The sequence below is a fragment of the Camelus bactrianus genome, chromosome 12, assembly GCF_048773025.1.
Source record: "Camelus bactrianus isolate YW-2024 breed Bactrian camel chromosome 12, ASM4877302v1, whole genome shotgun sequence".
NCBI lineage: Eukaryota > Metazoa > Chordata > Mammalia > Artiodactyla > Camelidae > Camelus > Camelus bactrianus.
The window spans coordinates 14,553,934-14,605,404 of NC_133550.1; the positions used below are offsets into that span (position 1 = coordinate 14,553,934).

Consider the following 51,471-nt stretch of genomic DNA (forward strand, 5'->3'; position numbering starts at 1 on the left):
AAATTTACGAATAGCTATCAAGACAAGGCAGCATGTAATTAAGAGCCACTCAGGGTAGAGGTGGCACCTTAAAATCACCTGGGGAGCTCATTCAAAATGCACATTCCTGGTTCCAATGTCCCCCTCTGCCCCGAGTTTTCACTGCAGAAGATTGGAGTGGAGCCCAGAAATACGCATTTTAAACAAGCTTCTAGACGAGTCTGATGTTGGTGATGCGGGGAACCATGCTTCGAGCAAGGAGGGTACAGGATGATAGGGCAGGGGAGATAGCTCAGATTCCTGGCCGGGGTCCAGAGGAGGAGACCAACCAGACGAGGTGGCCGAGTCCTGCCAGTGTGCACAGGTGCGTGGAATGACTTCTGCCAGGCCTGCAGCTTCAGGGGGAAGGGGAGAATTAAGGGTCTGAGATGGGACCACTGGCCAGTGTAGTAACCTGCTTTTTCCTGGCCTGAGTGAAACGTCGTGGGTGGAGCCTGGGTCCAGAATGTTCCCTCAGGCAGCTGCTGTCATAGTTATGGAGTGACCAAAGGAAGGGATCAGGGTCCCTGGCCTGCCGGAGTGTTTTCTAAAGGAAAGGCTGTTTCGCTTCCCTGCGGTGGGGTTTGGAGTCTCATAGGGCTTGACTGCTTCTATTGTAAAAATAATACTTGTTCATTATCTCAAACTTGGAAAAATAGTTGAAAAATTTAAAAACTAGCCATTACAGGAAATAACTAGCATTAACATACACACACACACATATATATATAATATTTTGAATGCATTTTTCTTAATTATTTAGCTTTAGTCATTTTATTTACTTATTTATTTATTTAATGTTGAATATTTTTTTACTGAGTTATAGTCAGTTTACAATGTTGTGTCAATGTCCAGTGTGGAGCACAATTTTTCAGTTATACATGAGCATACATGTATTCATTGTTGCATTCTTTTTCACTGTGAGCTACCACAAGATCTTGTAAATATTTCCCTGTGCTATACAGTATAATCTTGTTTATCTATTCTGCATATGCCTGTCAGTATCTACAAATTTTGAACTCCCAGTCTGTCCCTTCCCATCCCCCTCCCCCTTGGCAACCACAAGTTTGTTTTCAATGTCTATGAGTCTGTTTCTGTTTTGTATTTATGTTCTTTTTCTTTTTTTTTTTAGATTCCACATATGAGCGATCTCATATGGCATTTTTCTTTCTCTTTCTGACTCACTTCACTTAGAATGACATTCTCCAGGGACATCCATGTTGCTGCAAATGGCGTTATGTTGTTTTTTATGGCTGAATAGTATTCTATTGTATAAATATACCACATCTTCTTTATTCAATCATCTGTCAATCGACATTTAGGCTGTTTCCATGTCTTGGGTATTGTAAATAGTGCTGCTATGAACATTGGGGTGCAGGTGTCATTTTGAAGTAGGGTTCCTTCTGGATATGTGCTCAGGAGTGGGATTCCTGGGTCATATGGTAAGTCTATTCCTAGTCTTTTGAGGAATCTCCATACTGTTTTCCACAGTGGCTGCACCAAACTGCATTCCCACCAGCAGTGTAGGAGGGTTCCCTTTTCTCCACAGCCTCTCCAGCATTTGTCATTTGTGGACTTTTGATAGCCATTGTGGCAGGTGTGAAGTGATACCTCATTGTAGCTTTGATTTGCATTTCTCTGATAATTAGTGATGTTGAGCATCTTTTCATGTGCCTATTGATCATTTGTATTTCTTCCTAGTCCCACTACACACCCTCTGGCCATTGACCTGATAATAATCTTCATAACAATAATGAAAACAACACAGTTACCCCTTGATTAGGTGATAATGACACCAGCTTGACTGCCAAGCAAGGCTTGAGGACCTGACATTAATTATTTTAAAAACAAAAGCTGAGCTTTCCCATAAAGAGGGAAAATAAGGGTCACTTTTGCTCACCTTCTAAAGCCAAATAGAAATAACATATCATCCCATCGGCACAGGTGACTGAGCAGGGAGAGAACACAGGGTGAGCATGTGCGTATGTGGATATGAGTGTGTTGCAGAGCAGTGATTAGGGATGAAAATCTGGTTAGCGCATAAAGTTCCCAAACAGAATGAATTTCCCATAAGTGTATTAGAAAGTATGGCAGAGATGGGGAAGATCAAGGTGGGTGATGGAAAAGTAGGCAAGTCTTTAAAAGGAAACCTAGGATACAAGATCTTCTCCATAAACAGTGGGGACCCAGGGCTCTATTCACACCCCTTCTAGCCTGGCAGTTCTCACTGGACCTTTATTTCAAACTGAACTCCACCTGGAGTGTGGTTCTAAGATGTATTTGCTTCTCTTACATTTTTATCCTCATCCCTGGAGAAGGGGAGACCCATGAACTCAGATCTCACGTTATCTCCAGGTGGACGATCCACACTGGCTTTCCCAGGGAATGAGGTGGGGCCAGGCAGGCATGCCTGCCTCCTCCGGGTCCCTGCAGATCTCCCTCTCCCCTCCCACCTTGGGTGAGCACCCAGGGTCTGTGAATCTTCCGGAGGACTGGATGCCCCAGAATGAGTCAAATGGGGCTTTAGAAAATCAAATAAAAACAAGTTTTTGATAAACCATGTTTGCAGGTTCCCGGGGTGATGACCATCAACGTGGATGACTGTGAACTGATAGTGCTAATGGAAAAGTGTGCGCCTGTCCATACTTCAGGACTAAAGTAGAAGTGGAGTTTTGCTTTTGCACTTGGCAGTGGTTGCTGCTCTTGCAGATCAACAGCGAGCTTCCTGCCTCTCCCAGCAATACAGCTGAGCCTTTGCTGAAGCTGCTGAAGCTTTTGCTCTGGTACCTCCAGGCATAGCTCTGTCTGCTCATGGTGACTCGGGGGACTGAGTGACACTGAGAAGGTGGGAAGAAGGTGTCTCAGTGTTTCCCCGCTGGGGTGCAGAGGGCTCCCCTTATGTATCTCCTGGAGTTGGCAGCTGGCTCCAAGTTCATGGGTTTGACTCCCTTGAAGCTGAAAGTGACAAGAAAATAAATCATGCTGTCTACTTTGGAACAGTACATCAAATGATCACTGCGGAGTCAGCAGGGTTTTCTAATTATTATTTACCAACTATCTGCTGACCAAGGCAATGCGAGGCATGTGTGATTATACCACCAAATCTCTCAGATAAGGTGTTTTCTGGCATCTATTGGTTATCTTTTTTCATTGAGTTTGAGATCTTCTTTGTTCTTGTTATGACAAGTGATTTCTGGTCAGAACTTGGGTCTTTGGGTCTTATTTTTGTTGCCTTCTTCTGACATTACCCTAGCAGGGGAACGGGGAATAGTGGCACCCCATTACTGCCAGGTGGAATGTGAAGCCTAGGTTCCCTACCTGGTGTCTGCCATCACTGATGGATCTGGGACTTGTTCCTGTCTGGTGGGGGTGAAAGTCCCAGCTCCCACCTTGGCCTTCCCTGACATCCCCAGTTGCCGGGGGAAAGGGGCAGTTGGGGTACCTTATAGCCTGATGGGTACAGAGTCCAGGATTCTTACTCTGCTTTAGCTGGAGAGCGACAGGGAGGGGCTGCAATGTTTTTTTGTGGTGTTTGTTTGGAGTAGAGCGGTTACTCTCTGTAAGTTTTCTGTCTTGCTAGGCTGCCCCATCCCTGGAGCTTTGGCTAGAGAGATTAGGCTTCTGTTGGCTTTAAAAAAAATCTATGCCCTCTTCTTCTAGGTTGCCACTTTCTTCTGTTCCAAGTCTGAAATACATGAAACAAATAGAAAACCCAGAGAACCCACTACCATGTCTTTCTTTGGCTCCTGAGGTCCCTAGCTGGCATACCTTCTTCTCTCGTCCTTTAAGAGTTTTCCTACATTTGTTTTATATATAATATCCAGGTTTTTAGTTGTTGTAAGTGGAAGAATGATGTTTACACCATTTCTTCTGCTAGAGCCATGTCAGAAAAAATATGTCTATTCTATTTTCTTGGATGAGAAATACTAAATATTCTTTTAAAACATGGTTTTATCCTGAGGCTGAGAGGAGTTGATTTTCTGCCTCCTTTGTGTTGACTCATTAGAGATTCCTGCCCTAGAGACCTGGGGAGAAACTAATGGCAGAACTGCCCCTCTGTGGGAACCGGGGCTGACTGAGTCATTGGGTGAAGATTAGATGAGGGTTCAGCTGGCATTGAACTTCCCCTGGTAAGGGTAGTGACAGGGTATAAGATGTAAGGGGCCCACTGTTTGAAAACCCACTAAGGGCAGTTTAAGGTAGGTGCTAAGGAGCCTGTCCTTAGGGGGAATGACTTTCGGAGGATCCTTCACCACTGATTCTGGGTGGTAGGTAACGAGGACTTGGGGAGGACAGGATTAGGGTCTTGTCCTCAGGAAACTTTCTGGCAGTTTGGGAGGGTTGGCACACACCTGGGATACAGGCAGAGACATGGAATTAGAGCAGACAATTGGTACAATCTGGGGATGCTGGCCAGAGAGGAGTGGCTGGATTGAGATGAGACAGAGAAGAGTCCCCAGGGGGCCTCTGTGGCAGGTTCCCAATGAGGGAAGGCCAGGGTGGGAAAGGGGAAGCAAGGCCCATGTGGGGTGAGAGGCTGGCTGCACTCACCCACTGCACTGCAGAGCTGGCATTCAGAGTGCAAACACTTGCTTTCAGCCCTTAGGGAGTGAGCTCAGAGCCCGTGACCACAGTTTGCAGTTTTGCTGAGACATGGGTCTGGATCACGTTCATCCTGATGCTGACATGTGGAAAGGGGCCAGTTAGGGAGCGATCCTGGCTGGGACACTCAGCATCCTCGTCACAGCACTGCCTTGCCTCGCTCACTGGGCCGTATGAAGAAATTGCAAAGGGATAAATCCTTGTGTCTAGTGAGAAAAGACTGAAAGGATTGCCAAGTACCATGCTGGTAGTGAAATTAAGACCATCTAAGAAAATGGTTCTTCTTAACTAGAAAATAGCTGTTTTGTATAAAAAAGAAGGGGAGGTTGAATTTGGCAATTGCTTGTTATAATAGCAGTAGAAACATCATAATACAGAATAAGGTCAAAATCTCTGCACAGAAATGGAAGCGAGAGATTGGTAAATTGAACATTATATGGAGGAAATTACATTCTGTGCATATGTTTGGGATTTGGGAATTGTGAAACTCTTGGTCACATACTTTGATAACATCAAGGGTCTCATAGAATTCAAATGTTTGTCCTCCTCTCTAGAATTGTGACCTAGGCTTCTGTCTTATTAATTCATGACCCCAGAGCCTATTACAGTACCTTGAACAGAGTCAGCCCTCAACACAAGTGTGTTAAATGAATGGATGGGTGAACGGACAAGTATGTGGCTGGCTGGCAGGCTGGCTGGCTGGCCGGCTGGCTGGCTGGCCGGACAATATACAAGGCCTGCAGAGCACTGAATGTGGGATCAGAAGATCAGTCAAATAGGTCCGCAAGGCTGGGGACTGCATTTTGTTGGGCGTTTGCGTCCCGTGGGATTCATATAAAGAAAGGCTCATGAAATGTTCATTGTCCTCAACTATTTGAGCCTTTGTTTTCCCATTTGTGAAAGGTGGATCCTCACATCTCCTTTCCAGGTCAAGTAGGTTAAATGAGCTTCTGTGTCTGAGGAGCTCTTTTAATGCTGGAAAGCCCTGCACCAGTGTCAGCCACCATGAAGGGTGACAATTCCAATATTTCAAGGTCAAGGGTAGGGGCAAGGGGAGGGTACAGGAACTAAGTCAGTGCGTGAAGGTGAAGGCATGCAGGGCAGCCTGGCTGGCCCAGAGGGGCAGGACACGAGCCTGGGAGGGCACAGCAGGGGCCTGCAGCCAGAGGGCTGGGCATGGATTCCTAGTGGGCTTGTGGCCCAGGGCCTTGGCCATCCATGAGAACTGTCTCCAGGAACCCTGGGAAGCCAGGTCGCGGAGTCTTTTCCTAACCACATAAAAGCAGTTCAGCCAGGGTCCCTGGAGCAGCCCATCTGATGCTTGTACAGTTGTGAGATCTCTCACAGATGATGCTGTCAATTAAAGGTCTCCCCTCTGCACCTCCGCAGTCCAGTACCCCCTGCCAAAGCCCTGGGGAGAGGCAGTTGAGGCTGTGAGAAGCCTCCCAGCCAAGATCTTTCTAGGGATAATTTGGTCAGCCTAATTACCCATGTTAATTAGATAAGACTCAAATTACAGGAGCAAGGCTTGCAAATCCCGCACTTTGGGGGATTTCAAGTTATTTACCTGATGTCTCTGATTTTGTTGGGAGAAAATGATTTCTTGCTCGCAGGCAAACTAAACCCGCAAATTAGGGCACTGTCTTCCTCCTGAGCCCTATAAAGCTCAGGTCTCCCGCCTGAGACCACAGGCTGGTGAACTGCATCTCATCTAAGGGTTAGCTGCTCTTTCCAGCTCTCTGGCCTCCCCAGCATGAGCCGCCAATTCACCTGCAAGTCGGGAGCTGCTGCCAAGGGGGGCTTCAGTGGCTGCTCAGCTGTGCTCTCAGGGGGCAGCTCGTCCTCCTATCAAGCGATGCACAAAGGGCTCAGCGGGGGCTTTGGAAGCCGGAGCCTGTACAGCCTGGGGGGCGCCTGGAGCACCTCCTTCAACATGGCCAGCGGCAGTAGACGGGCAGGGGTTTATGGTTTTAGCCGAGGCCGGGCCAGCGGCTTTGCTGGCAGCATGTTTGGCAGTGCGGCCCTGGGGCCTGTGTGCCCGACTGTGTGCCCTCCAGGGGGCATCCACCAGGTCACCGTCAATGAGAGCCTCCTGGCCCCGCTCAACGTGGAGCTGGACCCCGAGATCCAGAAAGTTCGTGCTCAGGAGCGGGAGCAGATCAAGGCACTGAACAACAAGTTCGCCTCCTTCATCGACAAGGTGGGACTTTCTGGAGAAAGCTGAGCCCTAGGATATCTACAAAGCCGTAAAGCCTGGCCACTCCTCTCACGGGAGCCAGACCAGCTCAGACTCCGGTCGAAAAACAGACTCGTAGCCCATATGATACACCCCAAACTATACAGTGAGGCAGATGGGGATGAATGGTGCCCTAGAGCAGTGGTTCTCCAAAGTGGTGCCCAAACTGGCTGCGCCAGCATCACCTGAGCACTCGTTAGAAACGCACATTCTCAGACCCCACGCCGTATCTACTGAATCACAAACTCTGGAAGTTGGGCCCGGGACCTGTGTGTTAACAAGGCCCCAGGTGAAGCTGATGCACCCTTGAGAACCACCGAGGAACAAAGGGGTAGGAGGGTTTTGGGAAGAGGAGACTTCCAGAGCTTAGAGGAGCAGGGGACACTTACCAGGGGTGACGGTGAGGTAGGGTGGTGAGGCATGAGTAGGAGTTTGCAGGATGGAGGTGGAGAAAGGCAACCTGGGGAGAGAGAGCAGTCACATGAAGAACAATAGGCCTTGTCTGGAGACTGGGGAGACCTTGGGTTTGGGTGTTGGGTGAACGGTGGCATATTGTGAAGAGCACAAGAAGAAGTTTGAACTTGACCCTGTAGGTCAGGTGGAACCATCAGGGGGTTTTTAGCAAGGGAATAGTATGATGCTTGTAGACGTAACTTGAGAAGGCTGCTTCTCCCCTTGGGGAAGTGCTCTGAGTTCACAGAGAACCGGACATAAAAGCCACACAGGAGAGCCCAAGACTCCAGATCAGCTGAGCACCTGCCTCTGGCTGGGCTGGGAGAGGCCATGACTGGGGAGATGGAGAGCAGGCAGAGCACAGGCCGGGCCACCAGGCCGGGCCACCAGGCCAGGAGTCAAGGTGCACAAGAACCAGTACGGGCCAGTTTACGTGTCTAAGGACTCACCCCACAGAGGGGGTCCAGGCTGACCATCAGCACTGGTCCAGGCAGGTGAGGACAGGTGCACAGGAAACAGATCTTGACTAGAGGGAAAGGAAGATGGTGAGGCCCCCTCCTGAGGCCACTCCCGCCCCCCAAAAGAGAACCTCGGTTGGACGAAGGGCCCGGATGGGGAGGGGTACAAGTGCCATTTTCTGAAGGATGAAGCTTATGGAGCATCAGAAAACACAGCCACTGTCCAGGAAAGGAAACCCTACGGCCTCTCACCATTAACTGTCTGTTGATTGGGGTTCCAGGTGCGGTTCCTGGAGCAGCAGAACCAGGTGCTGGAGACCAAGTGGGCGCTGCTGCAGCAGCTGGACCTGAGCAACTGCAAGAACCACCTGGAGCCCATCCTCGAGCGCTACATCGGCAACCTGCAGAAGCAGCTGGAGGCGCTGTCCGGGGACAGGGTGAGGCTGGACTCGGAGCTGAGGAGCGTGCGGGAAGTGGTGGAGGACTACAAGAAGAGGTGAGCGGGGACCCTGGGCCCAGGCTGACAGCTTCCCAGGACTGGGCTTTCCCTGTAGACACTGGGATGTCTGCCTCTGACGTCGGGGCACTGAGCTCAGGTGGGAGTGACCCGTCCTGAGCTCCTCTGCCCAGGCAAGATGAGGTCCTTCTCTTGGTGGCCAGGAGGGCTGGGCAGTGGGCAGCCAGCCTCTTGGGCAGTGGTGGGGCTGTCCTGGTGGGTGGCCGCCTCCTTGGCCCACTCCCTCCTGCTTCCCAATAGCGAGATTCCAAGGGTGAGTACCCCACAGCCTCTTGGGTCTTAAGCTCATCAGGTTGCCCCCAAGTTCCAAGGAACCAGGTAGGGCAGGGAGTTGGAATTTCTGCTGGGCTTCCTCATTTCCCTCAGGCCCTGGACATTTGGACCATGCTCTTCTGCCTGTCCCAGGGGACAGTCCATCCAGCTTCCTCGGGACTCATGCTTGGGGAGGCGGGTGGGGTTATTGGTAGCGGTGTCAGGCAGCCGGGTGACACAAGAAATGATGGCTGAGAGGGGCAGTGGCGTGTGCCTGGGATTTGGACACTGAGTGGGAGGAGGAAGAACCTATTTACTCTCTAGGCTCCAGAGGAAAGCTAGAGCCAAACCATCGGTCACTTGGTCCGGGAGGGCGTAACTTCCTACCCCACCCACAATGCTGGCCATATATTCCTAGTGAGTTGGGCAGAGCTGCAAAGATGTAGAATAATATCTGTCAAAAGGCATATAACATGGACATCTCTGTAGTCCTTTCACATGAGGACACACACACACGCACACTCTTCCCTCTGATGTTTCCTGCAGGTATGAGGAGGAAATAAACAAGCGCATGGCTGCTGAGAATGAATTTGTGGTGCTTAAGAAGGTGAGGAGAGGGTGCGTGCCCCTCGGTCCCCCAGGGAGTGGAGTGTGGGGGGCACGGGAAGACTGGGGCCTGTGCTCCCTACAGAAGGGCCTGGAGCCGAAGTTCCAGAAGAAGGTGGGGGGGGGATTTGCAGTTTGGGGACATCCTGGGACACCTTGGTGTTTATCTAGCACACATCGCTTTGTCTGTTCTGTGTTTTGTGTAAATGGGCAGAAGCGCAGATGTGGAGGTCCCTCCCCGGGCCATGCCCAGGGTGGATTGGAGAACAGGACATCTTTGAGACAGGGTGCCGGCTTCCCCCTCCAACTCAGCCTGTCTTTGGCAAACTGCCCTTGGCTCTGACTGACCAACCATGTGGGGGATAGGGCTTTTTTCTGTATCTTTGAAAATAGAGACAGTAAAACGATTCCATCCTTGGATGAGGCAGAAGGAGTTCCAGGGGCATGAGGGTCTTGCTCAAAGTCTCGCAGTGAGTCCTGGGTGGAAGTCAGGTTCCTGCCTGTTGGGTCTTGACTCCATTCCCTGGGGCAGCCAGCCACAGAGTGGAGTGCCGGGGTGCCAATTTCTTGGAAAGCCCTGTCTGGGCTTGAAGAAGGGTGATGTCAGGGGGTCTCTGGGTTCCCTTAGGACGTGGATGCAGCTTACATGAGCAAGGTGGAGCTGCAGGCCAAGGTGGACGCTCTGGACAGAGAAATCAAATTCTTTAAGTGCCTGTATGAGGGGGTAAGTGTCCCCCAACCCCACTCCCAGCTCTGCCTTGTGAAAGGACAGACATGTGAATGAGCGGTTACTTATCAGGAAATTTAAGAGTGCAGAGAATCTCCAGCATTTGGAGACTGGGAGCTCTGTAGATCAAAGCAAGAATGACATTTAACCTGATACCTCCAACTGACTTGTGCCATCAGTCACAGCCTGGCCTCCAGATGTCCCAGTCTCACATATTTCTGGAAGCCATGGGGCCCTAAGGGGCTCCCACTGATCTTCAGCCAAGCACATTCTCATTTCTTCCTATCTTCCCTCTGCTGCCTGGGTTACTTCCTCAGGTCTTAAGTATGCATCCCCAGGGATGGATGTGGGAAGTCCTCACACCCTTTCCACCATGTCTATGACCATTTGTCTGTTGGCCAAGCTTCTGTGAGCTCCCAGGTCCTTAGTGTCTCCTGTGTGGTGGCCCAGCTGTTTCCCCTCTGCCTTTTCCTCTCCTAACCTGTCTCAGGTGACAGACACAGGGGTTTTTTTCATCTTGGGCTTCTTCAAACCCATCCAGCAGTTTTCAGATGTGCTGTTGGAACCTCTGGACTGGTGGGCTCCATCTTTGTAAGTTTTGGGGGGTACAGCTTGCATCTGTTTGGGAGGGTCTAGAAGCACCCCTGCTGGGGCAGGTCCATCACCTTGGTACCTTCCTCTGCTCACAAAAGGCATTTCAGGCTTCCTTGTTTCCCCTGCAGGAGATCGCTCAGATCCAGTCCCACATCAGTGACACATCTGTAATCCTGTCCATGGACAACAACCGGGACCTGGACCTGGACAGCATCATCGCCGAGGTCCGTGCCCAGTACGAGGAGATTGCCCTGAAGAGCAAAGCTGAGGCTGAGGCGCTGTACCAGACCAAGGTGGGGCTGCATGCCTCCCCAGAGTCACGTGTTCTGGGGTCTCTGGTCCAATCCCATGACCCACCATGGCCCCCTTGCTCTCTGAGAGCACAGCATGGTTCCAGGCACTGGAGGAGGAGACAGCTCTGACCTTACGATCCACTGAGACCGCGCAATCATGAGAGGACACATACAGCTGAGTTTAAATGAACGTGTTGTAGCATCATGAATGCTAGCGAGACAGAGGTTAGGGAACTATTACTAGGTGGGGCAAGTCAGGAACAACGTCCTTGGAGGCAGAGAGTTTTGAATTGAGTCTGGGAAGGAGGAAAACATGGGTAGTCAGCATCTCAACCCCCTCATTAATTACAATAAATTACGGGGTCTCTTCAGTGTGATCTGAGACTGGGGAACTCCTACCTTTCCATTCAAGTCCAACTCCAAGGAGAAAGGGGGAGTTTGAGTCCCTTAGATCTTAACTCCTCTAATGGGTCGTGGGTGGGAAAATGAGTCTTTAGATAACTTGGTTTCTCAGATCAAGAAGGCGGCTTCCTAATTGTCCTTTCTGTTTATCAGGATCCTTCTCAAGGGAAATCCACACTCTTGAGACCTTATCTTGTCCCTCCCCCTGCCTCCTTGCTACCCCAGGAGCAGAAGGACTTGACCTGCAGAGGCGGGAGGGAGGGAGGGAGACTTTCAAGGCCTAGGAGACAACTCAGGCCAGGGCTTCTTGAGAAAAGTTCAAACTCAAGTCCCCAGTTTCCAAATCCCTCTACATTCCTGCTGCCAGCCAGAATCGGAGGTGGCCATGTGGCCTTACCCCTCTGGATTGTTAATGACTAATGTTTAACCCCAGGGTCCTTCTGGAAGCGTTAGGCAGGTCTGCACAGACATGACTTGGGATCAGTTGCTGCTTGAGGTTAGTCACACGTGCACTTCTCCGGTCAAGGGCAAGCGCTCACCGAGCAGAATGTCATCAGTGTCGTCCTAGCGACGGAGTTCTGAGGGCTTGTTGTTGTTGTTATTCCCCTTTTGACGGGAACGTAGATGGAGGAGCTGGGGCTCAAGGAGTCTAAGTAACCCGCCAAGGCCATTGAGCTGCTAAGTGATGGAGCTGGATCTGAATCTCCATGGCTGACTGCCAATTCCATGGCTCTGGTTAAGATGCATTTAGGATAAGGGCTTGGGGTGGGCTGGGAGCTGAATGGCAGGAGTTTGCTCTCAATTTGCCTCGGGAGGAGATGGCCTGGTATCAGAACTGGGGAGTCAGTGCCTCTGTTCTGGCCCATAAAAGATGGGGGCAGTGTGACCAGAAGCAGGAAAAGGCCGCCTATCCTGGCACAGTGTTAACTGCCCAAGATTAGCAGCAAAGATAAGACACAGGAGCACAGTGAGAAGCCCCCCTACCTTCCAGGGGACTTGGTATCTTTAAGAAGGACCCTGAATCTAGGGCCACCCTGGGGCCAGATGAGAGACAACTGATAAGGCCAAGCACCCAAAGACAGACAGGCAGTTACAGCCACCAAAGTTCTGAATGTTACGTTTTTTTCTGTTTCCCAGTTCTGGGGTAGAAGTGACGTGCTCTCTGTTGACTATTCAATGGATGACATCAAAGGCAGGACTAATCCCAAACTAGTAGATGACCCAAAATTCATGACTGTTGGTGCTGGGGTAGAGTGGAGTCTCCCCCTGCCACACACACACAGATACACACACACACACACACACACACACACACACACACACACACAATGTGTTTCCATGCTCAGCAAGACTGCCAGTAACCTAGGGCCCAGCGGAGCTATGAAGGGAGGAAGTCACAGAAAATACAGGGGGGCAGCCCATCAGCTCCCTCTTTGTTTCATGCGCGCATGCATTCATTCATTCATCAGACCTACTTTGAGTACCAGCCAGACCCTGTACTAGGTACTGGGAATTCAGAAATAAAATAAGAGGTCCCTGCTATTCAGTCATTCTGGGTTTAATGGGAAAGACACAGAAACTGCTCACAGTACAGTATCATAAGACCTATGGACCGGTATGCTGGGGGCTATGGGCACAGAAGTACACCCAACTCGGGGATCGAGGAAGGCCTTCTGGAGGAAATGAGTCTGCACTGGCCGAGTTGGAGCTGGCTAGGGCAAAAGGGAGGGTGAAGGGGAAGGGTTGTCCAGCTGGAGGGAGAGGCTCATGCAAAGACTCAGAGACTTGAGAGCACACGGGGAATTTCTGGAACCTGGGACTATTTGGCACGGGTGGAGAGCCAAGGAGGTGACAGGTAGGGGAAGTGAGAAGTAAGTCTGGAGAGGCTGGTGGATGCCAGATCTCCAAGTACGTTGTGCCAGGCTAGGAGTTTGAATTTGGCCTTGACTTTGAAGGGCTATAGGCAGAGGAGTTTCATAATTGGAGTTGTGCATTATAAAGTTGCAGCGTGGAGAGTGTGGGACTTTTCGATAGTCCTAATGGCCAAATCTAACTATCAGTGGTCAACTGTGCTTGAGGCAAGTAAATACATCCAATGAACAGATGGTTGGATGGCAGGCTGTTGAGAGGACTGGTGAAGCTGGGACCCCTGCCCACCTCTGCCACACTCCCTGGGTAAAGACAGTCTGCTGGTGAGCTCAGCTCCCTGTTTTGCTCTCTTCCTCTAGTTCCAGGAGCTGCAGCTGGCAGCTGGCCGACATGGGGATGACCTCAAATACACCACGAACGAGATCTCAGAGCTGACTCGGCTCATCCAAAGGCTGCGCTCGGAGATTGAGAGTGAGAAGAAGCAGGTGAGGGGTTCTGGGAGTTCCCGGCTCAGCCCCGAGGGAGGGGTGAACTGTCAGCACTGTCAGTCACATACATTCCCCCAGGCCCTTTTCCTCCTCTGGATCCTCTGCTTCAGAACCCCTTCCTCAAATGGAAGCCTTGCTCTCATCCCTCACACTTAGCTCCCACTTGAATTCTGGAACAACTGGAAGGGTCTTTCTGGAAAGCCAAGTGGCTGAGAATGACAAGCCTCCCAGTCCCGGGCTGACAAGTCCCCATTGCCATGGATGTGGCTTTGCCCTAGGAGGTGGGGCAAGATAGGGGAGGGTCCAACCACAGTGAGAACTTGGTAGGGTCTAGGGAGGCTCAGGGTGCCTCAGAACTCAGGGAGAGAAAGTACCTCCCTGCCCTCAGTGCTCCAACCTGGAGATGGCCATTGCCGATGCTGAGCAGCGGGGCGACTGTGCCCTGAAAGACGCCCAGGTCAAGCTGGACGAGCTGGAGGCCGCCCTGCACCAGGGCAAGGAGGAGCTGGCCCGGATGCTGCGTGAGTACCAGGAGCTGATGAGCACCAAGCTGGCCCTGGACATCGAGATCGCCACCTACCGCAAGCTGCTGGAGGGCGAGGAGTGCCGGTGGGTGATGGAAGGGATCTTAGAATGTTGGAGCTGGAAGGACTTTTGGAATCCTCTGACTTAATTTCCCAAATGGGAGGTTGAGATCAGGCTACTGGAGGGGCTGGAAATGCTTTTCAGGTCACCCACAAACATAGTCTTAAACGGCATCCAATAATGAGAGAGCGATCTCCTTTATAATTCTCCTTCCCGTCTTCAGGCTATGATAGGGAGAAAGCTTCAGTGTGGTGCTGTTGTGTCTTTAACACCGCCGTGACACTTGCAAATATCCCAATTTAGTAAAGAGAAAGCAGATCCTAGGTTTAGAGTCTCTGGGCAGACAACAATATATGGCCAAAAAATTTTTTTTAATTGTTTTATTTTTATTATATTTATTTTTACTGCTACTGTTTTGGTCTTTTTTGTTCAGGTAGTACTAGTTTCTATTTACCCCGGTGATCTAAAACTTCCTTTTAAGCCAAATCGTTTTTGTTTTAAAAGGCAGAATCAAAGAAAAATACTAAATTTATAACAGGATGAGTTGTCCATGGTCATAGCAATACCAGGAAGGGTGGTAGATGAAGCACTGACATTTGAAAACCCCTGTTTTAACCCAGCACTATTTTATAAATAAAACCCAGAGAGAAGTTACTGCTTCTAAAATCGTACAGTGAGTTCCTTAGGGGCAACTCCCGAGGCTCATATTTCCACACGCGCACTTATTTGGGCAGTAGACCCACAGGGGGGAAGCAGCGAGCTGAAGAGGAACTCAGTGGGAGGGCATCCGGGAGGCAGTGCCGCTGCTGGGGGCTCCGGGGTTGCAAGTCCGTACATCTCTGAAGTGGGAGGAGCGGGCTGAGGAAGGAGAGAGAGGAGCTCAGAGACACGCAGGCGCGGTGCATGCCACCTGGCCAGCTGAGGGCTTGTGGAGGCCGAGCTAGGCTGGCTGATGACTTCAGGCTGGGGTGAGGGTAACCTGGGTGCCACACGATAGAGAAGCAGCTGTGTTTTTCTCCCCATGCAGGATGTCTGGAGAATACACCAATTCTGTGAGCATCTGTGAGTAGTTAACACCCCTGAAGGAATATTTTTAGCCCATTAATGAACACAAAGTAAGTGGTCCTCTACCAACAAGACCCCCATGGAACAGCCTGGGTTGTGCCTGGCAGAGCACCATTGTCGTAATCGCCTCCTTTGATGAGACCTGCTGCCTCTTCCTCTGTGGAGTCAGCTCCCCATCGCATTCTGACACTTCACATTGACCCCTTCCCGGAAATCTCAGCCATGCTAGGATGAGATTCTCCCCATTCTCTTCTGCCCCACCCCGGCTTTCCTGCGTGACAGAAGCTGGGAGCAGGAAGAGCGATACCTCCTGACTCTGATAGAGACCCGTCCACAGATTCACTGCATAATCAGTTTTGAGCTGCCCCACTGGTCTCCTAAGATAAGCTGGCAAAACCTCCCCTAAGTCAAGCAATCAGGAAATTCTTTGAAAAAAATTAAGAAAGTATTCTTAAGTTAAATGCCAGACTTGTCGGCTTACGTGATGGTTGGACATCACCTGTCCTTTGAGGGAAGCTGTTGCTACTCCTGTTTGTTAAAACAAAGAGAAGGCTCTGGGTTTCGGGGTCCTATGGGATCTGGGCTGTTTCTCCTGGTGCTTGAGCAGCTCAGGAGTTGAGCACGTGCCACTAAGACCACAGTTGATGGCGAGTGTTAAGAGGGAGGCATTTTGCTAGTTGAGGCTGGGAGGCTGGAGAGGACTTCGGGTCTTCCCTGACCTGGGACACACGCTTATCCTTCCTCCCCCATCCTCCACAGCAGTCATCAGCAGCTCCACGGCCGGGACCGCGGGCGCAGGAGCCGGCTTTGGGTACAGCGGCGCCGGCGCCTATGGCTACTGGCCCAGCTCTGTTGGCGGGGCCTGCGGCATCACACCTGCGGGCTGTGTCACTGGCAGTGGGAACTGTAGCCCCCGTGGGGAGGCCAGAAGCAGGCTGCTGAGTGCAAATGAATTCAAGGACCCACCAGGAAAGACCCCAGCTCTGAGCTCACCCACCAAGAAAACCACAAGATAGAGTGAAGCAGTCGTCTGGGCACCTTGCTCTGGTTTCTCCTGAACCCTCTTTTCCAAGAAATTCCTCTGTCACGCATGTTACCGTCATCTCCTTGCTTTCCTTTGCCCTAACATTTCCTCTCTTTGCAACTCCCTGCCTTAGTCTTTCTTCATCTAGAATCAGGATTCTAGCCCCTTCTTCTGCCTCCATCCCAAGAGACCTCTCTTAACCCAGCCTCCCCTTCCTGAAGCATTGCCAAGGACAGAGACCCGAACCTTTCTCTGGACGGCATGCCCCCTTGCCGAGGAAGGCTTTCTTTGAAGGGCAATCCCAGTTGCTCTGCTGCTCCTTCCATGCCCTGGCTTAGGTAGTTGTTGGGCCATGTGCCCCACGAGATTGCAGGTCCACGGATAGACCTGCAAGGACCGTCTCCTGTTAGAGCCACATCAGCTCTGGTTGTCACTGTTCCTGGCCTGTCCGGCTGGGAGTACCCCTGCCCGCTGGTCCCATCAACGAAGGGATTTGTGCTCAGTATTTGAGTTCTGGTCCACATTCAAGCTTCTCTTCCCTGCTTCCCCATCTCACCAAAAAATCCATACAACTCATGCAGGCCTGGGCTGCTTCTCTGTCCTAAGGGAATCCTTGTCTCACACCACACCTCTTCTGTATGTAGAGGTCAGCCACTTGGAACACAGGGCATTGAAGGTCCAGCGTCTTCCAGAGTCCCAAAGTATCTTTTGATCTGGCTGCAAGAGATCCTTGCATGGACAGCAGGCCCCACCATCACCAATACTGGATTTGGTGACACGCAGGATTCATCTCTGTCCCCCATCCCCAGCAGAAGCACCTTCTAGGTTGTGCTTTTCTCAGGTCAGTGCTCCAGTGAGTGGGCACCCTTAAGAACATTCAGATGACCAGCAGAGGGAGGGAGCCAACAACTGTCTTGTGGCAAGATTTAAAACCGGTCAAGAGGCAGCAGAAGGCCACTTCCAGAAAGCCTGGTACTCTGGTTATGGCTCTCCCTTGTTTCCTGGGGAAAGGCCAAGGGTAGATTCTCTTTAAAGTAATGACCCATGTTCTCTTGGTCCTTGGTGACATGTCACCGGGTTGAGTATGGATGGGATTGTCTATGTACGTGTGTATGAGTCGTGTTTAAGCAGGGGGCCATCTCTGTTTCACACCACTCGGTTTCCAAAACACTCCTGTGCTCAGAGATTTGTCATAGGTCCCCAGGCCACGAGGATGTTGTCAGGATGGGACAGGAGACAGACAAAGTTAGAGGCCAGTGCACATTCAGGCTGGGGTTCCCAGGTGCATCAGAGCAGGGTCACTGTGGGTCCAGAGAGAGTCTGAGAGTTCAAGTCAATAGACTTGAATTCAGATTCAGTCCCTGTGACTAAGTGATGATCATGAGCGAAGCTCTCAATCTTTTTGACCCTCGTTTGTTTTTCCAGCTATAAAATAAGCAGAATTATACCCCCAGGTTGTTTTGTGCAATTCCTGGTAAAAAGTTCATGCCTAATAAATGTTAGTGGAAATGGAATCTTGTCTTCAGTCTTTTTGGTTCAAAAATGTAATTAGCTCACTGAAAGAGGTGTTTGGTTGCTGTTAAAGCAGTTCACAAAATCTAAACTTTAAAGAAACCATCTTATAAATGATATGCAGTTTATTTATTGCCTAAAGGAGAACTGGCTGGCAGAATAACTAATCTCAAGGAGGACACTCTTGGGACCACTAAAAAAATTGTGACCTATTCAAGGAATATTTAGTAAGTATCATGTGCCTGGTATGAGTTAGCACCGGGGACATAGTGATCTATAAGCTGGTCCATGCTCTTGATGGAAATGCAACCATAAAAATGTAACTATAACACAGATAAGATATTGGCAACACAAGAAAACACAGAGGCGGCACAGAGGAGGGAGTAGGCATGGTAGCCAGAGGCACTAACATGGTGAAATTAGCTCGTGGTTGCTGGAGGGGGAAGGACAGGCTGAGGAGTTTCGGCAGGTGGAGAGGGAGGGGGCAGCAGCACCTGGTGCTGGGGAGGCAGGCACAGCCAGGTCAGAGAAGCCCTTTCAAGTCTGCTAAGGAGCTGGGGTTTCACGCTGTAGAGCTCATGGGAGAAGCTACAGATGGACTAGGTGAGAGTCCCCCTCTGCCACTCCCTCACTGAGTGACTCGGGCAAGCTACTTCTGCGCCACGAGCCTCAGTTTCCTCCTCTGTAAAAAGGAGTCGCAGTTCCCTCATGAAGTTGCCACGAGAATTACATTAAATGAAAGAATGTAGGAGAATTATTTAACTTAGCGACTGCATGTAGTATGTGCTCAATAAACGGTTGCTATTAAACCGTTGTTACTGTTACCCCTCTAGTATTACTAGGACAGACTATTCTTCAAGAAGCCTAAGTGAGAGGGGACGTAGAAAATGTCTAATAGTGATCAGAAGATTATTTGATGAACAAGATAAAGAGTATTGGCTATTAAGAGATATTTCTACCATCCCACTCTTTGCTTGGATTCAGATAATTAACACTGATGGCCTCCAAGGGCAAGCCTGGAAATCTTAGTGGCTTAATTGAACACAAAAGAGTGTTTTTCACTCACAGTGCAAGGCAGGTTGAGGCAGCTCTCCTACGTGGTTCTCCCAATGGATGTCTCAGGAACCTAGACTCTCCTGTCTTGCAGCCCTGACACTTGGAACACACCGCCTCCAAGGTTACTGGGACAGAGAAAAAGACAGATGGAGGTGGCACGTGGGCTGTGAACTGCCTCGCCCTACTCGTGACACACTTCAATGCCATTCGCACTCAATTGGCCAATGTGACCCCATGCCCCAGCCAAAGCCCAAAGGAGGCCAGGAAATGAGGAGGAACCAAGGGCACTTGGTGAGACTGATGGTCTCTGGCATAACCTTCAGTGAAGGCACTTGACATCAGTCACTGCCAGAATTCTTTCTCCCTTGGGTAGTGCTGGGGTGCTGCTGGCACATGCCCTCCAGTCCATGCAAACAACCCCTCTTTGGTTCTGACAGTGGAACTGGGGCATATTGCCATAAACTAGACCGGGCTGCACATACACTTATACTTGGATCTCCTTCATGCTTTAAAGGAGATACTGTACGTCTGTTTGGATTAGGGATATTTAGTTTATCTAACAGCAAAATGGAGATAACTTGTTCAATGTTTCTTAAAGTCTATTCCTTGAAACCCTAGTTCTTATATTTGGTCAAGGAGGGGGCTGTATGGTCAAAAGTTATGGAAAGCATTGAGGTTTTTGTTTGTTTGTTTGTTTACAAAAACAGTACTTTAGGGGAAAGGGTATAGTTCAAATGGTAGAGTATATACCCAGCATGCATGAGGTCCTGGGTTCAATCCCCAGTACCTCATCTAAGCATAAATAAATAAATACACCTAATTACCTCCCCTTCATAAAACAAACAAAAAACCAAAAAACAAAACCCAGTACTTTAATTACTGACACTAGCATCAGCCTTCTTCTCCTTTCTTTTCTAGTTTTCTTTTTTTTTAACCAGGTTACCAGTAAGGGGGGGGTGTATAATACAGGGATGGGAGGTGGGAGGCGCAAGCTATTGGGTGTAAGGGAGGCTCACCCAGCCACACTGACACTGTCTCTCCCCTCTCCAGAGAGAATGGACTATAGTATCTCCTCTTAGGCAGCTCAGAGAGTCCACCCTCTTTCTCACGCGGGACACCCCAGACTCTTCTATCTGTTGATCTGTGGCCGGCGCCATCTCCATCACTCACCAATGCCCACCACCCCCAGCCTTATTCCCCGTGGGGTGAACACTTTGGCTGTTAATACACCCTATGATTGGTTCAGTGGAGGCTGTGTCAGTCATTTACCCCCAGGCACCAGCTGGCTACCCCATTAGGGCCCTAGGAAGTCCAGGCTCCACACTATAACCTAGGGCACAGCATGAGCCCCATCCTGAGCACCAGCCTGTTTCACATTCAGCCTGAATGTCCCTGGTGCCAAGGCCTGGGATGAGCCCCAGGAGAGCAGGGGAGGAAAGAGTTAATCAGAGGGACCTGCCAATCTGATGGAGGAGTGGGACACCTGCCCAGGACTCAGATGAACTGAGATATAAGAGTGATGAACTAGAACCCCACCTGGATGCCGTATAGGTCGTGGCTGCTTCTAACAGAAGAGAATTGAAGGCAACTTAGGTTTGAGAAAAGGAAATTGGGTTAGATGGAAGAAGATATTCTTGAGCTTATATGAAATCAGTTTCTAGAATTGAGCTGTAGACTCAGTTCAGGCTGGAGGAGTCTCCCTTGGCTTTTCTTAATGCGTTCCTGACAACCCGTCACATTTGGATCCAGAATCAGAGATGCCAGGGCAGCAAATGTCTTGACCAGACGTTCCTTGATTGGATGAATGACCCTCCTCTGCTTTTAGGAAAAAACTGGACAAAATATAAAACCGAAACCAAAAGAAAAAAGAAAAGGAAAAAAATCCAATCTTAAAACCTCAGGAAAGACCACTGTCCCAAAGCTTTTCCTGTGCCATCTTCCCAGGCCGCCCTCCTCCCTGTATGCTAGCTAGTATCTCCCCAACTCTGGTTCCAGAAATGCTTCTCTGGAGAAAGCTTTCAGCTCTGGCCCCAAATCACCCCCCAGCACTTGTGACCAGAAATCTCACTGGCCTTATCTGTCTCTGGGTCCCGCCTCCCCCAACAGAATGAGAAGTCACTGCAGATGGGCTGGAAGTCTTTACCCTCAGAACTTCCTTCCAGCACTCAGGACAGAGACATCTTCATCCAGAGGCCTGGAGAAGCAGCAGCGGACAGGCTAAGAAAGTTTCTCTGGAATATTCTTGACTGTGTTCATGTCCTGAAGCAGAGCCAGCCTGGGCATCCACTCCCCTGTTACCACCTCACCCCCACCCCGCAAACACACATACCCAGAGAGGCCAGACCTACTGAGAGCTTCCACCAGAGATCTGGGCAGTGATCATCCCCGTAATTGCAGGGCAGCAAGGGGAGATAAGGTAGTCAAATTACCATGATGCAGGAGGTAAGCAAAGCAAATGCAGGGTTCTGGGCCATTTTATAGGGGATTCATGGGAAGTTCAGGGTGGAAGAGACAAAAATCTCAGAGAGGAGATGGTAATTTCCTCAATGAAGAATCCAAGAGGGCCCATGTGGCCTAAAAGGTGTTCCCCACCTACAAATTAGGCTGACTCCCGCCAGGCCCCGCGCTCCAGCTATTTAAGGGGCGAGCGTGGACCGACAGCCCAGCCGCTCTCTGCGCCCTCGCCTGTCTCCCGCGCCGCCCATCAGTCCGCGACCTCCCAGCCATGAGCCGCCAGCTGCATCTTTACCAGGGCGGAGAGCGCCTGGCTTTCAGCGGCTGCTCCGCCGTCATCTTGGGCCGGGTCAGCAGCAGCTCTGCTTCCTTCCGGCCTGGCGTCAAGGGCACGGCCACCTTCGGCAGCCGGAGCCTCTTCAGCCCGGGGAGCTGCCGGCGCCTGGCCCTGAGCACCGCTGCCGGGCGGGGCGGCTCTGCGCTGGGTGCCTGCGCCGCGGCCAGGGGACACGGCCGTCTGGGCGGCCTCGTGGGCACCGTCTTTGGCAGCACCGGGCTGGGGCCCGCGTGTCCATCCGTGTGCCCGCCCAGCGGCATCCCTCAAGTCACCGTCAACAAGAGCCTCCTGGCCCCGCTCAATGTGGAGCTGGACCCTGAGATCCAAAAGGTGCGCGCGCTGGAGCGGGAGCAGATCAAGGCGCTGAACAACAAGTTTGCCTCCTTCATCGACAAGGTGGGTCCTGGAGCCGCTGCTTGTCCCTGCATTGGTGACCAGTGTACATGGGGTCTCCCTCTGCCACTGACCGGGGTGTGGGAACTTGGGTGAGTTAGATAACCTCTCTGAGCTTCCCTTTCCTTTTCTGTAAAATGGGTGGCTCTAACCCCGCAGGGTTGTCATAAGGACAAACCAGATGTTTCTAAGGTGTTTAGAACTGTGCCTGGCACACCCTCCCTGTAAAGGGGAGTTTTGTTCCTTCTTTGCAGGAGCGGACCCCGGGAAGGGAGAGGGATGTTTCAGGGGCAGGAAATGGTGGAATGGGCCATCTGAGGGTCTCCATATGAGACAGAGAGATAGGGACACACATCCAGGACAGAGGGTGTCCCAGGACATGATGCTTGGTGGCTGGGGAAGACTTGGAAGATAGGAAGTGGGATAAGGATGTTAGCTGGGGAGGCTTCTAGTGGAGGTGAGAGGAAAGGGCCAGAACATTGAAGGGGGTGCTGAGGGGAGAAGACTTGGAAGGACGGCCTGTCAAATTACATGTGTGTGTGATGTAGGTGTGCGTGTGCCCAGAACTTGAGGTAACAGGGAAGATGGCTCTGGAGATTCAGACTCAGTGACCCAACGAATGGGAGGAGACAAAGACTGGGCTTCTTGTCTCTGCCCGGGAAGGTCTAGACCATGAGTGATAGAGGATGTAATACACTAACGGCAACTGACATCCGTCAGTGCCTGGGTGAGTCCCAAGTGGTTCTCATTCATCAATGCACCACCTGTGATTCAATTATCATTCTGCCTTGCAGTGAAGAAACCGAGGCAGAGAGAGGCCAAGCAATGTGCCCGGTCACTAGAACAGGCAGCAGTAGCCTGTGTCCCTCATGCCTATGCTTGGGAAAAGGAAGTAAGAGGGTTGGTGGAGAGATGGCGGGAGTGGAGAAAACATAGCCAAAGAGATTGGCGAGAAGAGGGATGCTGGTAAGTAGCAGAGGGCTGAGAGTTATTCAGGACAAAAATGTGAAACCTTCAATCAAGTATAAAGGAAACTGATAAAAGATGTGATAATCTGCTTCAGAAACCAAAGAAACAAACTGAGAGCTAATTAGGCTGTAAGAGAGAACATACTCACCACCAAAGTGACTTTCCCATGCCATTCCCCAGGCCCTGCTTCCTTGCTTCTCCTTTCCCTTCACTCTGAAACCACCAGCATTAATAGTAAAAGAAGCTGCCTCAATCACATGTTAAGTCATGGTAGTGGATGATAGCATTGCCTAAGTCCACCTTTTAGACTGGGTCTTATTTCTTGTCTTATAGACAAGATGGGCATGTCCCCCTGGCTGAATCCACTCTGATGAACCTTGCTCTTTCCCGCCCTTCACTCCAGGACAACGGCATCAGATTTCTGGGGCCCTGTCCCCACCCTTGAGAGGAAACAGCATTGGAGGAGGGGATTTGGGGCTATGATCGCCTTTGGGTTCCAGGTGCGGTTCCTGGAGCAGCAGAACCAGGTACTGGAAACCAAGTGGGAGCTGCTGCAGCAGCTGGACCTGAACAACTGTAAGAACCACCTGGAGCACGTCTTTGAGGGCTACACCAGCAACCTGCGGAAGCAGCTGGAGGTGCTGTCCGGGGACAGGGTGAGGCTGGACTCGGAGCTGAGGAGCGTGCGGGACGTGGTGGAGGACTACAAGAAGAGGTGAGCGGGGAGGCAGAGAAACACCACTGGGGGGTCTTGAGTACAGATGAGGTTATGATTTGGAGCCAGAATTTTTGCCTTCTTGGATCTTTTGCTGATACCATTGCCACTTCCTTTCCTGTAGGGGAGGGAGAGAGATATGGACAGAATGAGACTTAGGAAGAGAAAAGATCTACCCAAAATGGTGCTCCAAGTTGCCTAGGAAATGTGCTCAATTTTTAACATTGTAAATGGAGGAATGGAGGGGAAGAGAATTGTCTCAAAACCAGATGGGTAACCCAAATGGCTTTACACCTCTCCTTGAATGAGGTGTTCCATGGGAATTCCTGGAATGTGAGACATCCTTCCAATCCTAGAACAAATCTTCAAGCTAAGCAAAAACGAGTTTGTAAAACTTTTTTTTTTCACGATGAGGCATATCTGTGCTGCTGAATCCCACCATTAAAGAGAACAATTGAGGTTATACTTGGAACTAGAGATGGTTTCTCCCTCCAAGTTAAGCCAACGAGGTGCGAGTGGTGCATCTAGGCTCAGTGTGATCTGCTATTTTGGGGGTTTGCTTCCAGGTGCCAGGATTTCTAGGGACAGATGACTTCTTCCACGAGGGAGTAGAGATGGTCAGAACTGAGCTCTTTGTCTTGATCCACGCTCAATCGGCTTGTCCAGCCCTATGCTGAAGTCCCCTCAAACCTGGACTCTGGCCTGAGCCCTACACGGAAAGCCTGAGGGAGGAGGAGACATGGGCCCAGAGCTCTGAAAGCACACAGATTGTGGGGACAGGCTTAAAGAACACCTCCAGAGAGCCCCCACTTTTTACTTGTGTGTACACACTCAAACACAGTTTCCAAAACCTTAGCTCATTCAATTTATAGAAAACATTTGCTTAATTGAAAAAGCCAGCTTTCATCGTCAAACCAGAGAGGTTAAGAGCTGCTTTCTATCAGAAAAAGTTTGGCTTCACTTCTAAATACAAAGAAAAATATAAACATGTACTTCTGGGGACTATTTTCAAATCCATCAGCAATAAACTTAGGATGACCTCTTGTACAGTAGGTTATTGAAAACATTAAAGATTAAAGTGATGGAGACTTAATATAATTAATACATCTACTTATGTTCTAAAACAAGATAAATCAATATGTACTTTGTCAGGGTTTAACTTTTAATTAGCTTTGTAATGTATTTTTAAAATTAGAAGCTATTTATAAAGTTGATAGTAATAAAAATGCATTGCTTTTCTTTGTAAATGCTGTATGTGTGTACTGAACTCTGATATTTGGTTTCTAGAAGTAAATAATGGAAAGTTATTTATAGCATACGAAGGTCATTAATTTTGAGAGCCATCATGATCAAACTTTTTCTACGTATTTTATGAAATAGAAAGATATAAATTGTTAAAAGCTAATTGGTCTGCAAGTAGCATATATACTTTTATTTCTGTTAATAGGAGGAATATAATATGATAAAGTAAGATAATGTGATAATGTAAGATAATATGAGATAAAGAGTGACTGTAATAGAAACAACTATTTCCTAGTATAATTTGATAAAAAGTTTTCAATTATCTTTTGAATAACACACAAAGCGCCTGAGATAAATCCTGTAAACTATGTTCTGAGTGTTTTATCCAGGGAACCTAGAAAAATCTGACAGTCTCAGAAAATGTTCCAGTCACATTTTATTTTATTTATTTATTTTTTAAATTGAAGTATAGTCAGTTGCAATGTGTCAATTTCTGGTGTACAGCACAGTGTCCCAGTCATGCATATACATGCATACACATGCATACATTCGTTTTCATTCCAGTCGCATTTGAAATAACCCACTTCATGAAACTGTACTACTTCAACCATTCAACAAATTTTTTCTTTCTTTCTTGGCAACCAGTGCCTTAGGAAGGAGTAAAAGCTGGAAAGAATCGCTCATGTTAAAGTACACGCAAAAAGCTCTTTTCTAGCATGACTTATTTCTTTCCAATGCTCTCTTCCATTTGTTCTCACAAATGTCCTGTAATATGCTTTTTCACAATAGTGAGGGATGGAATAGTGAGGTCTTTAAGGGCAATGATCAATACTCTTACCTCTTCCCAAGCTAGAATATCTGTGTATTGAGACCGTCCCATTCCCTTCTGTCTGAATGTATTTCTAAGACCTTGCTTTACCTGGCACAGAACTCTGTCAGAAACAGGTAGAACATACAGCTTGAAGGTGGGGATAGTGTTCTGTTTGGTGCCTGGGAGGTTTTGCCCCCTGGGCTAAGGCACATGGTGAGGCCCAGGCAGATACATTTCAGGGTAGGCTGCCTGTCAACAAAGGAGCTGGACATTGATTCCCTGAAGCCTGTTCTTCCCATCCCCTTTAGGAAGGCTCTGCGTGCCCCATTTGTAGACCACTGCCCCACAGCTGTGGGCACAGAGGCGTTCACTGACTGCTCAGGCAGTGTCTGCAGAATGGAACTATCCCAGTGGCAATGCTGTCTCCTTTCTCTCACCCGACACAGGTACGAGGTGGAGATTAACAGACGCACAGCTGCTGAGAACGAGTTTGTAGTGCTCAAGAAGGTAAGAGTGGAGCAGGAAGGGCTGGAAGAAGCCAGAAGCTACCTCAGTGCCCAGGACAGTGCTGTTCGTCGGCTGAGGGAAGGGACCTTATGGGTCACTTAGTCCCTTGGGCAGGGGCGACTAGAATTGTAATTGCCCACTCTTCTCCAAGTCCCTTCCCTGGGATGGAGCTGCTCCCAGATCCTTCCAGACCCAGGCACTGGCCATACTTCTGGTGCAGCCATTGCCCTGCTCATTGGTTGGTTTTGCTCTCAGGGATTGGGCCTCCCATTGAAGCATGGGGTGGGGGAGTGGAGAGAGCAGGGAACCTAGGGCTCCTGGTGGCAGGAGGGAGGATACAGGGAGGCAGCTGGCCCCTCTCTGTCTTCCCCAGGACGTGGACGCAGCCTACATGAACAAGGCTGAGCTCCAGGCCAAGGTGGATGCCTTGACAGAGGAGATCAAATTCTTCAAGTGCCTCTATGAAGGGGTAAGGACATCCCTGACCTCTCTGGGGTGCCCTGCTCCTCTTATAAGTAGCTTCTGGCCCTTGGCTTGGACGGTTGTGTGGACCAAAGGTTGGCAGAGGGACCTTTGGACTCAGTGCACCTGCCATTTGCTGAGGCCCTACTATGTGCTGAGCAGTGGGGTAGGCTCAGAGGAGAATGTGATGGAGAAGAAACGATTCCTGTCTCCAGAAATCCGCAGCCTGGCAGGGAAACAGCATGTAGGGAGCTTTAGGAGAGCAGTGGAAGGAATGGTGAGTTCTGCCTGAGCTGTCAGAGAAGGGTCCTGGAGAAAGCTGTGCAAGGTGTCCGAGGTGCTGGGAAGGGCACGATGCCCTGGCCTGAAGGAGCAGAGCAAGGGGAGATCTGGAGGCCAGAGCTGCGCTGAAGCATGAGAGGCCCGGAGAAGGGGAGGTTGTTGGCGACTTCGTAGAGGATGCTGAGTGCCACGTAAGGAGTTCAGACTGATTCCACAGGTGAAGGGTGGCCATTGCTGCAGAGGGAGTGGACTAGGGTGGGAGCAGCCCTGAGTGCACAATGGAGAGGGCGGTCCCACGCTAGGGCCGGGAGCTGCATGCATTCATCTCAAACCCGTGGGCACTGGCACTCCAAGGATCTGCTGAAGGCAGAGTTCAAATGCCAAGGAAGGGCAGGAAGGGGCGGGGAGGTGGGAGTGGATTTGCCAGGGAGGATCCAGAGAAGATCCCCCCTCATGAGAACCCTTTAACTGGCTCTACTCCCCTAACTGTCCCCCAGGAGATCTCTCAGATCCAGTCCCACATCAGCGACACATCTGTTGTCCTGTCCATGGACAACAACCGGGACCTGGACCTGGACAGCATCATCACTGAGGTCCGCGCCCAGTACGAGGAGATCGCCCTGAAGAGCAAGGCCGAGGCCGAGGCGCTGTACCAGACCAAGGTGGGCCGAGTGCCAGGTGTGCCGAGGCCCAGTGACCACAGCTGCCCCCTGCTGTCGTGTGTGCATGCTCACATGCAGGTGCTTCTGTGTGTGCGTGCACTTTCGGCTGGGCAGGGACTTCCTTCCTCTTGGAGCTGGGCCTTGTGGAAATGCCTTCCTGTGATCCTGAGAGATCAACCATAGTCTTGGCATGTGTTGGGGACATATAGGGGTTTAGCCCTTCCCCTGCCATGGCCCTTGATGACAGCTGAGGCCACATAAGCCACAACCCTGATAAGATTCTGGTGCTGTTTTTGTGGCTAATCCACCTATCTCAGCTTTTCTTCTGTTTCCAGTTTTGTTGAAGTGAGGACAGGAAATTCAAACTCCACCTAGGCTCGCACATTTGACAATTGGGGTACCTGTTGACCTGGGGCAGGGCCTGCCTACCCAGAAGGAAAGGGCTGTCTTCCCGCCCCCCCTTCTCTTGCGCCTGCGCAGCTTGGATAAAGAGAACTGCATGCGGTCCCCCTCCCCCTCCTGGAAAACCCTTAGTGGGTGAATTCTCAACCGTCCTGTGCTCCTCGTCTCTGACCCCCCAACCTCAGATCCAGGAGCTGCAGGTCACGGCCGGCCAGCATGGGGATGACCTCAAACTCACCAAGGCTGAGATCTCAGATCTCAACCGGCTGATCCAGAGGCTCCGCTCGGAGATCGGGAACGTGAAGAAGCAGGTGGGTTGGATGAAATGAGTTCACTCCTAGGGTTTGTTGAGCACCAATCAGTATGAGACCAACTATGGAGAAAAGGCAGACAAAGGTCCTCCTTCGGGAGTTTACAATTAGGGACGAGGGAGCAGTCGGGACTCCTAAGGAAGGATGAAGCCCCCCGCTCTGGACAGCTCGTGCCGTGAGTGCTGTAGGGCTCCAGGGGGCTCTGGCTGAGTGAGGACTGGAGTGGGGCCTCCTCGAGCAGGTGGGGTTACACCAGGGTGGATTTTAGGAAAAAGCTGGGAAGGAAGAGCCTCTCAGGCTAGACGTGGCCCAGGGGCTGTGCTCTGGGTTTGCCTTTCCTGGTGGTCGTGCTGTGGGGGCGCTACACCACATGCCGCCCACGGGAGCACATTACTGGGGCCGTACCTGTGATTCCGAAGCAAGCAAACCCATGAGTTTCCCAGAGTTTGTGGAGACCGGTGCAAGGATTTAGGGTCTCAGCTTCCTGGGCAATCAAGTCATCCATCTCCTTGCCCTTCCCCTGTACCACTCCCTCTCTGTGTGCCACACACACATACGCACACACCTTCCTCCTCAGTGCAGTAGGCTCAAGGCAGTGCAAAGAAATAAGAGCAGATTAATTAAGAACCTCTGGTGTTTTTATTTAATCAAATTCTGCATAAGTGAAAGAAAATCACAAGATGTTTGAAGCTACCTTTGGTACCCAATCACCGTATTTCACCATATGTATCTGCTAAAATGCTACATGGTCACGGCTGGGTGAGCTTATGACCAGCAAGCGACTTTTTGCGATGAGAATGCCGCTGTGCTTTGGAGGTCAGGGGAGATGTCCTCCGCGGGGGAGCCAGCGGGAGTCACTCTCGATGCTCGGTCCCCAGGGCAGCTCCTCTTGGGGGCTCACAAGACCCAAGCTTCCGGAGTCCCCCAGGTTCACCTGCAGGGTCTGGGTCAGTGCAGGACAGAGGACAGGTTGGCTGAATTCAGGTCGTAGAGCTTACTGCCGCCGCCTTGAATACTTAGATCCCCGCAGCCCTGAGGATGGAACTTGCTTTTTGATGGTTAGGAAGCTGGGTTTTAGGTGTTTCTGCTGAGGCTGTGAGCCACTCCCCAAACCACTATGGGTGCTTGCACGGCTGGGGGCCTGCCTGGAAGAGGAGGGTGGCATGGGCTGGATAACAGTCAAAGATTCCATCTGGCCTTGGGATCAGCTGCGCTCCTTGGGGTGAAGCAGATTTGACTTCAGAAGAAGGGGACACACCGGAAAAAGAAGCCAATACTTTGATCCCACCAAAACTTTAGTCCAGTGACCAGAACACACACCCAAGACTGAAAGACTCTAGAAACACCTTCCTCTCCCCAGATTTCAGGTGGACGCATCGCTGCACCCCACCTGCAGTTTCCTTCTGCAAGCAACACCTAACAGCGATGTTTGTAAACTTATAAAACGTGTCAGTTATGCAAAAGTATCTTTTAAGGCTGTGCCTGGTGGCATGATCCTCTGGGGATTTTAGAGGCCAGATTCTCAATGTGGTAGCTTTATTGGACAGACCTTTTATTAATAGGCACTTTATTGGTCCCCAGGTTTTTTTTTTTCCCCACAATTTACTGTATCTCCCAAGACAACCTTCACACTGTGGGGCAGAATTAAAGCTAGTGACCCAGAAACTTTGCATGGTAGGCGTTAGAATCTTACAGTCGAGGTTACAGACCAGGAGGGAGGGTGGGGCCAGGCTCCCAGGTCGCCACCTTCTCCGTCCCTCCGTCCCTCCTCTCTCCCGAGGAAGGACACTCCACCTTCACATGCAGAATTCACCTCTAGTGATGTCCAAAGGTGGAGAAACCAGGAGGACCTCAAAGCATTTACTGTCAGTCAGGACCTAATGAGGGGAGGTCTTCTGAGCAGATTCTCAGCATTGTGCTCTGACCCAAAGCACTGAATCCATTTGCTCCTCAGTGTTCCAACCTGGAGATGGCCATCGCCGACGCTGAGCAGAGGGGCGACTGTGCCCTGAAGGACGCCCGGGCCAAGCTCGATGAGCTAGAGGCTGCCCTGCATCAGTCCAAGGAGGAGCTGGCTCGGATGCTGCGGGAGTACCAGGAGCTGATGAGCACCAAGCTGGCCCTGGACGTGGAGATCGCCACCTACCGCAAGCTGCTGGAGGGCGAGGAGTGCCGGTGAGGGTCGGAGGGTATCTATTGTCTGGAGCGTCCTCTCTGTGCTTTAGTAGGGAGGTTGAAGGCAAACAGTTTGGTTTTGTTCAGGTCCTACTGAGATAAAATCTTATAGAGAATGGTCTTGAAATGGTGCAGTAAGAAAGAGCAAAGTTAGACTGCAAGAGGGACTGGATTGTAAAAATCCCAAGGTGGTAGGAGAGGAATTAGAGAAATTAGTAAATAGAACATTCCTAACCCCTCATGATGCATTCTTAAGGGGGGACAGGGCAAAATGGCCTCCAAGAGTCACCCAAGTTCAAGGTTACTCCCAAAAAGCCTAAGTCCCAGTGACGATGTGAGCTCATTCCTCTTGATCGTCTAAGACCAATGACATAACTGGCCAGAAGCAGAGGCACAATTATCCCACGTATCAGATAATCCCAAAGCCACTTTGATGGAGAGCTGCCTCCTTGTAGCCCATATTCTTGAGAGGTTTCTTGAGAGGTCCCCCTGGGGTGTTTGGGAAGAAAGGAGGCTGGGCTGGCGTGGGAGGTGGTACGTCCGAGAAGAGAGGCTGATTCACAGAGGTGATTCCCTAGATCAATGGGGTGATGGTTTATGGAGGGTTTATCTGCTTTTCTTCTCCCTCTTCAGGATGTCTGGTGAATATCCAAATTCCGTGAGCATCTGTGAGTATCTGCAGGATGCTGGTTCTACTCTTGTCCCCGACCAGAAGTCTGTCTCTCTAATTCCACGACACCAAAGAGAAGTCAGAATAACAGAATAACAGAGTGGGTTCAGGGGAGCCTTAGGGACACAGAGAGGGCTGGCTTTAGTAACCAAAGAGGAAAATAATATCATGAAATATAAAAGTGTAACCTATAGAAAGATCAAGTGACACCCAACAGGATATAATCCAAAGGTCTGTTGTGAGAATGATGCCTAATGACTCCAAGCTATTTTTGTTGAGGCCAGTCCATAGAAAAGGCACTCGATTGCAGTAAGAGGGATTGAGGGGCGCCTGAAAGGGTGAATGATGAAAAGGCAGAAATAACCTCCTCCAGAGTGAAAAGCTGGAGTCAGTGCAGGGGAGGTGCTCTACTGTGAGAGGCAGGGATACTCCCAGCAGCCCATTCTTCAGCAGCAGCATCAGAAGGCCTCTGTGAAGTGCCTTTCTTCATCTGGCCCTGCCCGGGGGCAACTTCGCTGACAGAGCCTGCTAATGCTTACAGCCCAATATTGACAGATTGACACAGATGAGTTAGGGAAAGATCAAACACGTGGGACCAAGTACATGAAAAATGACTCGTGCTGATGCAGATCTCTTACTAAACTAAAAATAGCCAATGGAGAATGTGTTGTCATGTGAAGCCACCCCAAGGGAGAACTAAGGGAGAAGTCAGGATGCCCCAAGAGGCTGACCGGGCTGGGTCTTCTCTCGACCGTTGCAGCTGTCATCAGCAACAACAGCCCCGGGGCAGGAGGGCCTGGCTTCAGCGTGGGCTTTGGCACCTCAAGTGGTTACAGCTACAAAGCCTCGGCGGTGGACGTCAAAACCAAAGGAAGCTGCGGAAGCGAGTTCAAGGCTCTCCCTGTTAAAACCTCGGGCGGCAGCTGTGCAACCAAAAAGGCCTCGAGATGAAGGACAGGCGATGGCTGGCTCTGTGAGCACAGAGCTGCAGACTCCATCCGTTTCCTCCCGCTGTCCTCATCTCCTCCCCTGGGTCCCCTTCCCAAGTCAGGAAAGCGCTTCTTCTGTAACCACAATCCCAGTCCCACCCCCTCTTCCTGTTGTCCTCAGCCGGGCGGTGCTCTGGTGCAGGAGGTCCAGCCGTGGGCTCTCTTGGTGAGCTCTCCTCCTCGATCACCTTTCAATGGGTCCCTGCCTCCAATGCAGAGATAACACACATACCCAGGATGCTTCCCTGTGGCCAGGGGTCAGCCCCTCCGTACCTGTGCCTTTCTGTGTCTTCACAGCCAAGGGGCTCTCATTGTCCTCTGACTGGGGTCATGTCTAGGTCCTGCTTCCCCCACAATAAATGGTCAATGCCAGTGGATTCTGTGTGCTGTCGAATCTGTTGCCAGGGATGTCGACATCTGAGCTGCCCTGTCCAACTTTTCTTGGCCCAGCTTTTGCTTCCTTCAGGGTCCCTGGCCTGACACGGATCTTTGCCGTCTGCTCCTGGCCAGGTAGGCATTGGGTGACAGCTGCTCCTTGTAAACTGACGCGCCTCCGGACAGGCTTGGGGTTTCCAGCGCACCGAGGCACCTATCCACAACGGCCTGCAAGACAGGAGCTATCATCCCCGACACCAAGGGGCTCAGGCCGCTGAGATCAAGGAGCCGTCACCCAGGACTGTCAGGCGTTCGAGCTTCAGAGTGGCCTCCTGTTCCCCTTCTCAAAAGCTCCCACAGTGTCCCACCCCGCCTGCCTCCTGTTGCCAGAGCGATCACTCCTTTTTCCTTTCCTCCTGACTCTCCTGCCTACCCACCACCCGGTCCTGTTCCCCTACACCGGCCCTGCCTTCCTCTTTTTCCGGCCAGTTCCTTCCCACTATACGTTGGAGGCCTGCACGTTCACCTCGTGGGTCTGTGCCTGTCATGTCTGCGGAGCAGTGGCTCACTGCACCAGGCTTTAGCGAGCGGGCCACGGCTCCGGCCCTGGGAAGACTGGAGCAAGCAAGCAGGTGCACACAGCCTGTCCTCACAGAGCTCCCAGTCTCTACGTTAGAGAGTAAAACTAAGCAACCAGCAAAGAGACGCATGACACACTGTCAAGTAGTGATGACGGCTGTGAGACAGATTAAGTGGATTAAGAAGGGTGCTCTTTGAAGCGCATGCGTGTTTCTGTAAGACTGTTTTCTCAGGAGCATTTAGCACCATTGCCTTGAAGAAGGTGCAAAACAGGAGAGTTGAGGGCAAGCCCACCTTCCAAGGATAAGCCTCATATGAGGGTGGCATTCAAGGCCCATGGCCCCTTCTCCGCCCCATCATTCCCCAGCCTCACACTCCAGTCTTCCTTCCTGCAGGCCTTCCTTCACAGCCCAGGACCTTGGCAAAGGTGACTTTCAACCTCAGATGCCCACTTCCCATTCACTGACAGCCACACCTCCTTTGTGGCCCTGCTGAAATGCCGCCTCCCATGGGCATGCGTTTTCTGTTCCCTCCAGGTGGACTCCTTCAAGTCATCCAGCATTAAATGGGAAGGAACATTAGAGCTAGTGGCCCAACCACTCCCGCAATGCTTCCACTTCATAGGCGAGCAAAGGGCGGCCCGGATGTGCTCTGCCCCAAGTTCACAGCGCTGGTGAGCACCAGGGTGGGGACTGGGGCCCTGCACAACCACAGCACTGTTCCCGAACCTGGATTACAGTTGGTACTTTATTTTCCTGGTGTCACATTAGCTGTGCACATGTCTGTCCCCTCCTCTCACCCCTCACAGCCCCTCGCTCTGTTCCAGGGCCCTCTGTCTGGCTCACAGGCTGCACTCGGTATAAGGTTTGCCGCAGGAAGGCATAGAGTCCACGCTTCCAGGCACGATGCCTCATTGCCTGTCAAAGTTTTCGCTGTAGAGGAGAGTTGAAAATATGAAAATGGATAACGGAAATGCCTAGAATATAGTTTGCAGCCAATAGATGTTAGTTGTTATTATAATAATTACTATTAATGTGTGTTCATGGGGTGCTGAGCTCTGGGTCAGCCACAGCAGGACTGTGCCCGGAAACTTGGCTCCGATGGACTAAGTGCAGGGCCAGGACCAGCACTGGGTCTGTTCACTGACACACAGTCCCATTCAGCCACCAACTGCTAATTTCCAAGCAAGAAGAGTGACTCCCTGGTGCCTGTATTTTGTGCATCCACTGTCCTCTGCTGTCAGCCCCAGGTACTGCACCTTCCATCTCTGGCTCTGGAGGAAAGATTTTTCCCTAAAACGGAGAGGGTGTGGGATGAACTTGGAAAGGATTTGTGCCCACCAGCAGTGCTGCCAGCTGGAGGGGATGCTGTTTCCCTCCCTGGCATGCTCAGGCTGGTCCCAGCAGCCGTGTTGCCCTGGTCCTGACTCCTGTCTCCCCCACCTCTCTCTCACAGAATTGTGGTGGGGGCTGGCGCTGGTGATGTTGCTACCTGAACCTCCTCAGCGCTAGTCAGAGAATTCAGGGCTTTCAGATAGCTCTTCCTCAACGGGCATCTGAGAATCTTGGTGCTGATCCAGAGGTCCTGGGAGTGAGACCCCCCATCCCTCAGCAATACCGCCCCCCAGCCCCACCTGCGCTGTGTGCAAACTCCTGTCCTGGCTGCAGAGGCGGGGTGGGGGGAGAGCCTCTGAGGTCTCTCTCTCTCTCTCTCTCCCTCTAATGCAGTGGATGATCCAGGTATGGAGGCACTGGCGAGGCACAGACAAGAGGCTACAGAAGGAAAGGATCAGCTGCACACGGTCTGGGAAGGCTTCCTGGAGGAGGTGCAGGAGACATGACTTGTTGGAGACGGGAAGCGTCTTAAAGACATTTTAGGTCACATTTGGCAGCTGCCCTGAGGTTTGAGCTGCCCTTTGCCGTCTGCCTCCAGTTTTGCTTCCAGGGTCTCACCTTTTCTGCCACCTCAGGACTACAGCTGCTGGTAGGATGATCAGTCTGTCTCTGGCACCATCTCTCAGCCCTTGCACTCACGTTCGGCAGGTGCTTCATGGACTAGCAGAGACACTGAGGGTCTCTCCTCTCCGGCAGACCCATTTCCACCGCCCCGCCCACCCCTCCCTCCCTGGTGGGTATCCATCCACATCACACCCCTGGTAGATCTGGTCCCTCTCAGAGGCTCATCGCTATAACCCCTCCTTCTTACTGCACATCCATCATCTCTAGAAGGGCTCTTGGGGAGTCCAGATCCTTTCTGCTGGAACTCCAGTTGCAGCACTAAGTTCCAGATTAAAGCTGTTCCCAACTCAGCGGAACTGAAAGAATCATGGCTCAGTGGATCCAGGCTGGAAGTGACCGCTGAGTAGGAATTCATCCAGTCTGTAAGGACACACACTTTGCGGGCGGCAAGAGTTTGTTCCTTTCTCCATTTATAATGCGGGCGAATCAGTCTCCCTGCTCCTCTGTCTCCTTGTGTATAAAGTGGGAAAATAAGAGTATTTATTTTGCAGGATTGGTGTGAGGATGAAATGTACAGAGCAAGCCCTCAACCAATGATCTACCATGTCTACACCTGCGTCAGGCTAGCTTCCAGCTCAATTCTGATCCCAGGCCAGCAACTCTTCCTCCTTTCTCCTCGGCCCTCCCACCCCACATCCATTTCCAGAAGGTTCTCTCCCATGGCTGCTGGTCCCTCTTGGCCCTCTCCTTGGCTCTCTGCTTTGGCATGCAGCCCCCCAACTTGCTCCATGCTACCCCCCTCTTTCCTTCCCCTTAACTGGGAGCCTGTGTGCCCCGGTCCTCTGTGCTCGCTGGCTCAGACTTCGCACTGCTCCTGGTGGCTCTCACCCTCCCCCATCTCTGATCTGCAGGATCTTTTCACAACCAGACTCCTGAATCCACAGCTGTGTGTCACACCTTGTAGCCGAGACATAACATCCTACTTGCTTCAGTAGGGGGCCCATGACTCTGGGGAGATGGGGGTTGGTCCCTGGGCCTCCTTCTCTGCAAGGGAAGATGGATGAAACTTTTCAAAGGGGCTTCAGCTGTGGTCTCAGCTCTAGCTGGGGGAGCTCAGAAGTCAGGACCTCAGGCGCCAGTGTTATCACATGCTGGAGCCCCTAAATCTGGGGCAGGCTTACATCATGGAGGGCGGTGCTTCCGCAGAGCAGGGAGGAGGCTCCCTGTAGCCAGCAGGTAACTCATCCCTTCCACCCAGGCTGGCGCTGGATGGAAATGCCTGTCGTGGGTCCACGGAGGGCTCTGACTAAGCTTCTGCCTCCAGCCTTGGGGCTCATCCTCCACCCGCTCCACCCTTTGGCTCCTCCCCTCAGGACCAACCCCTCCCTCCCCGCTGCCCAGTCTTTTCTAGCTTCCTTTCCCTAAAACACCCACTTCTCATTTCTTATGCTTCTTTCTGCACATCCTACTTTCAGATTTTGTTCCCTCCCAGTTCCTACCTTGCCTGTGGCCATCCAGGCCCCTTGGTGCTTCTGCCCTGCCTGCATGTTCCTTGCTCTCTCCTGTCCCTCTCCTAAGTCCTGTCCCCCCCACACCAGAGGCAGATGCCCCCCAGCACCAGTCCCCTCCGGCTTCTCCCTGCAGGATGGGGTGAGGGTGGGCCGCTCCCTCCTGCTTGGACAGGGCTGCGCGGTGCTCGAGTGGGAGATGCAGGGCATGCCATTAGTGATGACTGGCTTAATTACGGCCTGCTGCGCAGCCTGCTTGTTTGCTTTGGAAATGGGCAAAGGAAGAGGCAGATCAAGCATGAGACTTCACAGCCGTGATCAAAAGATTAAGGCATTTCCCCCAGCCTCCCTGTTCTCCTTCCAAAAAAAGAGTCACTTGATAAAGGGATTTGGGGATCAGAAAATGCCTTACAAACTTCTTCCAGAAGCAGCTGGGGTAGGGGTGGGGGTCTGAGGTTAGGAGATGGAGGACATAATAAGGGCATAGGGGCTGGTGGTATTTTGAAAAGAGCAAATGAAAGCAAACGTGTCCTTCCCAGAGCAAGACGGCGCTTGTCTCCGCATACCTCTGTGCCTTTGAGCTGAGGAAGCTCCGGCGATGACTAGGCAGGGGGTGGGGTGGAGTTGTAAAGACTCCAGAGAGCTTTTCTTTCTCAAAGAGGAGAGAAAGAGAACTAAAGAGTGCTTGATCGACACGGAAGGGCTGGGGGTCTGTCCGGTCCTCAAGGGCTTAGGAACCAGAGTAGGAAGACAGGGTGAGAACTGAGAATGAGAAGCTTAGTGAGGCACACCCAGGGGTGCTGAAGGCGAAAGACACGTAGGCTGGGAACGTGGAAAGCTAGTCTGCAGATCCCAAAGGCAGAGGGAAGCTGGGCCGGGCCGAGCTCCCAGAGGACAGAGCCCGCAGTGGGCAGCGGTGGGAGCCAGGGACAATCACTTTCCCCCAGGGGCTCAGAGAGGAAAAGACCTGGGACTGGAAGACAGAGCTCAGGCCTGGAGAAGTAGCGAGAGGTGGGCGGTGGGGTGGGGATGCAGGGAGCCAGGACCCTGATGACCCTCGCCTTGGGAGGAGGGGGAATCTGGTTACCGGCTCCAGTTCACCTCTATGTCACGATTCAGGCAAGGTTGTGAGCAGCACCAGGGCCTGGCAAGGGGGCAGGTGGGCACTGAAATCCAGCTGTGCACCCCGGCAAAGGGCTGCATCTGCCCAGAAGAAGAGGCGCCTTTTTGTAACTGGCACAAAGGCGCTGCGTAAGGGCCCTGCAGCCACTTGGCTAAACTGTGCTGACGTTTGTTTCCTGAGGAGGGCAGGCTGGTCAGGCCCTTCCGGAGCTGGACCACAGCAGGGAGAAAGGAAGAGATGCTGATGCTAAGGGGAGGATGTGGGGAAGGCCCGAGACTCAGAGATGGGGCTTGGGGACATGTGCTGTGGAGGGCCAGTAGAAAGTTCTTTGAGGCCAGTGGTGATAAGGGAACCATCGTTAGGTTTCCAGTCACTAAATATCCCCTGCTAAGTTTTAATAAATAGAGGCTTATTACACAATGTCTTCTACACTGACGTGGCACCAAGAAGTGGAAATTTTGACCATGCTGACTGCCCTTCTGCGTTTTCACCCAGCGTGGCGCCTTGTAACAGAGCGGGACTTGAATAAATGAGAGTGGAAGTGAATCTGATGGATGCCATCCGGCTCCCTGTTTTCTTAGTAATCTGGAGAGTTTGTATTCACACGTGTGTTGGGGATGGGAGGAAATGACTAGTAGGGATGGAGAGAGACCAGGGAATGGCTTGAGTATTTAAGTTTTACTTGGAGCGATGTTACTTCAGCGACGCCCATAAGCTACTGGAGAATTTGGGACTTTCTACTCTGCAGTATGGTGGGTGATGTTAACGTGATCAGCCATCCAGGTTCTCCAAAACTGTCCAGCTTGTAGCATGGAAAGTCTCATATCTTGGGAAACCCCTCAGTCCCAGACAAAGTAGGCTAGTTGGTCACCCTACAAAACAGTCTTTAGCTGCTCTTGGTCTAGGGTGCTTGCCCTCATCTTCTGTGCCCAGAGCTGCCCCTTTCCCTTCTTACAAACACAGAACTTTCTGCTTCAGTCTCTGCACATCCTCTCCCACCTGCTGTGCCCCCAGCCGTGTGGCTCTGACCCCAGACTGCAGCAGTGAGCTTGGCCTCAGATTTCCGGTGCACGTCCCACCTGCTGTTGGACTTGATACCCCAGGACCCAGAGAATTTCATGCCAGGAAGGTGAAGGGACTTGGGAGGGGGTGTAGAGAGAGGGGGGAAGAGCAGGTGAAATCTCTTGTTTAGGCTAGCTAACTTTCGACAAGGATGGAAAAACAAGCTCCTTTCAAACTGGTTCAGACAGGCTGAGAGTATGAGGTTTCTGCTCTGAGCTCATTGTCAAAGGGAAATCAGAGAACTCAAGTTTTGGGTCCTTTCCCTTTCTAAGGTGCCATGATTTGCCCCCAAGTCTTAGTACTCTTCAAGCTTCCTTCAAGAATCCTTCAAGCTTCTGTCCATTGATGACCTTGATCTACAGATGCTGGTTCCCTTGATTGTGTCCAGGAAGAGTCAGAAGACCAATGGACTAGAGAGAAAAGACTTTGGTATCTGTTCTCAAACTAAGCAGACGTGACGTCAGTTATGTTCATTTGGCATTATCCGTGGCACTGCTTTTTATTTACCTCCAGTGTGGTGTGCAGAGTGGGACTCTTTGCTTCCATGGATACCCTCAACCAAGATGGTGGGAGATTATGGTGCCCAGGGGCTCAGGTCACTCGGGGCTCCCTCGGGCACCTGCCTCCCCTGCAGTTCTCCTCATGCAACAGAGCCTGCTCTTTCATCTAGAGCACAGGCTCTGTGAAGTCTCTTCCCCGGAGGACCCTCATGTGATTCCACGGTGTCTGCAGGGAGAAGGCCACCGTCTTGGCCCACTCCACCATCTCTCTCCCGTCAACCTCTGCTCCCCAAGCCAAACCTGCCCCTCCAGTCCACCTGGGCTGCTGAATGCCTCTGGGATGCTCTGTGCACCTGTCCAATCTGGCCCACCCTCTACTTCCCAACCCCTACCTCAGAAAGCCCAATGTATTTTATTCTGATGTTTAAATAAAATCAGAATTTCAGTAACAGCTTGTCTGAGTCATTCATTTAAACGCATAGAGTTAAACCGTAGCAATAACAACAGCAAAACAACTTTCACATACTTATATTTTGCCTCCTCTGGTTCGATTTCAACATTTTAGGAAGAAGGGGAGTGTCTTAGATGTTTCTCTCTCCACGTCTAGCATAGAGAAATTCACGTAGTAGCACTCAGTTTTCTACTTATTGAGTGAACCTATCTCTTCAAGCCTTGGAACACTCATTAGTCCAATGAACTCAATGACCGGGGTGTGGAGTGTGATGACTAATTAAAGGGTAGCTAACACGGTGAAGATTGGAACTGTCAGATATCCTGCTGTGCAGACCAAAGGCAATTTTCTACAATTAAATGCTCTAGGAGGGGCATCTGTGTTGGTCATGGTCACACTGCTGTCTGGAAATCCCCCTCGGTCTCCTCTTCTTGCTTCAGTGTCACCGCCACCACCACCACGGCCATCACCATCATCACCATCACTAGACCCTTACTGACCAGCCCAGTGCAGGGCCAGGCACACCAAGGCATTCACTGAGTGCTCACAGACTGAGGTCAAAGGGCACCAGGACCCCCAGCCCTGGTCCTGGCTCTCCCCAAGATGGATGGGCTCAGCTGCTTCTGCAGCTTTTCCTGGGCACCTGACACTGCTTTCTATTTACTCTAAGTCTTCTCCAGCCTGGAAGATCCAGCCTCATGCATTACCTGTAAATGCTCTTCTGTGGATGTCCCCGTCAAGAGGTCTGGCTCCCCTAGCAGACTGGGGCTCACACTCAGCCAGGCAGCGAGGTGCAGACTTGGTCCAGGAGACTCCGATCAGCAGAACCATGCTGATTTCCCCTTTGGGGCCCCTCAGTGAAGGTCCAGCTGCTGGGGATTCTAGACTAAAATAGCCCCTCATTAAAGTGAGTTTTTTCTCCCTCTGCCCATCTCCGTTTTGACTGCCTTTCTCTCTGAACCCCAGAGTGCTGTGTTGTCTAGAGCAACTACTTTACGTAAGTCCCCAGTTCAGAGGCAACTTCCTCTTCTCCTGTCATCAGCTCGTCTCCACAACAGATGGAAACGTGAGCACAGGGACTCAGCCCGTGACTGCCGCGCCTGCCTCCTGCATCAGAGAGTCTTTGCATCCATGGCCGTAACTCTTACCTCCATCACAGAATGAACGACATGGTGATGGTTAGGGATGTGGACTTTGAAACCAGACACACTGGCATTCCAGTCCCAGCTCTGATTTGCTAGCTGAGTGAGCTTGGGCAAGTTCCTTAATGCCTCTCAGCCTCAGTTTCTTCAACTGTAAAGTGACATTAGTGACAAGAGGACAAAATTAGAAATCCCGGCAGTGCTCAGCACAAGGCCTGGTGCACCTGACATGAGCAATCAAAGCTGACTCTTTTTGTTACCACTGTCACTACTGTCACAATGGATACTGGCGCTGCCACCATTGCTACCATGACTGCAAGTCATACTTTACCCCCCGCTGCCGGGGAGTGCCTAGCCCACCAGCCCCTGCCATGAGTGTCGTTGGGGGATAACCCTGCTGGATGTCCCTAACAACCCCATCAAAGTTAGCCTCTCCTCCCCAGCACACCTCTGATCCTTTGTTCCCAACAATCTTCTGTTAGTCTACAGCTTAGACCTGGGATTGAGTTCTTTGTGTAGATTCTGCTCACTGCTCTGCAGGCTCCTTGGAGGCTGGGACCTGATGTTAGTCACTGACGTCAAGGGTTTTCATCGTTTGCTGACATTCATTCAATAGCACTTGTGATCTGGCTTAGAAAACCATAAGAAACCACTTCAGTTTACACCCTCGCCTGCCCTACAGTAGGCCTTGCTGGGAAGGCCGGGAGACATGGCACCTGGAGGAGTTTTCTTGCTGCCTCGGGCTGTAGGGAGAACACTGGACAGAAAACACTCAGATGCAGTTTCCAGGCAAACGCTCATCCCCTTTGCCCAGCTCACGGCCCCCTCCTCCCCTCCCAGGAGGGGAACGGTTGTCTACTATCACTGGCCGATCCAGTGGGTCAAACCTCCCGAATTTAGTTACCCAAAGTGGTCAGAACAAGCAGATGTCTGTTTTTGAAATGATTTTTTTTTAACATTTCACCTCACCAGGACGATCTGAGCTAAAGGACTTGTTTTGCCTGTCCCCAAACTACGTGGCTTCCTAAAGCGGTCAAGAAAGCGGCAGAACAGCCACCCTGAACCCAGAAGTGAGACTCAGGGGCTCCTGTACCTTGGTTCCTGGGCTTAGACTGTTTCCCCAGGGAGCTGGGGGGAGATGTTCTCCCCCGGGAGAGTCAACGTCCCAGCTCCTGGGAACGCTGCATGGCCCGACCTCCTTGGAAGGGGCAGATAACCTCGTCCAGGAGAAAAAAGTCAGCTGCAGAGAGTGGCGGCTGCCTGAAAAGTTTCTCACTGTTGACAAAGCAATTTCAAGGTGATGGCCACCCAGGTCCTGCCCAGTACCGAAAGCTCCGACGGTCCCCTGCTGGGGGGGCATGCAGATCCCATGTGGCCATTCCACCCTCTCCCTTGGCTCTGTTCCATTGCTAGGCAGCTGTGGTCTTTACAGACCCAGTCAATGAACCCTGGAACTTCCTTCTTGGATCTAGATCTTTGAAGACAGCCATTGTGTCCTTTCTGAGTCTCCTCTTCTCCGGCGCTGACACCCCAGTTCCTCAACCAGACCAGATACCAGGGAGCTGGGTTCTCCGGGGAGGAGAGCTGGGGTTTTCTGATGAGCCCTCTTTGGACAAAGGCAGGCATTTCCCCTGCTTCTTGCTAATAGATAAGCAAGAAAGACGCAGCCCTGGAAAAATAAAAGTAGGCGATCTCTGAAGGGGATAACTCTCCAGGCCCCTAATTAGGAGCGCAGATAAATGCCTGATTAGACCGCTCCGGTCTGCAAGGGCAGCACATCCTGCTCGCTGTCAAAGCGCTTTGTTGCTGCGAAGGGCTTGGAGAGCTCCATTCCACAAATGGCCCACGGCCCCGGGCCCTTCAGCAGGAGGCAAGGAGATAGTGGAGGGACGCCCTTTCCGGCGTCCAGGGATGGACGGGATAAAAGGAAGCGGCGCTCCGGGCACCCCATCGAGCGTTCTCTCTCCATTGGTGACTGTATTTCTCCAATTCCGTCAACTCCATCTTTGCCCCCATGAGCCGGCAACTGAGCATCAAGTCTGGTGGCGACAAGGGTGGCTTCAGTGGGCGCTCGGCAGTGGTGCTGAGGAAGGCGGTGGGCAGTGCGCCTTCTTACCGTGCAGCTGGCAAAGGAGCAGGGACTGGCTTTGGCAGTCGAAGCCTCTATGGTCTCGAAGGGAATCAGTGTAGTTCCCTCAGCGTGGCTGGTGGCGGTGTTCGGACTGGAGGTTACAGCTTCGGGCTTGGCTCTGGGTACGGAGAGGGCCGGGCCAGTGGCTTTGCTGGCAGCATGTTTGGCAGTGTGGTCCTGGGGCCTGTGTGCTCATCCATGTGCCCACCTGGGGGCATCCACCAGGTCACCATCAATGAGAGCCTCCTGGCCCCACTCAACGTGGAGCTGGACCCCGAGATCCAGAAAGTGCGTGCGCAGGAGCGGGAGCAGATCAAGGCACTGAACGACAAGTTTGCCTCCTTCATTGACAAGGTGGGTCTCACAGGAGGATAAGATGGTCTGGTGAGATGTGAGTGATTCCTTGCTGCCTGGGAGTGCCCAGGGCACTGTGGGTGGAAAGGTTGCTGCTGGACCTCAGGAAGGGCTCCCTGATCAGAACAGGAAGAACAGAACTGTGAGCTGGGTAGCACAGAGGAAGAAATGAATGTGTTGCTTTCTTTGGGGATTTTACAGTGAAGGATGGGAAATTGGCCAAAGGGTAGCCCTACCTTGAGAAAGAAGCCATGGAACTCCGGAGGGCAGCTGCATGCATCTCTAGCTCTTTAAAGAAGATAAAAGGCTGACAGAATCAACACTATTCGGAGGGAAGGGCTCATGGTGCAGAAGAAACACCTAGCTGAGACTTAGGAAGTATCTCTTGGTCAGGCAAGAGAAGAATGTGTGGAATCTCCATCTTCAGTGAGTTTTCAGCGATTGGTTTTGTCCAAAAAGTTATGGAATGAGCACTTGTAAAGGATCTAGTTTGCCTGGAATTTCATGAGTGGAGAGTCAGGACTGGAGCCAACAACTTTAGAAAAATCTGTATTATCTGGGGAGGTAGTGGTGTTTGTCCACGGGACACGGTGTCACCCACTGGGGTTCCAGGTGCGGTTCCTGGAGCAGCAGAACCAGGTGCTGGAGACCAAGTGGGCGCTGCTGCAGCAGCTGGACCTGAGCAACTGCAAGAACCACCTGGAGCCCATCCTCGAGCGCTACATCGGCAACCTGCGGAAGCAGCTGGAGGCGCTGTCCGGGGACAGGGTGAGGCTGGACTCGGGGCTGAGGAGCGTGCGGGACGTGGTGGAGGACTACAAGAAGAGGTGAGTGGGAACCATCAAAGGTCATGGGTCATGGTCCCAGGGCTCCTGCACTCACTCAATCTCTGTGCCACTTATTGGGAAGGGAGGGAGCGAGCACCAGGGTCAGGGGCTCACAGCCCCACCTCTGGCTGCGGGGGAAGGACCCCACCTGTCTGGAGAGGACTTCCTATCTGGGTGATAGGAGGGAGTTCTGTGTTTGTTGATCCACTGATTGGTTCAGCAGCCAGTTTGAGGCACCTGCATCTCCTAGGATCCAGAGAGTGGGATGGAAATGAGGCAAGTCAGGGTCAGAGGACGGCCACCATCAGCCTCTGCACTGCTCGCCTCCAGGAGGTCCTGCGAGACCCTGCATCTCGAGCACTTGCCTGGCCAGGGGGAAGAGGTGGTCACTTGGCCGAAGGAGCAGAGGCCTCTATTATCTTCTCTCCTTGCCGACAGGTATGAGGTGGAGATTAATCGGCGCACAGCAGCTGAGAATGAGTTTGTGGTACTCAAGAAGGTAATGGAGAAAAGAGCCTATGGGCTTCGGTCTCTCTTGCACCCCCATCCTAACCAGCCCTGCTCAAGACCCCAGCCCCAGTCTCCTGGGGAGGGGCTGGTACCTAAAAGGGGAGGGAGTCATATTCCGGCCTCTAGAAGTTGGAGAGGCAGGACACACACCCAGGAAATGGATAGTGACAGACAGGAGAGAATTCTGGTCTGGGAATCAGGAAAATCTGGTCCAGCTTGACCTTCCTGTGTGACTTGAGGAAACCCACTCTACCTCTCTGAGCTTTGTTTTCTCCAGGTGTAACACAGGAAGAGCTGGTCTTCTCCTTTCCTTATTCCCAAAGATGCAGTGAATCTAAGAGAAAAGCAGTATTGAGGGATTGTATTCATCAACATGCTTCCTTCTGTGTGCAAAAATTAGGAAATCAGACAGCTTTGGGGGCAGGGGCAGCCAAGCTGATGGGATGAGGACTGTATTGACTGATGGCTCTGGGTGCCCCTTGGCAGGATGCAGATGCGGCCTACACAGTCACGATGGAGCTTCAGGCCAAAGTGGACTCTCTGGACAAAGATGTCAAGTTGCTCAAGTGCCTGTACGATGCGGTGAGGACACTCCTACCCCTCCCACACCCTGCCCTTTCCATCTGAGGGCTTCACCTGGCTCTTCCAGGGAGACACCAGCAGGAGGGGTTTAGGATAAAGAGAATGAAAGATGACTTGATGGAAGGGTGCATAATTGTGCACTAGGAGACCATGGGAGTGTAGGATTCTGGTCCCCAGAGGCCATACACACAGGAGACAATCCTCTTGGGGCCACATTAATGACCTTGCCCTCAGGCAGGAAAGAATGAACCATGACATCCAAGCACAGATTCTTGATTCTGTGAATTGTAGGCAGTTTGTCCCACAGCCTGCTGCCCATTTGGGGGTGTATGCTGCCGTGTGAGCCTCTACCTCAGCTCCGACAGACAGATCTCCAGTGGGCACTTCTTTTCCCCACTTTGGCCAATTCTGCCAGGGGTCACAGGCCCAGAAGACTGATGGGCAGAGAAAGGAGGCGGGGAGACCTTGACTCTGTCCTCACCTCTCAACTCAGGAGATGGCCCAGATCCAGACTCACACCAGTGAGACCTCCATCATCCTGTCCATGGACAACAACCGGGACCTGGACCTGGACAGCATCATCACCGAGGTCCGCGCCCAGTACGAGAAGATCGCCCTGAAGAGCAAGGCCGAGGCCGAGGCGCTGTACCAGACCAAGGTGGGCACCGGGTGGGTCTCCCTCCTCCACCAGCCCTCCTTTCCTGGGACAGGACTGCTCCACCAGTGAGTGTGAGAGATCCCTAAGTAGATGTGTTGAATGAAAGAAGGGTTATAACCAATGCTTTAACGACATTCTGCTCAAAAAGGATTCTTGGCAGAGACTGGTATCAAAGATAAATCATAAAACTGGTACAGATGGGCATTTCCAACAGAGGGGACAGGCAATCTTCCGATGGAGGAAAAAAGGGAGGTGTTCCTGCTATAAAACAGGGAATGGGTCATGTCACCATGGGCAGGAGAGTACCAAATATGGAGGCGAAAGGCTGCAGGTGACCTGGGATGGGGCAGGGAGTAAAGACGAGGATGCTGTGAGCTTTCCTCTGACCAGCATGGGAGGACTTCCAAGAGGGAAAAATGGAATTCTAGGAGTCTTCTGGGGAACAGGAGTTACCCTTTGAAGTAAAACCCCTCTGGTCTGTCACAGAGCAGACCCTTTACGTGGGCACTCCCCAGGGCTTCACACCTTCCTGGACATGGCCATTAAATCCCGCCGACAGCAAGGATCACAGGTTCCTTGGTCCCCTGTCTGTGGCTGTGTCATCCCCTCTCCTCTGGAGGACTGGTCCAGGGAGAGGGGAAGATCTGAGCTGTAAGTCCTGAGCCGACAATCCCAGCACCCTCTAGGGTACATGAGGTCTTTGGCCCAGACCCTCCGAGAAAGGGCTACAGAAGGATGGAAGTTTCATGGGCCCAGAGACCTCATCTATCTTGCCCACTGCTGTATCTCCAGTACTTGGAGCAGAACCTGGTCTTTAAAATATGCCTCTGTAAAGAGGTGTTAAATCAGTCAAGCGAGTCAGAATTCTTCTAATGTTTTCAGAAGTGTTCAATAAATGTGAATTGCTTCTTCCCTTGATCCACCGTAGGAAAGACTGTAGGCAGGGAGATGAGAAAGGAGGGTAGGCCCAGCAAATAGGTTCTACTTAGAGAGACAGGTGGGTTTCTTGGGCAGAATCAGCACCAAACAGCTGGAAGGATGCCCAGATCCTGGCTCCATGACCTGCTCCAGGGCCACCTCCTCGGCTCGTTCCACTGGTGGAAGTATTTGATCAGGACCCTTCCCCTACCTCGGGTGGGTGGGAGTGGGAGGAATACCTGTCTCCTCATCCACTTTCTATTTCTGGGAAACCAGATCCAGCAGCTGCAGCAGGCAGCCGGTTGGCATGGTGATGACCTCAAACACACCAAGAACGAGATGTCGGAGCTGAACCGGCTCATCCAGAGGATCCGGTGTGAGATAGCAAATGTGAAGAAGCAGGTGCGCAGCCACCCCGCGGAGACCACCGAGGCTCAGTTTCGCCCTCTGTGATGGAGAAACTGGAGCCCTCCCTTAGCAAAAAGCAAATCTCCCCCTCCTGGCTTGGGAACCCCTGGGCCACCCACAGCCCCTCTTCCCCACCCCTGCGGTCAGAGCTGGCACCCTGCTAAGAATTGGAGGGGCCTCAAGCTGATTTCATCTGACTCTGACTGTTTAGCTTAGGAAACTGGGCTGGAGAGGGAAAGGGACTTGCCCAGGGTCCCCAGCTGGTTATTAACAGAGCCAGGGTTAGGCTTCAGACGTCCTCTTTCTTTTTACCATCTTTCTCAGACTTTGGGTGCAACAAACCTGCCCCATGCCCCCTTCAGTTGTGCCCCTCTGAGGTTGGGACCCACGCCTCCTTCTCCCACTGGACACTCAACATATGCGCAGGGTGTGGGGCGTCCGTTTGGGACCACATTAAGTTCCTGCCCTCCTGGTCCTGGTGGCCAGTGAGGATGCCTGCAGATGCAGCTGTCTTGGGTCCCCTGCCTTGCCCTGTGGAGCATTGCCTTTCTGCCTGGTGGGGGGGGGTCCTGTCTTACTTACCATCTGGTTGGTACTTGCCATCCCAGTGCTGCTAGATGCTCGTTAGAACCCAAAGGCTCTGTCTGAGGTTGTGGGTATAATTTCAGACCCTCAACCTCCTGCTCTAAGGGAAACATCCCTTACTCATTAGACCAGACCTGAGGAGCATTTAGACAGACTCTCCCTGCAGAGTGCTGGAACAGTCCAGAGCCACTCACTCTTGGTGCTAATGAGTAGGAGGTGTCCCCTCTGCAAGATGTCCTACAGGCAGGAATCCAACCACAGTGGTGCCTCGCCGTGCTGTCTGATCCTTGGTGGCGTCCTAGCTGGGGTCTCAGTATGGTTCTCCAGGACCTGGTAGACTTGGAACCTACAGTCATTGGTGGCCTCCAATGGGGCCTTCCATGGGGATTCTGCTACCTAACCTATAAGATCTAAAAATTATTTTATGTTCCGATGATCTCCTCGTTCTTTGCTTTTTAGTGCTCCAACCTGGAGACAGCCATCGCCAACGCCGAGCAGCGGGGGGACAACGCCCTGAAGGATGCCCGGGCCAAGCTCGATGAGCTGGAGGCCGCCCTGCTCCAGGGCAAGGAGGAGATGGCCCGGCTGCTGAAGGAGTACCAGGAGCTCATGAGCCTGAAGCTGGCCCTGGACATGGAGATCGCCACCTATCGCAAGCTGCTGGAGGGCGAGGAGTGCCGGTGAGGGGGAAGAGGAAGGGGAATGCTGGGTGCCAAGGGAGAAGAGGCTGTAGGTGGCTCTCCAATGGGCTGAGGGGCCATTTGGGAGGCAAAAGGTGAAAGACAGCAGTGCTGGTGACATGAACACGGAAGGGATGCTTTGACTGTTGAGCTCAGTTGCAACTTCCTACAAGGGGAGGTCAGACACGAACCATGAAGCACAGGAGGTTGGGTGGTGGAGTGAAAAGAGCCAGTGGGGTCAGATGGATCTGGGTTTCATGACTGGCTTTGCCATATACCAGCTGTATGGTCCTGGTCTCTGTGCCTCTATTAGCTCATCCATAAATTGGGGATTATAATCTCCATTTTGTGGATTGTTGGAAGGAGAATTCAAATGATAGGCATATAAAAGCAGGAGCCCATAATATTTAGCAGAATCTAGACACTTCCCTGTGGGTTTATCTTTCTCTAATTTTTGGAATTACAGGATGTCTGGTGAGAATCCCTCCTCTGTGAGCATCTGTGAGTATGCCTGGAAAACAGGTTGGGTTGGGGATCCCAGCTGGATGGGAAAGCTGGGGACCCTAGGAAAAGGCGATGCCACCTCCACTCATTGTCTCCGCCCATTCAGGAGCTTCTGGCACTGTCTTGTGAAGGTTCTCTGACTTCAAAGGAAGCCCATTTGCCTTTTGTCCCAGGGAAGCAGTGCCTGAGGTCATGCACACACCATTTCCTTCCTGTCTTCCTCCTGGGCTCATCATCATCTTGGACTTGGGAGCCAGATGGCTTTAGAATCTCCAGGAGGGCAGAGACCGTGTCTGTCCTGTGCGGTCCTCATCTCACAGAGCCGGCCATATAACTGGGTCTTGATCCACCTTTGTGGTGTTTCTTGACTGCTGAGGGCTGCTGTGGGATGAGGCGGTGGCTCACTGACTGACACTGCCCCCCTCCTTCCCCTGTTCTTGGCTCTCCCTCCCCAGCTGTCATCAGCAGCAGTACCAGCGGCTTTGGCTACCACCCTGGCTCCTCGGAGAGCGTCGACCTTGGGGCCAGCGCCACGGTGGGCAGCTCCGGCAGTACCCGAGGCGGGCAGACCAGGGCCAAAGGAGCACGAGCGCGAGACCCCGAGGACTCCCAAGGCGAAAGCGCCCCAGTCACCGGCCCGGCCAGGATAGCCACTCCGTAAGCCCCACGTCCCCACTCACCTCAGCACCTGGGAGAAGAGACGCTCCTGCTGCCGCCCTGCCTGAAGATGTCTGCCACGCCCACCCCTCCCTCCGAGTCCTGGGACCGCTCGGCCACCTGCACACACCATGGCTTGTCTCCCTGTCAAGTTCTGATTGGCGCCATCACCTCCCCATTTCCTCTGGTCCCGTGCGGACTTTGTGACTGCCCCTCTCCCCTGCTGCCTTCAGCTGGTAGGAGGCTTTGGGGCACAGGCTGTAATTACCTCCTTGGCCCTGGGAAGCTGTGATCATCCCTGGAGAGAGAGAAGAGGAGGGAGGACAGGGAGAAGGAGGGGTGGGGCAGGGGAGTCGGGGTAGTTTCGTTCTGTGCTTCGGTGGAGTCAGCAGTGGTGCACAGGCTTACTTCCGGTGAGCCCGGAGACGTGCAACCAAGAGGTGACAGCTGCTCCTCTATGTTAAGCTCCCATTGCATGCCAGGCTCCCTGTTTCCACGGCCTCTAATTCTCACCCAATCCTGCAAAGTAGACGCAATCAGCATCCTTGGGACAGATGAGAAGCCCCAGCCTCTGAGAGGCCGCAGAGCTTGCCCCCATCACTCACTGTCTGCCAGGGTCAGGAGTAGAGCCCAGGAAGGGCCGACTCCAGGGTTATGCGCTTTCCATGGCACACTCGCGCCTCTTTAACAAAGGGAATGTCAGATTCATGGTTCTTCTGATGAGGGTAGCTGACTTAGGTTGCCTTTCTGTTAGTGGGTATGTGGTTTCTCTTTGGGCCTCTCTCTGGGGCTGTGTCCTGTAGAAGCTTCTGATTCTCAATTCCTGTTGCCAGAAGCTGTGTTCAGTGAAGGGAGTTTAATCTGTCTCTGGTGGTACCGCCCAGTCCAGAAGTCCTAGCTCTTGTTGTAAATGTTTCTAAGAATGGCAACACCCAGTTCCTCCTTTGCTTGAGTGAAGAACTCTGAATTTCTGCTGCGTATTCAATAAACTGCCCTGGAGTAATGTGAGAGGTGCGATCCTGTCAATGTGTCAATCTCTCCCAATTGCCCAACCCCTGATTGTGATGTGCCCCACCCAGAACATGCGCACAAGCCTTTCGGGGAGCCAAGAGGCAGACCAGAGCATGGAGGCTGCTCTGGAGGTGATCTTAGCCTGATAGGAGAAATGGACAAGTATGCAAAGCCGCACACTCATACAAATCAGGGAAGGGCAGCCCAGTGCGGCAGTGCTGAGAAATGATGGAATGGAGAAGCTAAGCAAGGAAGGCTTCCTGGAGGGGGAGGCATTTAATCAAATAACTAGAAAGGTGGGCATATAGACTCCTGGAGTCAGAATTTAAATCATACCTCACAATGGGTTTGGGCACAGGTTTTGTGGGCTTGTTTTGGGGGGTGGAGGGAAGGTGGGAGGTCTCAGATTTTCTGAAGTTGGAAGTAGAGTTTGGCCAGCAGAATTCAGCCCTCTTGTCAGCTTTCTGATCAGTCTTATGGTAAGGGTGTGACCAGAGATACTTTCCCCTGCAGTCCTCAGGGCAACGAGGTGGGGTCTTGTAAGGGCAGGGCCTCTGGTCCCAAGCTGCCACCTCCATTGACCTCACTGTGCCTTTTAAGTATTAAGGTGTGAAATCTGTGTCCGTCAGGATATAATAAACCTCGGGAAGCACAAGAGCCCAGGAGTATGGAGGGATTCCTGCCCAAATGCCTCCTTCTGATGTCACTGCTGTCATCACTGTAGGTACTAGGAATAGTGCCTCGGGGTCATGGGGGTTCCGTGGCTGCTCCACCACTAACCAGTCGCCTGTCATGCTCAGAGCGAACCAG

The 51,471-nt window shown here is 51.9% G+C and overlaps 3 protein-coding genes across 5 annotated transcripts; all 3 read left to right on the forward strand.

Annotated features, from left to right (window-relative positions):
* Positions 1–6,313: 6,313 nt before the first annotated feature.
* Positions 6,314–17,703, forward strand: LOC105076267 (keratin, type II cytoskeletal 73). 3 transcript variants are annotated; one of them, XM_010964345.3, is made up of 9 exons: positions 6,314–6,820; positions 8,049–8,263; positions 9,083–9,143; positions 9,771–9,866; positions 10,592–10,756; positions 13,387–13,512; positions 13,904–14,124; positions 15,128–15,162; positions 15,925–17,703. In XM_010964345.3, exons 1-9 carry the CDS (start codon positions 6,374–6,376, stop codon positions 16,179–16,181), a joined length of 1,623 nt encoding a protein of 540 aa, XP_010962647.2. In that variant the 5' UTR covers positions 6,314–6,373; the 3' UTR covers positions 16,182–17,703. The 3 variants fall into 3 exon arrangements, with proteins under 3 accessions (XP_010962647.2, XP_045379554.2, XP_045379555.2); XM_045523598.2 differs by having other exon boundaries at positions 15,928–17,703; XM_045523599.2 differs by lacking the exon at positions 9,771–9,866.
* A 3,710-nt stretch (positions 17,704–21,413) lies between these two features.
* On the forward strand, positions 21,414–32,509 carry KRT72 (keratin 72). Its single transcript, XM_010964471.3, has 9 exons — positions 21,414–21,944; positions 23,411–23,625; positions 26,125–26,185; positions 26,559–26,654; positions 27,427–27,591; positions 28,179–28,304; positions 30,259–30,479; positions 31,113–31,147; positions 31,910–32,509. The coding sequence occupies exons 1-9, from the start codon at positions 21,483–21,485 to the stop codon at positions 32,098–32,100; spliced, it is 1,572 nt and encodes a 523-aa protein (XP_010962773.3). The 5' UTR covers positions 21,414–21,482; the 3' UTR covers positions 32,101–32,509.
* Positions 32,510–42,772: 10,263 nt separating this feature from the next.
* Positions 42,773–50,652, forward strand: KRT74 (keratin 74). The gene is made up of 9 exons (XM_010964339.3): positions 42,773–43,321; positions 43,934–44,148; positions 44,587–44,647; positions 45,145–45,240; positions 45,734–45,898; positions 47,093–47,218; positions 48,269–48,489; positions 48,956–48,990; positions 49,449–50,652. The coding sequence occupies exons 1-9, from the start codon at positions 42,851–42,853 to the stop codon at positions 49,652–49,654; spliced, it is 1,596 nt and encodes a 531-aa protein (XP_010962641.3). The 5' UTR covers positions 42,773–42,850; the 3' UTR covers positions 49,655–50,652.
* The last annotated feature ends 819 nt before the right edge of the window (positions 50,653–51,471 follow it).

Bases quoted from the DNA above. Each gene is read 5' to 3' on its own strand.
- LOC105076267 (XM_010964345.3), top strand. From the start codon at position 6,374: ATGAGCCGCCAATTCACCTGCAAGTCGGGAGCTGCTGCCAAGGGGGGC. The intron at 14,125-15,127 runs GTGGGTGATGGA...CTCCCCATGCAG, and splicing joins CTGGAGGGCGAGGAGTGCCG to GATGTCTGGAGAATACACCA. The intron at 15,163-15,924 runs GTGAGTAGTTAA...CATCCTCCACAG, and splicing joins CACCAATTCTGTGAGCATCT to CAGTCATCAGCAGCTCCACG.
- KRT72 (XM_010964471.3), top strand. From the start codon at position 21,483: ATGAGCCGCCAGCTGCATCTTTACCAGGGCGGAGAGCGCCTGGCTTTC. The intron at 26,186-26,558 runs GTAAGAGTGGAG...TGTCTTCCCCAG, and splicing joins AGTTTGTAGTGCTCAAGAAG to GACGTGGACGCAGCCTACAT. The intron at 28,305-30,258 runs GTGGGTTGGATG...TTTGCTCCTCAG, and splicing joins TCGGGAACGTGAAGAAGCAG to TGTTCCAACCTGGAGATGGC.
- KRT74 (XM_010964339.3), top strand. From the start codon at position 42,851: ATGAGCCGGCAACTGAGCATCAAGTCTGGTGGCGACAAGGGTGGCTTC. The intron at 43,322-43,933 runs GTGGGTCTCACA...CTGGGGTTCCAG, and splicing joins TTGCCTCCTTCATTGACAAG to GTGCGGTTCCTGGAGCAGCA. The intron at 48,490-48,955 runs GTGAGGGGGAAG...TTGGAATTACAG, and splicing joins CTGGAGGGCGAGGAGTGCCG to GATGTCTGGTGAGAATCCCT.